This window comes from Phragmites australis, chromosome 15, assembly GCF_958298935.1.
Source record: "Phragmites australis chromosome 15, lpPhrAust1.1, whole genome shotgun sequence".
Classification (NCBI taxonomy): domain Eukaryota; kingdom Viridiplantae; phylum Streptophyta; class Magnoliopsida; order Poales; family Poaceae; genus Phragmites; species Phragmites australis.
Window position 1 is genome coordinate 19,246,899 of NC_084935.1, and position 72,089 is coordinate 19,318,987.

Consider the following 72,089-nt stretch of genomic DNA (forward strand, 5'->3'; position numbering starts at 1 on the left):
TTCCGCCTACTTCTTAGATGCCACCGACTTCTTAAATGATGTCATCTGCTTGGATGCTACCGAACCTGATCGCGTTTTCCGAGTTGATGCCTGGGTTCTTGATGGTGCTAGCTTCTTGAGCGGTGGACTTCTTTGAAGTGATGGCTGAGGAGGTGGACTTCTTCCAGAAGATGGGTGAGGAGAGGGAGATCTAAGAGGCGATGATAGCCCGAGGTGTACTGGAGAGTAGAGGTTCTCAGGAGCTATCCCTGGTGAAAACACTATGTAGACCTTCTCCCATATGATGAAAGTGTGCTCGTTCTCTCCTAGTGTACACCCCCTCCTCTGTAGGGTAGTCCATCTCAATATGGCGGTACTGGTCAACTGCCTCATCTACTTCGACGACAACGTAGCCCTCCGGTATCGAACGTCCGTGCAATTGTTCATGGGAGCCATGAGGATAAGGCACGCTGGAGCGAACAACGCCTCAAGCTGGGATAGAGTCTCAACCACGTCTTCCTGCAGCTTATCTATCTTGGTTGGATCGATGGCATTCTGTGATATCGCATTGAATAACGAACACAGCGTTATGATTGGGTTTCAGACCTTCAACGGCAGAATACCTCTAATTGCAATTGGAAGCATATGTGTCATCATCACATGACAATCATGAGACTTCATGCCAGTTAATTTCAAATCTTTCATATTTACTAGTCTCTTTATGTTGACGGAGTAACCCGATGGAACTTTGATTCCATGCAAGAACTTGCACATTGCAATTTTCTCCGCCTTGCTCCTACTGTAGCTAACAGGACCAAGATATTTGTCGCCTTCTACTATATCTTCGAGATGTAGATCCTGTCTGAGTTTCAAACATTTTAGGTTCTTCCATGCTTGGTGTGTATCCTTTGTTTTGCTAGGTATGTCTAGTAACGTACCAATCAAGCTATCACACACGTTCTTTTCAATGTTCATGACATCGATTATGTGTCGAACCACCAAATCCGGCCAATAAGCTAAGTCATAAAAAAAAATTTCTTTTTGAACATAGGAGCTCTAAGATTAGATTTCAAAACTGGTATACTCCCGCGTCCCTTTCCAAGGATAACCTTAAGTCCCTTTACCATGTCATATACCTGTCTCCCAGTGCGATGCTTAGGAGGTGATCGAGTCTCAACTTCCCATCAAAAGCTCTCCTGTTGCTGCAGTACGAGTGATTCTTGCGAAGAAATTTATGATGATGTAGGTACACCATTTTTGGCTATTCTTTAGACACAAGCTCTCTGTTTCATCCAAACAATACACACATGTAGAGTAGCCTTTGATAGTCTGGCCTGATAGGTAGCCAAGGGCTGGCCAATCCTAGATTGTTCCAAACAGCATTGTGCGTACAGTGATGTACTCTCGTTTGTATACATCCCATACCTACACACCATCGTTTCACAGTATTATAAGATCTTCAATTAATGGTTTGAGGTATACATCGATATCGTTGCCAGGTTGCCTCGACCCTGGTATCAGCACCGGTACCATAATGTACTTCCGCTTCATACACAACCAAGGAGTAAGGTTGTAGATACATAGAGTCATAGGCCTAGTGCTATGACTACTGCTCATGTTGCCGTATGGATTTGTCCCATCCGTACTCAACCTAAATCTTATATTCCTCACATCTTCTGCAAAGGGCTCATTGTATTTCCTATCGATGTTTCTCCATTGCATAGAATCAGTGGGGTGTCTCAGCATTCCATCATCTTTGCACTCCTCGTCATGCCACCGCATCAGTTCGGCATTCCTTTTCTTCGTGAATAAAAGCTCCAAACAGGGGACTACAGGAAAATAGCACATCACCTTGACGGGAGGCCTTTTAGTCTTTCTTCACCATCGATATCATCACGGTCACGCTTGTACCGTGATGCACCACAGACGAGGCACGCTTCCAAGTATGCATGTTTTCTACGATATAACATGCAATCATTTGTTCATGCATGTATATTCTGCACTTCCAGCCCCAATGGGCACACAATCTGCTTGGCCTAATACGTATTTTCTGGCAGCACATTTCCCTTTGGAAGCGATTTTTGCAAGAATAGTAACAACTTTGTGAAGCTTGTATCAGACCACCCATTGCTTACCTTCAATTGTAGCAGTAAAAGCATGGTACGCAACTTTGTGTGCTCCTTCTCGCAACCTGAGAACAATGGTGTTTTAGAGTTCTCTACCATACGCTGGAACTTTTGAAACCATCTTTCATTGGTGAAGTTCCCCTCCCCATTGCGCAACATCTACTTCAGGTCATCGGCGTTGGCGTCAGCCAACATCTCCTCTATCATCATCGACCAACATATCTCTAGCAAGCAGCATATTGGTGTATTCGTTAGCTAGCATATTGGTGCACAAGTCTATGTCTTCTCTGCCAATGTATTTCCCTTCCTGTACGATCTCAGCTTCACCGTGCTCGGTCCAACGAGTATAGCCAGGCATAAAGCCCCTTGGCATCAAGTGGGAATGTATCTGCTGGGTGGTAGAAAACTGCTTCTTATTCTCGCAATCGATGCATGGACAGCAATGTATTGAAACTGTGTATTTGACTTGTGCACCGCGGCTTGTACCAAGAAACAATCCACGTCGTTCTAGTACTCTTCGCTTACACGGCTCACATCGTACATTCATCTTCTATCCATCTACAATTATATCATTATTGTAAATCCAAATTCATAACATCTAGAATATTTTGCGATCACTAACAAATAAATTACCTCGTCAGCTCCTACCGGCAATTGGCCCGGTTTGGAGGAGCTGCCTTTTGTATGCTTTCACGTACGCTTCTATTGGAGCAAGAGTTTGTCTTGCCCCAGCAAGCACGGCGAGAGTTTCTACTAAGGAGGAGACTCAAGCTTGGAGATGAAGTTTAAGAGGAAGGAACACCACGAATGTATTGATGGTAGAAAAATGGATCGCTCTGGGAGGAGTATCACAGCGTGACTTCGTGTGTTTTCACCTCTATGTCTTTTTTTGCTGTCTTGCCCGTCTCTCCCCTCCCAGATGACCATGCCCCATATTTATAGGGCCATACGTAACTTGGCATACAAGTTGTCATAATGTAGAAATATCTGGGATCCGACCGAATTATTGGGCCTTATCCCAGGTAACTACTTCCTACCTGATCGGTGGAGATAAATATCCACCGTGGTAACTATCGTGGTGCCTGCCCCTTGAGTGCGGCGAGGCAGTCACCGATTATGACCTGACACCGCACTTTCAGGGGTGTCAGGATAGCCTCCATCACGCCAGGGTGTCAGAGTGGCCTCCATTAGCCTAGGCTTTTAATGCCGGTCGCTTCCTTGTAGGCAAAGCACGATCGGTGCTCCCCTTCCAGCAGATCTTTCCTAAGGCCTGCTGACTTATCTTGCTGCCTTCGGGAAGGCAGCCTGAGCAGCCCGAGGCGGGGGCCTCGGGAGGTATGCAACCGGGAGGTGAAAGCTTCGGGGGACTGATGCTTCGGGAGGTCGGGTCTTTGGGAGGCTGAGCCTTTGAGAGACCGAGCCGGCTAAGCTAAGGGAAGGATTCACAGGTACAAAGGTGTACCGTGAAGGGATCTGATGACCTCAGAGGTCGAGCATTTAACTGAGGGTTTGGAGGGCAAGGCTCTGCAGAGACCTGGATGGTAATCTTCAACCATTATCCTCAGGCTGCTTTATTTTTCCCCCAACAGTACCCCCTCATTCTCAGGCCCCGATGTTTTGGAGGGGGGAGAGGATGCAGAGGAAAAACCAACCCCAGCCTGTTACAGCATCAAGGATGCCTGATGGTAATTCCTTGTCATTTGAGGTCGCAAGAGTAGAGGTTACGTGTGGGTTTGGAGGATCCCACGCGTTTGCCTGGTGGGATAAGACGTGCCACTGCCACGTTTTGACTGGATAATGCAGGCGGTCATTTAGGGTCTTGTGCCCACCCCCTGTCACGCGCCAAAAGGGGTTTGGGTTATTAATGTGACGGGATGTCCGTGCGAGAAAACGAGGCATTCGTCGTGGAGTGCTGCCACGTGTTGGAGGAAACCCGGATATGGCCATGGCCCCCCTAGGTATTCAATGGGGGGACACAGCGGTGTTGGTTCCGCTTCATCTTCCGGACCTATGTGGCTACGTGGTCTGGATAGAAAGGTGGGGTTACTCGGCTGGAGTCTTCACAGCCCCACGAGTGAGAAGTTAACCTTCACTTGAGTATGGCATCATCTTCCTCCTTATCCTCTTCGGAGATGTCGATAATCTCGACAGCTTCTTCAGGAACAAGACCGTTTCGGTCATTGACAAAGGCACCGGCGGCCACGCCGCTTCCATCTCTGTAGGGGAGATGGTTGCTCACCGCTCCGGCATGACCTTTAGTCGGGGAGGCCATGCCTGTCGAGATCATCGATATCTCCGATGATGATGAGGAGATCGAATGGGATCTCCTGCAGGGGGAGAGCAAGCAGGCGTCTGTGGGGCCGGCGGTGAAGAAGGAGGAGGCCGAGAAGGCTAGGGAGAAGGCCCCGCCGATGACCTCCTCGAACTCCTCAACGTTCTTCGACAGCTCAGGAGCTGGCTACTGTATCGGCTTCCGCAGCGGCTGGCCGCAGATGAGGTGCATACATCGTCCCATGCGTGGCCCCTGCTGGGACCCGTAGGAGGTGAAGGCGGTCACCGGAATGACGTACTTAGTGATGCCATGATATCCATGTCTCATGGCTGAACTTAGTCACCTTTTACTCTTTCTCGCCCTGTTTTGCTCTGTAGGGATCTATCTTCTTCGTGGCAATTTATGAATTGTTGCTTCAGTATGTGTCCCCTGGATGTACTAGTTGTTTAATAATACAACATGGACCTTCAGGAACGGTCGTGTCTCCTTCTGTATTGGAGTGCGAGGGGATCTTTCGGACGGGTGATCGCATGCGTGAGTGCCTTTGTGCCTCCAAACCGTGCTTCTTTGTTCCCTTCGAAGGCAATGGCTAGTTTTCCTGACGACTGGGGCACCGATCCTTTGCATAGATCATCGCTGATTTCGTTCCTTCTGGGGGTGAGATGGCCTCAGGAATCTGGTGGTGATAGATATGTAGGGTAACTAAGCAGAACCGGGTGGAGCAGTGGCGACTTCGTCATCCCCGGTTATTGCGTACTCCTCAGGCCTGGTGCAGGTAGGGCTTCCTTCCCAATTTGTTCCAGATTTCCGACTCAGTGAAATCCATATGGAACCTTTGGAGACGAGCTCCGGAGGTGGTCCTTGACCCTTCGGGTTCCTTAGCAACTGACCGGGTCGAAGGCCATGATGTGTCAGAGGTGCAGCTGAAGGCTAGGCAAGGGAGGTGGTCTGCGACCCCCTCAGCCCTTAGTCACTGCCTGGCTCCGGAGGTACTCCGTCTAGAGCCTGGTGATGGCGCGTCGGAGGTGGAGTTGAAAGCTAGGCGACGGAGGTGGTCCACGACCCCCTCGGCCCTTAGCCGCTGCCCAGCTCTGGAGTTACTCCGTCCGGAGCCTGGCGACGGCACGTCAGAGACGAAGCCAAAGGCTAGGCAGGAGAGGTGGTTCGTGACCCACTCGGCCCTTAGCCACTGCCTGGCTCCGAAGGTATTCCATCCGGAGCCTAGCGATGGCGCGTCGGAGGCGAAGCCGAAGGCTACCCAGAAGAGGTGGCCCACGACCCCCTCGGCCCTTAGCTGTTGCCGAGCTGTGGAGGTACTTTGTCCAGAGCCTGGCGACACTGCGTTGGAGGTGAAGATGAAGGCGTGGTGAGAGAGGTGGTCCGCGACCCCCTCGGCCATTAGGCCCTGCCTAGCTCTGGAGGTACTCCGTCCGGAGCCTAGCGATGGTGCTTTGGAAGCGAAGCCGAAGGCTAGGCGGGAGAGGTGGTCCGTGACCCCCTCGGCCCTTAGCCGCTGCCTAGCTCCGGAGGTACTCTGTCCGGAGCCTGGCGATGGTGTGTCGGAGGCGAAGCTGAAGGCTAGACAGAAGAGGTGGTCTGTGACCTCCTCAGTCCTTAGCTGCTGCCCGGCTCTGGAGGTACTCTGTCCGGAGCCTGGCGACGGCGCATCGGAGGCCAAGCCGAAGGCTAGGTACGAGATGTGTCCGTGACCCCATCGGCCCTTAGCCACTGCCCGACTCTGGAGGTACCTCCGTCCGAAGCCTGGCGATGGCGCATCGGAGGCAAAGCCGAAGGCTAGGCAGAAGAGGTGGTCCGCGACCCCCTCGGCCCTTAGCCGCTGCTCGGCTTCGGAGGTACTCCGTCCAGAGCCTAGCGACGGTGCGTCGGAGGCGAAGCCGAAGGCTTGGCAGGAGATGTGGTCTGCGACCCCCTCGGCCCTTAGCTGCTGCCCGGCTCCGGAGGTACTCCATCCGGAGCCTGGTGGTGGCGCGTCGGAGGCGAAGCCGAAGGCTAGGTGGGAGAGATGGTCAGCGACCCCCTCGGCCTTTAGCCGCTACCCGGCTCCGGAGGTACTCCGTCAGGAGCCTGGCGATGGCGCGTCGGAGATGAAGCCGCAAGCTAGGCGGGAGAGGTGGTCCGTGACCCACTCGGCCCTTAGCCGTTGCCCTGAATTACGGTATCTGTAATGGACAGTTGAGGGTTCCACTATATTTCCCGTGCCACGAAGCGTGGGCTTTTATCAAATGTTAGTATAACAATCATAAAATGACATATGAAATGTGTCTTTAAAGGAGATAGTAGGGTAATGATTTTACCTCTTATCATACCTTTCCCTGTAGGGAGGGCAATTTTTATACCCCTTTGATTTGTGTGGTGTGCTTTTTGGAGGACAGCAGGTTTCATATCCCTTCAGCACGGAGGCATTAGCCTTCAAGATGCTGGGGTACTCTTCCCGTTAGGTCCATTCAGAACCTTTTCGGTCGGTGGAGTTTTTGGAAAACATCCCCATCACGGGGGTTTTTGGAAGTCTCTCCGTGTTGCCGGAGGTTTTGAATGGCTCTCCGTTGTTTTGAGGTATGGTAAAGCTCTCCATTTTTTGCCGGAGGTTTGGTAAAGCTCTCCATTTTTACCGGAGGTTTGGTAAAGCTGTCCGTTTTTACCAGAGGTTTTTTAAGACTCTCCGTTTTTGTCAGAGGTTTTGTAACGTTCTCCATTTTGGACCGGAGGTTTTGTAATGTTCTTTGTTTTTGTCGAAGGTTGTAACACCCCAGGGCCGCTTGAATCCTGGGATGTCACTAAACTACGCAACCTACAACTTGCCATAATAATAAAAAAATGGCAGCATCTCCTCTATGAAAATAAGCATCGCGGAAGCATTAACACAGATAAACAAGATATGCAGAATATCACAACCACACTGTAAACCTCAAACACACGACTCTAATAACTAAACATAATTTATTATTACAACTCGGTAATATTAAATGAATACATGAAGTGCAAGACGTGCTTCTAATCCCTTCTCTCCATGCTAGCTTCAAGTAGAACAACCTGGGGAGGAATATTGCAAGAGTGAGATTGGGTAATCTCAGCAAGCGAACCACTTTAACAAGCTATTTAAACCATAGAATTTAAAGCATCACTTTAAAACTTAAACATGTATAAAAGACATGGCATTATTCATCATGTTCATTTTTAAGCAAGTTAAATAGTTACTTCTAAAAGAAGATCAATAATAACGTGTTCATAGCAAACATAACTATAACATAAGCAAGATAGAAAAAAAAAACTATCTATCCCATATGATATGATATTAACATCAATAAATGATTTCAACTTCTAAGAGTTAAATAGGACTTGTAAGATAATATAATCATCCAAGACATCATGAATAGAGTTCAAGCTACATTAATAATAAATGACAGTTTTAAAGATAACACACTCGCAACCACATACCTTCTACAATTAGTAAAATTACTCAAACATCTTCATACCATTCATCACATCCAAATTGAATATGGAAGATTACTGTAACACAATATGATGCATATGGATACTATGCAATGCAAATCCACGTAGGACTTCAGTACCTTCATAAATTCACAAGTTATACCACAATGAACGTATCCAAGGAGAAGCGTCACTTCTCATAATGACCTCCAATGCAACTTCAATATATCCAACAATCAATTCCATATGACATGCATATGAATGCAATGACATGTCTTCTTTTACATCGCACCCCTCCTCGGGCAACGTACGATGTGTACCGGTACGGTCGTGATCTTTACGATATAACTTCCAATGCATATGAAATGCAATGCAGTGCAATGCATATGATATACTTCAAATGCCAAAATATAAATCGCATAGTACACAACCATGAACATACATCAACATAAAAGCATTTTCTACATAATTAATATAAGCCACTTCCAACCACACATATCCATAATTCCTTCTTCCTGTTAAAGTGCAGATGACAAGGACATACACATACATCAACATTTAACTTGCTTTGAAAGAGTAAGGCCTACCCCATTTCATAACCACATATTACAAGTTTAATTCTATGTAGGGCACAGAAAGATAACAAATATGCTTCTGCTAGCTTATCATTTAACATGCATAAGGTTTTAAAAGGTTATATTCTAACTAGTTATAGACATATGAAACAGCCCTCCAAAAAGAATTAAATGCCCTCCTACAAGTCAAAGCATGTCCTCTTCTATAAGCTTCTACATAACCGACATCATGATCCTCAAGTAAACTAACCATTAGACATAATATGAGGTTGTGCTAGAAATGACTAAACCGACAAGGCATCATCACTATTACATAGACTCCATCAACTATAACAAAAAGATTAAGCCAAATTCACAGATCCAGATCAAGTAGGTATAATCATCCAAATTAATAAGTACAATCTTGTGTGCTGCATTATTATAAGTGGAGGTAGCAAAAATAAGAAGTTAAAGTTGTGGCAACAACCGCCACACTCACTTGCCTTTACCGACGATGAAGACAAGACATACATGCATCGATGCAACACGACCTGCTCAAGCGCCCATATATCAGCACCACATCATACCACATGAAATACAAACAGCAAGGAATATAGTCCTACACCCCGCAACCCATCCAACGAACAAGCCGACACTCATCACATTCGTTTAACTGCAGCAATGTTGCTTCACTTTTTCGTATCTTTTTATTTACAACAGAAATGATAGGAAACAAATACATTTTTGAAAACTACAGAACAATACCTACAACTGTGGAAATACCATATTTTTATACTGTCATTAAGGTGGCCTAAACTGCAACTAAAAGCAGACTTCAGAATCTGTCTGAAATTTCAGGCATCAAGCTTTACATTTTTATATCTACCATACCATAAACCCAAAAAATCTAAAACTTTGTGTACATATGTATCGCAACCCAAGCTTCAACTTTTGTATAATTTTTATCTACAGAAAACATCATTATCATGGCCTAATCGAGCTCTGAACATTCAATACTGAAATTTGTCAATGATCGATTGCAGAAAATTCAGAATAGCATAACCGGAGCTATATCAAACGAAAAATTTCATACTACACACCATTGGAAAGCTTAACAAATCCTCTACATCTTCCTAGTTATTCTGAAAAACTGGTTTGGCCTCTAAGATGCCCAAAAACTGAATAGATCTATTACTGCTCAGAATCTTGCCAGAATCTGACAGCCAAATTCAAAACTTCATATCTACTAATCTACTTGGCCAAAAATTCTGAAATTTCACTAGAAGCTAGGTTTCGAAAAAGCTAAAACTTTCTCCAAAGTACCAAAAATTAATTCGGCCTCTAACACGACCAAAAATAGCGATAAACAGACTCTACCAGATCTGCCAGGACTGCAGAGAACTAACAGCGAGATAACCTCTAATCCCCTTCACTAATCCACCACCGAACATGATCTACAGATCATAATCATCCATAAAAACATGAGGAACATCAGGGGGAAAATTTTACCTAGGGTATCCTCGGGAAACAGTGAGGAACCATGAGGAAAAGCTGTGAATCCACCCTATCCTTCTTCCCTTGAGTCCTGCTCTCTTTTTTTCCTTTTTGCTGCAAGAGTAGAAGAGAGGGAGAGGGAGGGACGCCTGGACAGGGGGCTGCGACCAGGGGAGGGAGAGAGGGGGTGGGAGGAGGCAGCTAGGGTTGGGGAAAGGGTGGAGGTCGGCTAGGGGAAGGGGAGGAGCTAGCGGCTGGGCCTTGAGCCAACTGTGAATGGCCAGCCTGAGTCTAGGTTGGCTTGACCCACTTCATGCATTTCTTTTTTTTTTCTTTAAGAGAAACATTCTGCACAATTTTTCATCTCCCGTGATTTGCTGGAGAAACAAGAAAATGAATTGACAACAAGAAAAATTTCGAGTAAAACATCTATTCGACTTCTAGGGCATCGCAAGGGTTTTGTAATGTTCTCCGTTTTTGTCGAAGATTTTGTAAAGTTCTCTATTTTTGTTGGAGGTTTTGTAAAGTTTTCCGTTTTTGCCAGAGGTTTTGTAAAGTTCTCCATTTTTGTTGGAGGTTTTGTAAAGTGCTCCGTTTTTGTCGGAGGTTTTGTAAAGTTCTTCGTTTTTAACGGAGGTTTTTGTAAGACTCTCCGTTTTTACCGGAGATTTTTGTAAGACTCTCCGTTTTTGCTAGAGGTTTGTGTAAGACTCTCCGTTTTTGCCAGAGATTTTTGTAAGACTCTCCATTTTTGCCGGAGGTTTGTGTAAGACTCTCTGTTTTTGTCAGAGGTTTTTGTAAAACTCTCTATTTTTGCCGGAGGTTTGTAAGACTCCTTGGCATGTATTATTGCCGAAAGTCCAACACACTATCGGAGCTACGCAATACCTTCCAGCAAACTTAGGCAGTCTTGCCTTCCAGGTGACCTAGGCATGCCCACGGTGTGTAGGCATGTTGTGCTCCCGAGGAAACGCCCGGGGTGCACCGCAACATTGTCCGCCAAGGATGTGCCCTGACGCGTGACATTTATACGACCGAAGCTATGTAGTGCCTTCCAGGGCACCCTAGGCATAATCTGCCTTGCAGATGACCTAGGCACAAGAGGCACCCGCGGTATATAAGCATGTCGTGCAGAGAGGATTCCTTGCGACAACATTCCACCGAGCACCGCATCCTCACATCAGGGCAGTCCCTTGATATGCGGCATCCACACACTATCGAAGCTACACAATATCTTCCAGGAAACCTAGGCAGTCTTGCCTTCCAAGTGACCTAGGCATGCTACGCCCACTGTGTGTGGGCTCCACTTCCTACCAGGGCAAAATCTACCCTCCGGGAAACCTTTTCAGGTGACCTTGGTTTTAGGCAAGCAATGCTTACTGGTGCGTGGGCTTGTCACGCCTCCGGAGAAATCCCCTAGGGGCGCCGGAACTACATTACCAAAGAAGTTTCTAGATAACCGGCATCTACACACTATCGAGGCTACACAATATCTTCCAGGAAACCTAGGCAGTCTTACCTACCAGGTGACCTAGGCATGTTGTGCAATGAGGAATCCTTGCGACAGCATTCCTCGGAGCATTGTAACTCTGCCACCGAGGACATCCGCCAGGGCGTGGCTTCGACACCCGAGACTGTGCAAATGCTTTCCAGGGCACCCTGGGCATAATCTACCTTGCAGGTGACCTAGGCATAAGCGGTGCCCGCGGTGTGTGGGCCTCACTGTCTACCGAGACTACTCAATGCCTTTCAGGAAATCTTAGCAGTCTTGCCTTCCAGGTGACCTAGGCATGCTACATCCGCGGTACTTGGGCTTGTCACACCACCCAAAGATGTCCTACGGGTGGCGCCGCAACACGGTCTATCAAGGAAATCCCTTGATACATGGCAACTACACTTCCAAGGCCGCACAATGCCTTCCAGGAAACCTGGGCAGACCCGTCCCCCAGGCGACCTAGGCACGATGCGTCTACGGGAGTGTAGGGATTTGGCATGGTTATACGAGCTAAGTTTTGCAGTTTACTGTTGGCAATAAGAAGTTAGCTGTAGCGTAGAATATAGCTAGGTTATATAACTGTTCATGCTAAATGAGAATGTAACTTAAGTTCTACTGCTTCTACCTAGTGGCTATCTATTAAAAAAAGACTTCTAACAGAAAGGTTGGAGGCCTCCAACAGACTCTAACCTAGCCGTATGAAAGACGGATCACTAGGTAAACTACTTGGTGGTTAATAGGGGGCGTACCTTTATAGCAATAATGCCTCTATTGCAAGGTTTGGTGGCCTTGAAGCATGTGGCTAGGCTGGGAGACGCGGTGCTTGACCCCCTCAGCCTTTAGCCATTGCCCAGTCCCGGAGGTAATCCATCCAGAGCCTAGCGACGGCATGTTGGAGGTGCTCCGTCCGAAGCCTGACGATGGTGTGTCGGTGACTCAGTTCTTATTGCTGGTTGTGGTACCGTTGGTAGGGTCGGTAGCGATGGTGCAGGGTTGAGGGGCTAGGGATCTTCCCGGGAGTTGGCCCCAGTCCTTCGGACCCTGCGTCGTCCTTCGCTCACTCCTTCTGCAGCCTGGTATTCTGCTTGCCTTTGGAGGTATTCCTCTTGGAAGGTCATGAGGGTGCGGCAGTCGTTGGTGTTGTGGCCGCACCCTGGTTCGTGTAGGACACACCCGTGTACCTCCGGTGCATCGGAGCATGGAGTTGTCGTTAGGATCACTGCCGAAGGTGGTGTGTCCCGAAGCCTATGGTTTCCCCCGGGTCTTCTTCCCCTTTGGGAGACCATCAAGGCTGCCCGGTACACCGACTTTTGGGGCCGAAGTGGTTCTGACTATGCCTCCCCAGACGAGGTGGGCTTGGGGTTCCTTATGCTTGGTTAGCATTGCGAGGGTGGCGTCAGAGGCGCTGGTAGGGTCTGCGCACCCCGGAGCCCTTTGTCTCCTTGGAACCCTCTTTCACCTGAGGGGCCCAAGAAGGGCGCTAGGTGGACAGACTTTCCGAAGATGTTGGCTTGCTCGTGGTATCCCAGTGTGGTCGAAGGGGATACCTGGGGACCAAGTCCAGGTGGGAGCACTCTTGGGTTGGACCGTCCAGAACCATTGGAAGGTGGCCTGCTTGGCCGTAGCTTCAGCCGCGTCCTCTCCTGAGGCAGTGAGGTCTTCATCGTTCAGAGGCTGCAAGGCCTTCGCGCCGTCTTGAGTTCCTGTACCGACCCAGGGTTATGAGTTGGCCAAGGTCGGAGGAACACCGTCCCACACGGCAGCGGGGCTGGAGCTTGCATACGGTGCACATGGCTGAGGCAACCATGCATATGTTTGGATGCTTGCAACGGTGGGTATGGCGGTTTTAGCTAGCCCTTTGGTGGTTTTTCTGGTGGATTCCTACCTCCCTTAGTACTTCTGTGTTCAAATCCCCACGGACGGCTCATTGTTGGAGCAAGAGTTTGTCTTGCCATAGCAAGTACGGCGAGAGTTTCTTCTAAGGAGGAGACTCAAGCTTGGAGACGAAGTTTAAGAGGAAGGAATACCACGAATGTATTGATGGTAGAAAAATGGATCGCTCTGGGAGGAGTATCACAGCGTGACTTGGTGTGTTTTCACCTCTATGTCTTTTGCTGTCTTGCCCATTTGTCCCTTCCCAGCGACCATGGCCCCCTATTTATAGGGCCATGCATAACTTGGTGTGCAAATTATCATAATGTAGAAATATCTGGGATCCGACCGAATTATTGGGCCTTATCCCGAATAACTACTTTCTACTCGATCGGTGGAGATTATCTCCACCGTGGTAACTATCGTGGTGTCTACCCCCTGGAATGCGGCGAGCCGGTCACTGATTGCGGCTCGGCGCCGCACTGTTAGGGGTGTCAGGATAGCCTCCATCACGTCGGGGTGTCAGAGTGGCGTCTATTAGCCTAGGCCTTTAATGCCAGTCACTTCCTTGCAGGCAAAGCACGATCGGTGCACCCCTTCCAGCAGATCTTTCCTAAGGCCTGCTGACTCATCTTGCTGCCTTCGGGAAGGTAGCCCGAGGCAGGGGCCTCAGGAGGCATGGAACCAGGAGGTGAAAGCTTAAGGAAGCAGGACTTTGGAAGGCCGGGGCTTCAGGAGGCCGAAGCTTCGGAGGACCGATGCTTCGGGAGGTCGGGTCTTCGGGAGGCTAAGCCTTCGGGAGACCGAGCCGACTAAGCCAAGGGAAGGCTTCGCAGGTACAAAGGGGGTATTGTGAAGGGATCTGATGACCACGGAGGTCGAGCATTTAACTGAGGGTTCGGAGGTCAAGGCTCCGGAGAGATCTCAATGGTAATCTTCAACCAATATCCTCAGGCTGGTTTATTTTTCCCCCAATAGCTTCCGATGAGTATTTGTTGGTGCCATCCCTAAAAATTTTCTTTATTATTCAACCCTTTTGTAGAACTAATTAAGTAAATTAAAAAATAAATACGCTCATACATAAAGTTTATATATTGGAGCTTGCTAATTAAATAAAATATAAAAAATATAATTGTATCTTGCTACATACTTACATATCATGGAGAAATTTTTTAATTCATTAAAAATAAAAATAAATACGCTCATTCCTAAAGTTTTAATATAGGAGCATGCTAACTAATTAAAATATAAAAATATAATTGGAGCTTGCAACATACCTAAATATCATGGCTAATTTTTCTAATTCATTATAAATCAAACATAAATATGCTTATACCTAAAGTTTCTATATTGGAGCTTGCTAAATTAATAAAAATATAAAAAATATAATTAAAGCTTGCTATATATCTTAATTTTATGGCTAATTTTCTAATTCATTAAAAATTAAAAAAATATGCTCAAACCTATAGCTAATGTAAATCAATAATAAAGACACTTTCTGCCATAAGCTACTAATTGAAGCTTTCATATAATAAATAAGATATAATTGCATCTACATTATCTTAAAACATCATGGCCATAGGTGCATCTCCATCATTTCAAAATCTAGAGCAATTTAGCAAATAAAATTCAATTAGAAATGGATTGGAGATGAAGTTACATACCTTGGAACATCTAGGGCATGAGGATTCCTCAAAACTTTGAAGCCACTAAGAACTTGGTGACCCAAAATTGTAGCCGCCGAACAAACAGAGCTCCCCTCTGTTGTGTGCTCGGCATCGCTTTTATATAGTCGAGACATCACTACCGGCTCATATAAAAAGCCGACAGTGATGCCCTGTTATCACTACCGGTCATTGGATTAAACTAGCAATGAAGATGGAGCATGGCATCACTGCCAGCCGTTGGCTTGAGCCGGCAGTGATGCCCTTATCACTGCCGGTTCGTAAGCCACGATGACTGTATTTTCCTGCACGGCTTATGAACTGGTAGTGATGGGCTGGTATATATAGGGGTTTATGTAGTAGTGTATGTTCTTGTCCCTCCATCTTTTTGTTTACTCCTGGCACTCCCGTAGGTTTTTCATAGCTTGCATTCTCATTTCATCTAGTGAATCTTTTGTTATTAGCTCTTTGCTCAGAGTCATCTCAGCTGTGACATGAAATGATTTGTTTTTACATTCCTCTAGTGTTATAGCTTCTTCACCGAAGAGCAAGTGAAATGGCGTGAAACCCGTTGATCTCGTTGTTGTCATCCTGATTGACCACAATACCTTCGGCAACTCTTCAACCCACTTACCCTTTGGGAGACCTCGCAGGCGCCTTGAGACACCAGCCAAGACGATACCATTCGCCCTCTCCATAGCTCCGTTTGACTAGCAGACTTCTATTCCCATATCTTCGCAATATTGTTTGAAGCCCAAGCTGTCAAACTGTGTCCCATTATCAACTGTACTTCACGAGGAACGCCAAAGTGACAAATGATGTTTTGCTGAAACCATATGGAACCTGTGGGTTACTGTGTTCACCGATCTACTGGTTTCTGGGGGAGCTTCGATTACATGCCTTGTCAGAAGGGGTGGGAGCGCTGGTTGAAAAGCATCCGACTAACCAGAGGTTTGGTCCGGTGGGGCCGAAGGTGCTGGAACATATAGCTACGTCAAAGCCACTGACTACCATTGAGAGGCGAATGTTGAAGGGTTTGGCCCAAGGGCCTGACCCTGGGTCTGCTGAAGATATCATGCGCTGCCTAGCTTGTATGGTGTGGCTTGATGCACTACCCTGGCAGGATCGAAGGGTTGGCTCCCTAGGCTTGCTTCATGGCAACAACATGCGGACATTGCTTAGTTGTATGACCAGCACCTTCTCCATGTAACTCATAGTATAACATGCTTGGGTCACTGGGTGCCCATCCACTCAGCCACCTCAACCTCTACTGGTTCGGCCGCTGTAGGCCCCCCTCACCTTGGGCTTCGATGACATCCTGCAAGACATCGTCAAGTCCGGATTCTATCTGGTTGACTTCTTTTTGCTTATAGTTGTATCCAAAGGCCTCAATTTTCTTTGAGTGCTTCGGCCTGTCTTTCGGCTAGCCAGTGTTTGTTTCCTATTTTGAGGGATAGAGGGCTTCGATGTTTTCAACACTGCCATTTCGCTCTTCCTTCGATGATGGTCCACCTCGGACCTTGCATATTCCTCCATCTTGTTGAAGAGTTCATGGACACTCTACGGCCTCTTGCGTGTCAGCTTGCCTGCCACCAGCCCTCCTCTTATACCCTAGATAGTAGCATCGATGGTTGTGCCCTCGCTCAAGCCTTTCGCCTGATAGCGCACATGTACAAAGCAGCGCATGTAGTCTTTTAGTGACTCTACCGGCTGTTGTTTTACTGCGAAGAGGTCTCCAGCTATGACCTTCTTGTCTCAATTGCCTCGGAAATTGCAGAAAAGGGCATCGTGCAACTGCTTTCAAGAGTAGATGGACCCCGGAGGTAAGATGGAGTACTAGGACCTAGCTATCCTTTTTACTACCAACACAAAGGCCTTTCCCAACGTTGCATCATCTCCACAAGAAGATTCAACTACTGCCTTGAAGCTCAAGACAAATTCCCTTGAGTCTGATTCTCCATCAAACATCACGACCCTCGGCATTTTGATACCCGAAGGCCATGGTTGGCTTTGCAAGCTGGTGGAGAGGAATGAGTCTAGATCACTTGGGCATGGCCTATGCCGCAGATCCGACACAGGCCTTGTTGTAAATGCCGACAAAGGGTGATAATATTCCACGTCTCTTCGCCCTCTCACTGCAGTATTCTGATTTGCTCTTGCATCTGTTCCAGAGTTCTTCTGGCTTCATCAGCTTGCCAGTGATATTCAGCCACCTTCTAACTTTCTGCGAAGCTCTCTAGCGTACACTTCTTCTGTGCAATTTTCCATTCTAGGTCTTCGGCTCCGCATAGCTCTTTTCACTTTGGTTTCTTCTTCTTCATCATATTCATAGTCTTGAAAATGATCGAAGGTTTCACGTTCCTCGACACAAGGGGCCTTTCCTCCTGTAGCTGACAAAGCTTCAAAACGAGTGTGAATGCCTTATTCAACCCTTCATATCGAAGCATCTACATCTTCCTGGTGAACTTGCTCTTCGCGAACCCGACTGTCTCCATTGGCTAACACAGCCACATCATTTTCTTCTTCTTGAACCTCCTCGGTTGCCTCAAACGAGGTGTTGCTTGGAACCAACTTGGCTGAGTTGGCTGTGACTGCGGCCCCCTCCAAAAGTTGTGTTTGTTGTGCCGCTAATTCGTCAATGGCATTCGTCTTCTTTGGGTGGCATGGCTTTGTAATAGTTCGATCCCCACAAACCGTACCAGCTATTGGAAACTTGCATAACCGATCAAAGTGGTGGGCCTTCGGAACCCGGATGCGAACACTCAAGCTGCGGAACTGTGCATTTTAATTAATGTCATCTCTTTTTTCAATTACATTGACGTCCTATTTATAGTCCATACCTAACCATTCTCTGTTGCAATATACAATAATACCAACGATAGTCCGCCCTTCGCCTAGGCTCCCAAAGGCCTATAGCCGATGGCATCTTCGGTGCACCTTTGGTCGACTTCCTCGTGGTTGTGGGTTCGATCCTCGACTGGCTTCCGAAGGCCTGCTGAGTTCTTCACCTGCAATGACACCTTCGGCATCCTTTCAATCATTTGCCCCGCGAAGCTCAACGAAGGCCTTCAATCACCTTTCGAAGGCTCGACATAAGCTTCACCAATCCCGGCACCCGTACATGCTCCAACAGCACCAAACATCCACAAGGTACCTTCAGCATGTCTGAAGGGTTCTTGCAACATTACGAATCCATGATAGTTGTACACTTTGTCAGTAAACAGTGCTACAGAGGCCTTCGACCTTGCATCTAAAGGGGCATGTGAGACCATCCCCCAACAGCTGGGTTCTCTTTGGTGATGAAAATTCATGCTTTTTTTAGGCAATTGCTACACAACATTTTATAAGAAATCATATAGCAACTCGCCAACTCCCTTATGGCACCGTAATCTCGGATCATGAACAAAAGGCTGCTATTTTTTGGATTGCCTTCAGAGATAGGCTTGGTCAGAGTGAGTTTTCATATATGCACTTTAAATTGCCAGAACTTATTCAGCCTTATCCCCTAATCCCCTACACAATATGGATGACATCTTCACAAAGGAGAACATTGATGCTATTGTTGAGGCACTTCCCTCTGATAAAGCCCTGGGTCCTAATGGTTTTAATGGACAATTCATTAAGAAGTGTTGGCCCATTATCTGCCATGATGTGTACAAGGTTTGTAAGGAGTTTCATGATGGAACTCTTGATCTTCGCTGCATCAATGGATCCTACATCACTCTAGTCCCTAAAGTCTCATCTCCCATGTTTTGTAATGACTTTAGGCCCATCTCTCTTCTCAATGGCCACTTAAAGATAATAACCAAGGCCCTGGATAATGAATTGCAGAAAGTTATTCTTCACCTGATCTACCAGAACCAATATGGGTTTATTAAATGCTTAGCAATACAAGATTGTCTTTTATGGGCATTCCAGTATTTGCACATGTGCCATAGCTCCAAGAGGGAGGTTGTGGTCCTCAAACTGGACTTTGAAAAAGCCTTTGACAAGGTAGAGCACCATGTGGTTATCATAATGCTTCAAAGTAAAGGGTTCTCACCTAAATGGATTGCCTGGATATCTGCAATTCTTAGTTCTGGCACCTCTCAAGTCTTGCTTAATGGAATGCCTAGCAAAACAATTCATTGTCGAAGGGGTGTGAGATAAGGGTACCCTCTTTCACCCCTCCTCTTTGTGTTGGCTGCTGACCTCCTGCAAACTTTGGTAAATGATGCCTATCACAAAGGACTTCTTTTAATGCCACTAGGAACTTCTTATGGCCAGCAATTTTGAATAGTTTAATATGCTGATGACACTCTAGTTGTCATGCCGGCTGATGCCAACCAAATCCTTTTCCTCAAGTGTCTCCTCAACTCTTTTGCCTCCTCCACTGGTCTAAAGGTTAATTTTCATAAATCTTCTCTGGTACCCATTAATATTTCAGAAGAGAAGTCCGTTCATCTGGCAAATACCATGGGTTGTGTTGTGGCTTCGATGCGTTTTACTTATCTGGGGCTACCATTGGGGACAACCAGACCTTCTGTTGAAGATTGTATGCCTTTGTTGAATAGAATGGAGAGAATAATAGAATGGGAGTAATCCCACATGCCTCTTATGGTGGCAGGCTAACTGTGACAAATTCCATCCTCTCTGCCTTGCCCACCTACTTCATGTGTGCAATCAAATTAGCAATGGTTGTCATAGAGCAAATCAACAAGTACAAAAGACATTGCCTTTGGAGACGCTCTAACATCGATAAGAAAGGAAATTGTTTAGTTGTCTGGAAGAAGGTTAGCTGGCCAAAAAGTCAAGGTGGTCTCGGTGTGGTCTCCATAAGAGCACAGAATAAGGCATTGCTTCTTAAGCACCTTCATAAATTTTTCCACAAACATGATACTCCTTGGGTCAATATTATTTGGTAAGCTTGTTACTCAAGTTCCAAAGCACCATAGTCTTTGACTCGTTGAGGTTCTTTCTGGTGGAGAGATCTTTGTAACTTGTTTGACCTCTTTCAAGGTTATGCATTGTGCTCTGTAGGTGTTGGAGACACTGTTCTTTTCTGGAGTGGACACTGGGATTTTGGTATACTAAAAGTGACATACCCTCATTTGTTCTCTTTTGTGCATGACCCGGGCTTATCAGTTGCATTGTTCTTGGAGATCTGGACTGACTATAACTGTTTGTTTCAGCTACCTTTGTTTGTGGTTGCCTCAGAACAACTATCACATATTTCTATGCTTCTTTGTTCCTGGGAACGTAATGATAGTCGATTGGACAAGTGGATCTACATTTGGGGGTCTTCAGAATTTTCAAGTAAAAGGATGTATAACTTCATCATATGCTCCTCTTGCAATGAAATGGATTTGATCATCCTAATGTCAATCCAAGCATTAAATCTTTTTTTGGCTTCTAATACAAGATAGGCTAAACACAAAAAACTTGCTTCATCGGAAGAATCATCAGGTTGACTAACTAGATTGTGTTCTATGCCAAGATAGCATTGAAGAAACAGTCAAGCATCTTTTCTTTGACTGTTCTTTCTCTCATTTGTGTTGGGTCTCTCTGCAAATCACATGAGACCTTTCTTTGTCATTGCAAGATATGGTGAAGCTCAGAGAAGGCAATTTCACTTTGATTGTTACATGGAAGTGATTATCTTAGCGGCTTGGTCCATCTAGATCCACAGCAACAACATCATCTTCAGTAGTGGTTCCCTTTTTTTCCCTGGTTGGTAGAAGCATTTTAGGGCTATTTTTTCATTGGCTATGTATCGGGCTAAACCTTCGCTAAAACTTGCCATGCAACAATAGCTCTCTTCGTTGTCCTCCTCCTTCCCCCTCTTGTACACCTTCTTTTTAATATATACACAGTAGGGTTTTTTCGTCCTATTTTTCGTAAGAATATCTCCAAGCACTGGATTTTTGGATGAGGGGTTCAATCATAATTTTGATCCCAAAATCTATGTGCAACCTAGTGAGACTGATGCAGATCTGCAAGATCAGACTATATCCTTTGACCATTGAGTGCCACAACTCGAGAGCCAAGATTTTTCAACCAACCCTTTGGGATGTAGATCCACAATCTCATGTACAACCTCAGGTTCCTTTGGAAGCTCTCTCTACTGGTATTTGAACTTTTGGATCAAGAAATTCCAAAGGGAGAACCTCACATTGATGAAATATATATTTCCATATAGGATGAGTATTCAGACAGCTTGGACTCGGACTCGGACATATACAACATCAACATGGTTGACATAATGGCCACGCAAGATGATCCACCACCAGCGACCGATATTGAGGTTAATGCTTCGGCCAAGGCTAAGGTCATCACGAAAGCTGAAGCTATTGGTAAAGCCAACGTGGAGGCCACCACCGTGGAAGCTAAAGCCATTAAGGCTGCTAAGGTAGCTAAAACCAAGGGTGCTAATGGATCTCAAGCCAGAAGCCCTCCTCCGTCTGTTGCACCTTCTGCAAAACATAGAAACTATACCATACCTCATGGAAAAGGACTACATGTTCCATCTGCTCGAAGACTCCTCGACTCACACGGGCTCCTCGTGAGTAACCCTAGTTTCAATCTCCAATCGCTCAATGACTTCAAAGTGCCAAGATTTTGCTTGCCGCGCCTCCTCGTAACATGGTGTTAACATCTGATGCTTCACAATGGATAGACAATGTTACAACTTTTGTCAGGATGCATAGAAGCGAGCTAAGGCTTCTTGTGTTGGTTGTCATCTCGGCTAACTGCCACCCACAAGAACGGGACCATGTTTGACCGAGAGATGCCCATGATTGATGGGCTCTATTCCTTGGCTTGGTCCCAGGTTGCCCGAGCTGATAAGTAGGAGGGCCACAACACCTCACGAGACCAACTAAGGACTCAGAACAGTGGCCAATTAACCCTCCTTGTCTCTCTATCGATCAAGGGCAGCTCGGCAGCGACTTGAAGACCTACTGCTACCATCCTAGGACCTCCCCGGCATCCATCCATCTACGGCAATCACAGAGGCTACACCAACAACGCCTGCATCAAGCAGGCGAGAGTCTTCGCGGCCTAACAGGGCATCTACAACCGGTATGTCGCATATTTATGTATTGATCTTTAGGTGTTCATCTATGAGGCTAGCTATACGTGTTGTACTAAGGATCGATTAAGTCTAACATCTCAGACCACTAGAGCTCCAACCAAAGTGAATAATTCCAACATACCACTTTGGGATCGTCAACAATACAACAGAGATATTTGTGATGAGGGTCATAGTCCTTATTCATGATGCCCAATACACTCCAAAAAGAGCACGATAGTAGATATTTGTGCTATCGTCTCGAAAGCCACCATAAACGGAGAGAGGCGGAGTCCTTCCTGATCTCCTTCCAGATCTAACTCCGAGGATCATAGCTCATCTTCCGAGAGTAGGAGTGACATCGGAACAGTTTTACGATCATTATCTGGTGTCACACATTCACATCTAGGCTTCTAGATATGCATTGGCCATCAAGGTTCCGACCCAGCGTGCAAGAAGTATGATGGAAGTACCAACCCAACAGAGTTTCTACAAGTCTACACGGTTCACCATTTGGGTACAGTTGGGGGGGGGGGAGGTCATCGCTAATTACCTCCTCACAGTACCCATACATGGTTACAATCTACCCGGAGGCTCAATCGACTTGTGGGTTCTTCATATATGACCCTAATTATTCTAGGTTAGACCTTACAACCAACCTGTATAGGTTTCTGTCACAAGGGTCCTGCAATACAGATTTCTGTCATAAGGTCCTGCAAATTGCAATTTTACATTCCTTATGTGTGGCCTAACTGCTGCAGTCTTAGGTTCTTAGTTCTTACATGATTTACCTGTCCCACGGATTTACGGAAAAGAATATTTTATCACCTGCAGTAAGCATTTATCCAATAGTTGATGGTTTGATAAATATTTTATGATAACTACGCTGATACTTTTGTCTATCTTTTGTTTGATAATACCATCTGAATTACCCATTCAGAACAACAATTGTCATTTGTCTTCCTGCTACATCAAACAGGAAACATTGATGTCTTTGGACCTTCAAAAATCTTGCATGGCCTGAAGTAGCATCGAAAGTACGATCATGGAGTGTCTCAAGTAATTTTCAGCTGTTGGCAGATGCTCCTTCGATGAAAACAAGATTCAATCTGCAGTTGCATAAGATTTCTTTCCTGCAGAGTTTCAATCTGCAGTTGCTAAAGTATCTATCTTTTAATTTCTGTTTCTGAATGGTGCAAAACGGCTCGAGTGTTGCTCTATGTACGAAACGGCTTTTATCGTTGCCAACTGAAAATTTTGTCATGCAATTTTCAGGGATTCACAGCCAGCTTGACTGATCCGGTTGCTGGAATTTTCTCATGTATCTAGCCGGTGCAACATCGGTATGCTCCGCAGTTTGCACTACTGTCATCGCCGTGCTGGCTCCCGGTATGCACTCTAATCACAAACTCTGCCACCATCTTTTTCTGAAGAACTTGCCGTAATGCAGTATCCTATCATTTCGATTTGGTGCCCAATTACCATTAGTAAGGTCTATTCCATTTTTTCTATTCTATATATTATAACAAGGAGTAGCATTTGTTGCAATAGTAAATTTGCATCTTGCAAACTTTACCAGCAAAGGAGTTGTGATATTTTGTTCAGTACATAGATCTAGTTGGCCTTAAGCCATTGCATGGAGCTATGCATTTTCTAAAAATCTTCTGATGCGGTGACAGCATGAAATGCACTTTTCTGAGACGGATTTGCCACATGCATTTTGTGCAGGAACTGTTGAGGTGTTTGAATTGGATTTTTAATAAATAGTATTTTAATGAAAATAAAATAAGATTCAAAAATATAAAATTGCAAAAGTAGGTGACAGACTGCAACCAGAACAGTGGCATCCTATGTGGCACACATGTGTCGACACTTGGAGTACCGACAGGCCTATTGGCACTTCGTGTGCCGATAGGTCCCGCTCTATAGGTCAATAGGGGTACCGATAAGTCCCAATCTACATGCCAACAGGGGTGCTAACAGGCCTCTGCGCATGGCCAGCAGACTCTGTGGCGTCGAGCTGGCCAACAGCCTCTGTGGCGGAGCTGGCAACTTGTCGATATTCAGAGTGCCGACAAGGGTCTAGTCAGCATTCTGAATACTGAATACCTATTTTTGCAATTTTTCATTTTTGAACTTTATTTTTTCAACTTTTCATTAAAATATTATTATTAAAAAATCATTTGAATTGCCATCCCTCCCCTGTCGACTCGCCCCTCGAACCACTCGACACACCCACACACGTGAGAAACAAATGGAGGAATGAGGCGATTAGGGTTTGAAACTCCGGCAACGGCGGCTTCCCCAAAACAGCCGCTCACCGGCACCTCCGTCGTCTCTCCTGGCTATCCCGAAGACTCCTCGGCTTGGATCTCTCCTTCCTCACTCTGCCCCATCCTTCCTCGCTCGGCCGACGCTGCCCCGGCTCCCTTGCTCCCGTTCTAGCGAGGAGGATCCCAGCAGCCGGTGGCTCCCTTTCTCCCGCACTGTTGCCACTGGCAAGAATCCCGCTGCGGTACTCATCCATCCATCTTTTCTTACTTTGTTAGGTGATAAAAAATTGCTAGATCTGTGTATGGAAGTTCGGATGAGCTGCTGTTGTAGGATGGATGATGGATTGACGCAATTACCTGCCTTGTATGTGTTAAGTGGATGCCCATTGGTATGACTGAATGACTCATGTTTGCTCAGTTTTGGTGTGATTTAGCTGCTGTACACGTCATTTTTGCTCGATTTTGGGTTAAAATGGCCAGATATGCACGTATTATGTGGTTTGAATCATTGATTGGAACAGCTGATTTAGATGTCTGTGTATGAATTGACTGGAATTTGTATGTCTCAGAGCTTAAAAAATGGCTCCAAGTATTTAAATTTGAGCCCTTGCAGCTATCATGTGCAGTACAGAGATGACCAAAATTCAATTCGTCCATGTCTTCAGCTATGACATTTCTATTCGGTATTTCAATTGGCCCATTTGTATGCCATGTTGTTATCTGGGGCTCTCCCTCTGTGGTGCATGTACATTGGTACACTGAATATTATTTACCAAGTACCTGTGCTGATGTTTTATTTGAGTAACGATTTGGTACTACTACTAGTTAGTAATCTAAAAAATTCAGCCATCGTTTTCTATTTTCCATTGCTTATAAAGGCAAAGAAGCGGATTTTCTTTTTTCTTAGGTGAATAATCAGCTTACATTTCAGTTTCCTTTATCTGTAACTAAGCACACATTGTTCTGTCTACAAGTCTTGTTATAGCATAAAGTACCTAAACATGTCTATTTCTTCTTTAGTGTGTTTCCAAAGAAATCACACTCCATGCTTGAGTAGGAATCGGTAGAGGTTGTAGCAAACCTGGAGAACAAGATCTGTCAGGTTTGGCCTGCTGACATATTTGGCACTTTGATACATACTGCTGAATTGCTGTTTTCAAAGCTGGCCAAGTAAAGAGGTGTTTCACACGCTTATAACTGACATGAAATCCAAAGTGTCCCCCATACAGCACTATCATGTAAGGCTAAAATAACTTTTAAGTGTAATGCAGCATTGGATCCTAACCACAGTCTCCCTTTATACCTGGTCAACCCAGAATGTAGAGTGTAAGGTCCAACTGATGAATGAGAAACTGCCAGTTCAGTGGGCAGCAGTTGGGCCTTACTATCATATTGATATCCTCGAACAACCTCTTCCAACCACTGTGGATTGCAAGTAAAAATAGCCATGATATGTAACTCAAGATGAGGTCTTTTAGACAGTGTATCAGCAGCTCGATTCTCCACCTCTTTCTTGTAAACAATTCTATATTGGAGACCCAAAAGCTTAGTGAACACCTTTGGCTGCCATGGCGTATTAAGTCTCTACTCATTGAGATGTGAAAGGCTGTGTTGGTCAGTGTATAACAAGAACTCATTGTGTTGTAGATAAGGGTGCCATTGCTCAATAGCAATGAGAATGGCCAAGAACACCTTCTCATAAGTAGACAGACCTATAGTTTTGACCCCCATGGCCTTGCTGACAAATGCCAAAGGATGACCATCTTGTAATAGCACTGCACCCACACCCAGATCAGTAGCATCTATTTCAATAGCAAAAGGCTTGTGGAAATTGGGTGAAACCAGCACAGGAGCAGATCAAAGAGCGTTCTTAAGAGCTTCAAAAGCCACATCATGATTAGAAGTCCAGACAAACAGCACATGTTTCTTGAGGAGACCAGTCAGTGGTTTACTCATAACACCAAAATTCCTGATAAACTTCCTATAGTAACCAGCAAGTCCTAGAAAGCTTCTCAATTGTTTAGCATTGGTAGGAACTGGCCATTGGCAAAGGATTGATATGCCAGCTATCCTTTGCCATGGCCTCAATTTTTGCTGGATCTGTAGAAACCCCTTGTTGGCTAATAATATGACCCAAATAAGCTATTTGTCTCTGACCAAAACAACATTTGGAAAGCTTGATATGCCATCGATCCTTTGCCAAGAGTTGTAGCACTTGAGTAAGGTGAGCCAGATTAGACTCCCAAGAAGAACTATAAATCAAGATATCATCAAAGAATACCAGGACACATTTCCAGGGTAAAGGTGCTAAGGTGGTGTTAATTGCACTTTGGAAGGTAGCAGGTGCTCCATATAAGCCAAAGGCCATGACCCTGAACTGAAAGTGCCCATGATGTGTCTGAAATGTTGTTTTGCATTCCTCTCTAGGTGCTAATCTGATCTTGTGATAACCTACCCTTAAGTCCAACTTAGAGAACCAACTAGCTCTAGCCATTCATCTAGAAATTCATCTATAATAGGAACTGGGTATTTGGTTTTAACTGTAAGGGCATTCAAGTGTATATAATCTACACAAAATCGCCAACTACCATCTTTCTTTTTAACCAAAATAACAAGGGAAGAAAAAGCACTTGTGCTATGCTGGATCACCCCAGTGGCTAACATGTCATTCACTTGCTTCTCAATTTGAATTTTTAAAGCTGGAGCATACCTATAAGGTCTCAAGTTCACAGGCCTAGCCCTAGGAAGTAGAGGGATCTTGTGGTCACAATTTGTGTACAGAGGTAGGTCTGTTGGCTCGACAAACACCTCTTGAAATTGCAGAAGAAGGTTTTGAATATCTTCTGGGAGGTTAACAACCAATACTTGTTCAGCTAGCGAGAGATCCTCCATGAGTAATATCTGGACCATGGTGCATGCTAATACTTCTGTGACCTAACCCTGAAGAGTAATGACAGTGCCATGATAAGAAATGTCTATCCACTTGAGACCCCAATGAACCTTATGGGACTTTGGGCTAGCCAGTCCATTCCTACAATCAAATCATAGCTATACAAAGGCAGAATTTTACGAGTGGACTGGAATGGGTAGTGCTCAATAAACCACTAGGCTTGTGTAAGTTCTTGAGAGCAAGCTAAAATGTTGGCATTAGCTACCTGAACTTTAATAGTAGAAGCAAGAGCAGAAATTCCAGATAATTTCCTAGCAACTCTGGAACTGAGAAAAGAGTGGGAACTGCTTGAATCCACAAGAATAAGCAAGTTTCATTCTGAATACTGCGAACGAACTTCATAGTTTTAGGAGTTTCATCACCCTGAACAGCTTCTTGGGATATAGGGAACAAACTTGTTGTAGACTGAGTGTCAGCAGCAGCCCATGATTCAACATCTTCCAATTGAAATAAATCCCATAGTTCCTGCACAACATGCAAATGAATTGTGTCTGCACATTTGTGTTCTTGACTCCACTTCAGACCACAAGTGTGACGGAGACCCTTAGCTCTCCTATAAGCACGAAGTGCAGCGAACTTTTCAGTAGGAGTTTGAGTGCGGGCAGCTTCAAGGCCTCTTGTATCATCGGCTTGGGAAGCAACGGCTACCTTGTCAAGCTGAGGTGGCAGTGGTAGGGGTAGAGGGCCCTTTTGTTCCAGATTTCCGACTAAGTGAAATCCATCTGGAACCTTTGGAGATGAGCTCCGGAGGTGATCCTTGACCCTTCGGGTTCCTTAGCGACTGACCGGGTTGAAGGCAATGATGTGTCAAAGGCGTAGCCGAAGGCTAGGCAAGAGAGGTGGTATGCGACCCCCTCGACCCTTAGTCACTGCCTGGCTCCGGAGGTACTCCGTCTGGAGCCTGGTGATGGCGCATCAGAGGTGGAGCTGAAGGCTAGGCGAGGGAGGTGGTCCACGACCCCCTCGGCCCTTAGCCGCTGCCCAGCTCCGGAGTTACTCCGTCCGGAGCTTGGCGATGGCACGTCGGAGGCAAAGCCAAAGGCTAGCCGGGAGAGGTGGTCCGTGACCCCCTCTGCCCAAGTAGGCTAGCCGGGAGGCGCTGGCAGGGTTCGCGCACCCCGGAGCCCTCTGTCTCCTTGGAACCCTCTTTCGCCTAAGGGGCCCAAGGAGGGCGCTAGGTGGACAGACTTTCCGAAGATGTTGGCTTACTTGTGGTATCCCAGGTGTGGTCGAAGGGGGTACCTGGGACCAAGTCCAGGTGGGAACACTCCTGGGTTGGACCGTCCAGAACCATTGGAAGGCGGCCTGCTTGGCCATGGCTTCAGCCGCATCCTCTCCTGAGGCGGTGAGGTCTTCATCGTTCTGAGGCTGCAAGGCCTCCGCGTCGTCTTGAGTTCCTGTACCGACCCAGGGTCCTGAGTTGGCCAACATCGGAGGAACGCCATCCCACACCGCAGCGGGGCTGGAGCTTGCATACGGTGCATATGGCTGAGGCAACCATGCATATGTTTGCATGCTTGCAACGATGGGTATGGCGGTTTTAGGTAACCCTTTGGTGGTTTTTCTGGTGGATTCCTACCTCGCTTAGTATTTCTGTGTTCGAATCCCCATGGACGACGTATTGTTGGAGCAAGAGTTCGTCTTGCTGCCCTAGCAAGTACGGCGAGAGTTTCTTCTAAGGAGGAGACTCAAGCTTGGAAACGAAGTTTAAGAGGAAGGAACACCATGAATGTATTGATGGTAGAAAAATGGATCGCTCTGGGAGGAGTATCACAGCGTGACTTGGTGTGTTTTCACCTCTATGTCTTTTGCTGTCTTGCCCGTTTGTCCCCTCCCAGGCGACCATGGCCCCCTATTTATAGGGCCATGTGTAACTTGGTGTACAAGTTATCATAATGTACAAATATCTGGGATCCGACCGAATTATTGGGCCTTATCCCGAATAACTACTTTCTACTCAATTGGTGGAGATAAATATCCATCGTGGTAACTATCGTGGTGTCTGCCCCCTGGAATGTGGCGAGCCGGTCGTTGATTATGGCCCAGCGCCACACTGTTAGTGGTGTCAGGATAGCCTAGGTATTTAATGCTAGTCACTTCCTTGCAGGCAAAGCATGACCAGTGCTCCCCTTCCCGTAGATCTTTCCTAAGGCATGCTGACTCACCTTGCTGCCTTCGGGAAGGCAGCCCGAGGCGGGGGCCTCAGGAGGCATGGAACCAGGAGGTGAAAGCTTCAGGAAGCAGGACTTCGGAAGGCCAGGGCTTCAAGAGGCCGAAGCTTCGGGGGACTGATGCTTCAGGAGGTCGGGTCTTCAGGAGGCTAAGCCTTCGGGAGACCGAGCGGACTAAGCCAAGGGAAGGCTTCGCAGGTACAAAGGGGTACCGTGAAGGGATCTAATGACCTCGGAGGTCTAGCATTTAACTGAGGGTTTGGAGGTCAAGGCTCCGGAGAGATCTCGATGGTAATCTTCAACCAATATCCTCAGGCTGGTTTATTTTTTCCCCCAACAGCTTCTGATGAGTATTTGTTGGTGCCATCCCTAATAATTTTCTTTATTATTCAACCCTTTTTGTAGGACTAATTAAGTAAATTAAAAAATAAATACGCTCACACATAAAGTTTATATATTGGAGCTTGCTAATTAAATAAAATATAAAAAATATAATTTTATCTTCTACATACTTACATATCTTGGAGAAATTTTCTAATTCATTAAAAATAAAAATAAATATGCTCATTCCTAAAGTTTTAATATAGGCATGCTAATTTATTAAAATATAAAAATATAATTGGAGCTTGCAACATATCTAAATATCATTGCTAATTTTTCTAATTCATTATAAATCAAACATAAATATGCTCATACCTAAAGTTTCTATTTTGGAGCTTGCTAAATTAATTAAAATATAAAAAATATAATTGAAGCTTGCTATATATCTTAATTTTATGGCTAATTTTCTACTTCATTAAAAATTAAAAAAATATGCTCAAACCTATAGCTAATGTAAATCAATAATAAAGACACTTTCTGCCATAAGCTACTAATTGAAGCTTTCATATAATAAATAAGATATAATTGCATCTACATTGTCTTAAAACATCATGGCCATAGGTGCATCTCCATCATTTTCAATATCTAGAGCAATTTAGCAAATAAAATTAAATTAGAAATGGATTGGAGATGAAGTTACATACCTTGGAACATCTAGGGCATGAGGATTCCTCAAAACTTTGATGTCACTAATAACTTGGTGACCAAAAATTATCGCCACCGAATAAACAGAGCTCCTCTCTGTTGTGTGCTCGGCATCGCTTTTATATAGTCCAGACATCACTGCCGGCTCATATAAAAAGCCGATAGTGATGCCCTGTTATCACTGCCGGTCGTTGGATTAAACTAGCAATGAAGATGGAGTAGGGCATCACTGTCGGCCGTTGGCTTGAGCCGGCTTGCCCTTATCACTGCCAGTTTGTAAGCCACGATGACTATATTTTCCTGCACGGCTTATGAACTGGTAGTGATGGGCCGGTATATATAGGGGTTTATGTAGTAGTGTATGTTCTCGTCCCTCCATCTTTTTGTTTACTCTTGGCACTCCCGTAGGTTTTCCATAGCTTGCATTCTCATTTCATCCAGTGAATCTTTTGTTATCAGCTCTTTGCTTAGAGTCATCTCAGCTGTGACATGAAATAATTTGTTTTTACATTCCTCTAGTGTTATAGGTTCTTCACCGAAGAGCAAGTGAAATGGCATGAAACCCGTTGGTCTCGTTGTTGTCATCCTGATTGACCACAATACCTTCGGCAACTCTTCAACCCACTTACCCTTTGGGAGACCTCGCAGGCGCCTTGAGACACCAGCCAAGACGATACCATTCGCCCTCTCCATAGCTCCGTTTGACTAGGGATGATACATTGAAGTGAAGCAGACTTCTATTCCCATATCTTCGCAAAATTGTTTGAAGCCCAAGCTGTCAAACTGCGTCCCATTATCAACTGTACTTCACGAGGAACGCCAAAGTGACAAATGATGTTTTGCTACAAGAATTTTTGAACATTTTTCAACATTATCCTCACCAGCAGCACTGCCTCCACCCATTTGGAGAAGTACTCAACTGCCACCATAGCATAGCGAAGATTTGCTAGAGCAGTTGGCAACTATCCAAAGATATCAATCCCCTACCGAGTCAAGAGCCAAACTGGTGGGATGAGTTGTACCTTTGATGAAGGTCTATTTGAGCCCTTAGCCATGTATTGGCGTTTCGCACAGCTTCAAACTGTGGCATCTGCATCGGAGATGGCCTTCGGCTAATAGAATCCCTACCTGAATGCTTTTTTGATGGGTGCCCGAGTGCCAATGTGCGAGCCACACGATCCTCAATGTATCTCCTTGAGCAAACTTTGTCCTTTTTATTGGGACTCCCATCGAAGCATTAGTGCGCATACTCCCATCTTGTATAAGTTAGCCCCCACAATATTGTATTTGCACCATGCACTTCGCCTCCACCTGATCTTCGGGCTCGTAATGACCCTGAAAGTAGGCCATTATACACGAGCGCCAATCTTCCCTCTTAATGATAGTGACACTACATGCCATCTGTTGAGGGGCTTCGACAACTAGTATCTTCAAAATCTATTGAAAAATCCAGATAGAATGACGGATTTTTTGCCACGGTCTTGGCAAGATCATCGGCCTCAGAATTGTCATTCTCGATATACTCTTGACAGTGAACAGAAATGTTTTTCCATGCTTCACACTACTGCCATATACTTAGCCAGCTCCTGCTCCTTCGCCTGAAATGTTTTGTCAATTTGGCTTGCTATCACCTAAGAGTCTGTTTTGACCAGCATACTTCGGGCTCCAAGGGCTCACACCTTATGAAGACCAAGGAGAACCGCTTCGTACTGTATGACATTATTTGTCGACTGTAAATCAAGTTCTGCTACATATCCCAGCTTCATGCCTGAAGGTAAACATATAACTGATGCTACACCAGCACCCGAAGCCCCCCAAGCTCCATCAAAATATATGATCCACATTGGGTCTAATGATATTTCTTTTAGGCGTTCTGTCTACGGTGTCTAATCTACCAGAAACTCCGCTAAGGCCTATGATTTTATCGTCATCCACGCGACGAAGGTCAACATGAATGGTGCAAACTCTGTGGCCCATTTCCATATTCTTCCCGTAGCTTCCCAATTTTCAAACCTGTCGTGAAGGGGTGATCAAGTCAGCACCGTTATCTTGTGTGCTATGAAGTAGTGCCGAAGCTTTCGCGATGCCATCACCACTACATATGCCATATTCCATTTTGGAATAGAACTTCTTCGGCCCTGCCAATGCCTCTGACAAATAGTCCACTACAAATTGTTGCAACTTCTTGTTAACTTGCATTTCTTGAACAAGCACCGCACTTAACACCAAAGGGGAAACCGCTATGCACAGCAATAACCTAGCCTTCGGATATGGACTAATCAAAACAATGAGCTTCATCAAATACTCTTTCAACTCACCAAAAGCGTTCAGTTGCTCTGCACTCCAGCAAAAAGGGTTTAAGCCCTTGACAGTTTTGAAGAAAGGCAGGCTTCGCAATGTAGAGATGGCCATGAACCGGCCTAGAGCTACCAATCTTCCCACCTAGCGTTGTTCCTCTCTTCTACTTCGTGGAGGCCTCATATTAAGTATTGCTTGAATTTTTTCAAGCTTTACTTTGATACCTCTCTTCAACACCAAAAATCCCAATAGCCTTCGTGAGCACACACCAAATGCACACTCCTCTAGATTCAATTTTAACCCACACTTCGCAGAATGGTGAAAGCCTCCTAAAGGTCATCCAAGTGATCACATTCCTTGTTACTCTTGACAACTATGTATTCAACATATGGAGATACTTTCTCCCTAACTGTGACTTTAGTACAATCTGGACCAATCTGGCAAAGGTGGCCCTAGCATTCCGAAGGCCAAAGGCCATTGTTACAAAACAATATATTCCAAAGGAGATTCTAAAACTTATTTTTACCTCACCATCCTTCACCATCTAGACCTGATGGTATCCAAAATATGTGTCCAGAAAGCTTAACATTTCACAACCAGCTACATAGTCTACCAACTGGTCAATACGTGGTAAAGGAAAATCATCCTTTGGGTAGGCCCTGTTGAGATCTGTGAAATCAAAACACATTCTACATTTGTCGTTGCTTTACTTGACTAACACCAGGTTCACCAACCACTCAGAGTGTAGTGCTTCACGTATGACCCCAGCATCATGCAACTTCCGCACCTCAGCCTTCGCTGCGTCTTCTCTTTCTTCGGAAGCCTTCCGAAGCCTTTGCTTCTTTGGGTTTGAGTTGGGGTCAACATTCAGAGTATGTTCGATGATATCTCTACTGACCCTTTGTATATCCTTTGGTGTCCAAGCAAAAACATCTTTGTTGTTGCGCAGGAATTCTTTCATGCTTGATTCAGCTTCTTCTATCATTTAAGGTCCTATGACCACTATTCTTTCTGGTCTATCCTGACACAGCAACACTTTCTTGGTCTAGCCTTCAGGCATAGCCTTTAACACTCGTTGTGTCTGTAGGAGGCCGTTGTCTTCCTGAGGCTTCAACGAAGGTTCTGTTATGACATGAACGTTGCGATAGCTTGGAGTGTATCGCACTTTAATTATGCTGGTCATTTGTTGATCTCCCAACACCGATATGACACCTCTGGGACCAGGCATCTTCATGCATAGATAACAATGGTATGGTACCGCGCTAAACTTGTTTAGCACCCCTCTTCCAAAGATGGCATTGTATGGATAGCTTTTATCCACAACATCAAAGGTCATATTTTATGTCCAGAAATTGGACCATTCGCCAAAAGAGACTAGTATCTCTACATCGCCCAAAGCATTAATTTCTTTTTCACTGATGCCTAGCAATGGAGATCCAGCCTGTTGTAAGATACTTTGCTGCAGTCCTGTCCTATCGAAGGCGTCAACGAAGATGATATCTGCCGAGCTTTCGCCATCTATCAGGATCCTATGGACTTCACTTCCTAGAATATTAGCAGCAATGGCGAAGGCATCTATGTGAGGGTAATCCAAGACCCTCATGTCCTCGTGTGAGAAAGTGATGGGGACATGGGACCACTTAGAGTGAACGTAGGGAGGGTTTACACTGACATAGTTAACATTTCCCACATATTCTTTTCGCTGCCACTTGGACTCTGTTTCATAATTAGAGCCACCAGTGATTGCTAAAACCATATTGAACCTGTGGGTTACTGTGTTCACCGATCTACTGGTTTCTGGGGGAGCTTCGATTACATGCCTTGTCAGAAGGGGTGGGAGCGCTAGTTGAAAAGCCTCCGACTAACCATAGGTTTGGTCCGGTGGGGCCGAAGGTGCTGGAACATATGGCTGCATCAAAGCCACTGACTGCCATTGAGAGGCGAATGTTGAAGGGTTTGGCCCATGGGCCTAACCCTGGGTCTGCTAAAGCTATCACGCGTTGCCCAGCTTGTATGGTGTGGCTTGATGCACTACCCTAGCAGGATCGAAGGGTTGGTTCCCTAGGCTTGCTTCATGGCAACAACATGCGGACATTGCTTAGTTGTATGACCAGCACCTTCTCCATGTAACTCATAGTATAACATGCTTGGGTCACTGGGTTCCCATCCACGTCAGCCACCTCAACCTCTGTGGCCTCTACTGGTTCGGCCGCTGTAGGCCCCCCTCACCTTGGGCTTTGACAACATCCTGCAAGACATCGTCAAGTCCGGATTCTATCTGGTTGACTTCTTTTGCTTATAGTTGTATCCAAAGGCCTCAATTTTCTTCGAGTGCTTCGGCCTGTCTTTCGGCTAGCCAGTGTTTGTTTCCTATTTTGAGGGATAGAGGGCTTCGATGTTTTCAACACTGCCATTTCGCTCTTCCTTCGATGATGGTCCACCTCAGACCTTGCATATTCCTCCATCTTGTTGAAGAGTTCATGGACACTCTACGGCCTCTTGCGTGTCAGCTTTCCTACCACCAGCCCTCCTCTTATACCCTAGATAGTAGAATCGATGGTTGTGCCCTCGCTCAAGCCTTTCGCCTGATAGCGCACATGTACAAAGCAGCGCATGTAGTCTTTTAGTGACTCTACCGGCTGTTGTTTTACTGCGAAGAGGTCTCCAGCTATGACCTTCTTGTCTCAATTGCCTCGGAAATTGCAGAAAAGGGCATCGTGCAACTGCTTCCAAGAGTAGATGGACCCCGGAGGTAAGACGGAGTACTAGGACCTAGCTATCCTTTTTACTACCAACACAAAGGCCTTTCCCAACGTTGCATCATCTCCACAAAGAAGATTCAACTACTGCCTCAAAGCCCAAGACAAATTCCCTTGAGTCTGATTCTCCATCAAACATCACGACCCTCGGCATTTTGATACCCGAAGGCCATGGCTGAATGAGTCTGGATCACTTGGGCATGGCCTATGCCGAAGATCCGACACAGGCCTTGTTGTAAATGCTGACAAAGGGTGATAATGTTCCGCGTCTCTTCGCCCTCTCACTGCAGTATTCTGATTTGCTCTTGCATCTGTTCCAGAGTTCTTCTGGCTTCATCAGCTTGCCAGTGATATTCAGCCACCTTCTAACTTTCTGCCAAGCTCTCTAGCGTACACTTCTTCTGTGCAATTTTCCATTCTAGGTCTTCGGCTTCTAGCCACGTAGCTCTTTTCACTTTAGTTTCTTCTTCTTCATCATATTCAGTCTTGAAAATGCTCGAAGGTTTCACGTTCCTCAACACAAGGGGCCTTTCCTCCTGTAGCTGACAAAGCTTCAAAACGAGTGTGAATGCCTTATTCAACCCTTCATATCGAAGCATCTACATCTTCCTGGTGAACTTGCTCTTCGCGAACCCGACTGTCTCCATTGGCTAACACAGCCACATCATTTTCTTCTTCTTGAACCTCCTCGGTTGCCTCAAACGAGGTGTTGCTTGGAACCAACCTGGCTGAGTTGGCTGTGACTGCGGCCTCCTCCAAAAGTTGTGTTTGTTGTGCCGCTAATTCGTCAATGGCATTCGTCTTCTTTGGGTGGCATGGCTTTGTAATGGTTCGATCCCGATAAACCGTACCAGCTATTGGAAACTTGCATAACCGATCAAAGTGGTGGGCCTTCGGAACCCGGATGCGAACACTCAAGCTGCGGAACTGTGCATTGTAATTAATGTCATCTCTTTTTTCAATTACATTGACGTCCTATTTATAGTCCATACCTAACCATTCTCTGTTGCAATGTACAATAATACCAACGATAGTCCGCCCTTCGCCTGGGCTCCCAAAGGCCTATAGCCGATGGCATCTTCGGTGCACCTTTGGTCGACTTCCTCGTGGTTGTGGGTTCGATCCTCGACTGGCTTCCGAAGGCCTGCTGAGTTCTTCACCTGCAATGACACCTTCGGCATCCTTTCTATCATTTGCCCCGCGAAGCCCAACGAAGGCCTTCAATCACCTTTCGAAGGCTCGACATAAGCTTCACCAATCCCGTCACCCGTACATGCTCCAACAGCACCAAGCATCCACAAGGTACCTTCAGCATGTCTGAAGGGTTCTTGCAACATTACGAATCCATGATAGTTGTACACTTTGTCAGTAAACAGTGCTACAGAGGCCTTCGACCTTGCATCTAAAGGAGCTTGTGAGACCATCCCCCAACAGCTGGGTTCTCTTTGGTGATGAAAATTCATGCTTTTTTTAGGCAATTGCTACACAACATTTTATAAGAAATCATATAGCAACTCGCCAACTCCCTTATGGCACCGTAATCTCGGATCATGAACAAAAGGCTGCTATTTTTTGGATTGCCTTCAGAGATAGGCTTGGTCAGAGTGAGTTTTCATATATGCACTTTAAATTGCCAGAACTTATTCAGCCTTATCCCCTAATCCCCTACACAATATGGATGACATCTTCACAAAGGAGAACATTGATGCTATTGTTGAGGCACTTCCCTCTGATAAAGCCCTGGGTCCTAATGGTTTTAATGGACAATTCATTAAGAAGTGTTGGCCCATTATCTGCCATGATGTGTACAAGGTTTGTAAGGAGTTTCATGATGGAACTCTTGATCTTCGCTGCATCAATGGATCCTACATCACTCTAGTCCCTAAAGTCTCATCTCCCATGTTTTGTAATGACTTTAGGCCCATCTCTCTTCTCAATGGCCACTTAAAGATAATAACCAAGGCCCTGGATAATGAATTGCAGAAAGTTATTCTTCACCTGATCTACCAGAACCAATATGGGTTTATTAAATGCTTAGCAATACAAGATTGTCTTTTATGGGCATTCCAGTATTTGCACATGTGCCATAGCTCCAAGAGGGAGGTTGTGGTCCTCAAACTGGACTTTGAAAAAGCCTTTGACAAGGTAGAGCACCATGTGGTTATCATAATGCTTCAAAGTAAAGGGTTCTCACCTAAATGGATTGCCTGGATATCTGCAATTCTTAGTTCTGGCACCTCTCAAGTCTTGCTTAATGGAATGCCTAGCAAAACAATTCATTGTCGAAGGGGTGTGAGATAAGGGTACCCTCTTTCACCCCTCCTCTTTGTGTTGGCTGCTGACCTCCTGCAAACTTTGGTAAATGATGCCTATCACAAAGGACTTCTTTTAATGCCACTAGGAACTTCTTATGGCCAGCAATTTTGAATAGTTTAATATGCTGATGACACTCTAGTTGTCATGCCGGCTGATGCCAACCAAATCCTTTTCCTCAAGTGTCTCCTCAACTCTTTTGCCTCCTCCACTGGTCTAAAGGTTAATTTTCATAAATCTTCTCTGGTACCCATTAATATTTCAGAAGAGAAGTCCGTTCATCTGGCAAATACCATGGGTTGTGTTGTGGCTTCGATGCGTTTTACTTATCTGGGGCTACCATTGGGGACAACCAGACCTTCTGTTGAAGATTGTATGCCTTTGTTGAATAGAATGGAGAGAATAATAGAATGGGAGTAATCCCACATGCCTCTTATGGTGGCAGGCTAACTGTGACAAATTCCATCCTCTCTGCCTTGCCCACCTACTTCATGTGTGCAATCAAATTAGCAATGGTTGTCATAGAGCAAATCAACAAGTACAAAAGACATTGCCTTTGGAGACGCTCTAACATCGATAAGAAAGGAAATTGTTTAGTTGTCTGGAAGAAGGTTAGCTGGCCAAAAAGTCAAGGTGGTCTCGGTGTGGTCTCCATAAGAGCACAGAATAAGGCATTGCTTCTTAAGCACCTTCATAAATTTTTCCACAAACATGATACTCCTTGGGTCAATATTATTTGGTAAGCTTGTTACTCAAGTTCCAAAGCACCATAGTCTTTGACTCGTTGAGGTTCTTTCTGGTGGAGAGATCTTTGTAACTTGTTTGACCTCTTTCAAGGTTATGCATTGTGCTCTGTAGGTGTTGGAGACACTGTTCTTTTCTGGAGTGGACACTGGGATTTTGGTATACTAAAAGTGACATACCCTCATTTGTTCTCTTTTGTGCATGACCCGGGCTTATCAGTTGCATTGTTCTTGGAGATCTGGACTGACTATAACTGTTTGTTTCAGCTACCTTTGTTTGTGGTTGCCTCAGAACAACTATCACATATTTCTATGCTTCTTTGTTCCTGGGAACGTAATGATAGTCGATTGGACAAGTGGATCTACATTTGGGGGTCTTCAGAATTTTCAAGTAAAAGGATGTATAACTTCATCATATGCTCCTCTTGCAATGAAATGAATTTCCATCCCTCCCCTGTCGACTCGCCCCTCGAACCACTCGACACACCCACACACGTGAGAAACAAATGGAGGAATGAGGCGATTAGGGTTTGAACCTCCGGCAATGGCGGCTTCCCCAGAACAGCCGCTCACCGGCACCTCCATCGTCTCTCCTGGCTATCCCAAAGACTCCTCAGCTTGGATCTCTCCTTCCTCACTTTGCCCCCTCCTTCCTCACTCGGCCGACGCTGCCCCGGCTCCCTTGCTCCCGTTCTAGCGAGGAGGATCCCAGCAGCCGGTGGCTCCCTTGCTTCCGCACTGTTGCCACTGGCAAGAATCCCGCTGCAGTACTCATCCATCCATCTTTTCTTACTTTGTTAGGTGATAAAAAATTGCTAGATCTGTGTATGGAAGTTCGGATGAGCTGCTGTTGTAGGATGGATGATGGATTGACGCAATTACCTGCCTTGTATGTGTTAAGTGGATGCCCATTGGTATGACTGAATGACTCATGTTTGCTCAGTTTTGGTGTGATTTAGCTGCTGTACACGTTATTTTTGCTCGGTTTTGGGTTAAAATGGCCAGATCTGCACGTATTATGTGGTTTGAATCATTGATTGGAACAACTGATTTAGATGTCTGTGTATGAATTGACTGGAATTTGTATGTCTCAGCGCTTAAAAAATGGCTCCATGTATTTAAATTTGAGCCCTTGCAGCTATCATGTGCAGTACCGAGATGACCAAAATTCAATTCGTCCATGTCTTCAGCTATGACATTTCTATTCGGTATTTCAATTGGCCCATTTGTATGTCATGTTGTTATCTGGGGCTTTCTCCGTCTGTGGTGCATGTACATCGGTACACTGAATATTATTTACCAAGTACCTGTGCTGATGTTTTATTTGAGTAACGATTTGGTACTACTACTAGTTAGTAATCTAAAAAATTCAGCCATCGTTTTTCTATTTTCCATTGCTTATAAAGGCAGCGAAGTGGATTTTCTTTTTTCTTAGGTGAATAATCAGCTTACATTTCAGTTTCCTTTATCTGTAACTAAGCACACATTGTTCTGTCTACAAGTCTTGTTATAGTATAAAGTACCTAAACATGTCTATTTCTTCTTCAGTGTGTTTCCATAGAAATCACACTCCATGCTTGAGTAGGAATAGGTAGAGGTATACAGCAAACCTGGAGAACAAGATATGTCAGGTTTGGCCTGCTGACATATTTGGCACTTTGATACATACTGCTGAATTGCTGTTTTCAAAGCTGGCCAAGTAAAGAGGTGTTTCACACGCTTATAAGTGACATGAAATCCAGAGTGTCCCCCCTACAGCACTATCATGTAAGGCTAAAATAACTTTTAAGGGTAATGCAGCATTGGATCCTAACCACAGTCTCCCTTATACCTGATCAACCCAGAATGTAGAGTGTAAGGTCCAACTGATGAATGAGAAACTGATGTGTCTGAAATGCTGTTTTACATTCCTCTCTAGGTGCTAATTTGATCTTGTGATAACCTACCCTTAAGTCCGACTTAGAGAACCAACTAGCTCCAGCCATTCATCTAGAAATTCATCTATAATAGGAACTGGGTATTTGGTTTTAACTGTAAGGGCATTCAAGTGTATATAATCTACACAAAATTGCCAACTACCATCTTTCTTTTTAACCAAAATAACAAGGGAACAAAAAGCACTTGTGCTATGCTGGATCACCCCAGTGGCTAACATGTCATTCACTTGCTTCTCAATTTCAATTTTTAAAGCTGGAGCATACCTATAAGGTCTCATGTTCACAGGCTTGGCCCTAGGAAGTAGAGGGATCTTGTGGTCACAAGTTGTGTACAGAGGTAGGTCTGTTGGCCCGACAAACACCTCTTGAAATTGCAGAAGAAGGTTTTGAATATCTTCTGGGAGGTTAACAACCAATACTTGTTCAGCTAGCGAGAGATCCTCCATGAGTAATATCTGGACCATGGTGCATGCTGATACTTCTGTGACCTAACCCTGAAGAGTAATGACAGTGCCATGATAAGAAATGTCTATCCACTTGAGACCCCAATGAACCTTATGGGACTATGGGCCTCTAGCCAGTCCATTACTACAATCAAATCATAGCTATACAAAGGCAGAATTTTAAGAGTGGACTGGAATGGGTAGTGCTCAATAAACCACTAGGCTTGTGTAAGTTCTTGAGAGCAAGCTAAAATGTTGGCATTAGCTACCTGAACTTTAATAGTAGAAGCAAGAGTAGAATTTCCAGATAATTTCTTAGCAACTCTGGAACTGAGAAAAGAGTAGGAACTGCTTGAATCCACAAGAATAAGCAAAGTTCATTCTGAATACTGCAAACGAACTTCATAGTTTTAGGAGTTTCATCACCCTGAACAGCTTCTTGAGATATAGAGAACAAACTTGTTGTAGACTGAGTGTCAGCAGCAGCCCATGATTCAACATCTTCCAATTGAAATAAATCCCATAGTTTCTGCACAACATGCAAATGAATTGTGTCTGCACATTTGTGTTCTCGACTCCACTTCAGACCACAAGTGTGACAGAGACCCTTATCCTATAAGCACGAAGTGCAGCCAACTTTTCAGTAGGAGTTTGAGTGCAGGCAGCTTCAAGGCCTCTTGTATCATCAGCTTGGGAAGCAACGGCTACCTTGTCAAGCTGAGGTGGCAGTGGTAGGGGTAGAGGGCCCTTTTGAAAGATTCTTCTGCACATAAGTAGAATCCAGGTGTTTGAAATCATGTTTCCAGGTTGATTCAGTGACTTCTTCTTGCAATGTGGCAAGAACACAAGCAGTATCCAAATCCAGAGGTCGTTGAACCATAACGATAGATTTGATATCATCTTTTAACCCATCAAGAAATCGCATGGTATAGTACAAATGGTCTGTAATTGATCGGTAAGCATCTATCTGATCAACCAATTGAGAAAGCCTTTCTACATAATCAGTAATAGAAGTAGTTTGCTTAATATGAAATAATTGCGTAATGAGAACTTCATGTTGTTCCTTAGCAAACCTATCACAAATCATTTTGCACAAATTTTCCCAACTGGCACTAGTTAAGCGGTGCTTAGCAGATTGGAGCCATCGCGCAGCTGGACTGATAAAATGCATTGTATCTACTTTAATCCAATTCGACTTCTCTATAGAATACATCTTAAAGTAATTTTCACATCTAGTTTGCCAAAGCATAGGATTCTCCCTATCGAACTATGAAAATTTCATCTTAGGTAATCTACCCCCACGATATGGAGAATTAGAGGAAAAACGAGGTACAAAGTGATCCCCATTCGGATGTGTATGCTTGGCATAGGAATTCGAGTACAAATCGAACGTACCCTTGACCGGGAGATGAGTGTGGGCAAACATCGCCTCAAACTCAGGCTCCTGGTACGATGCTTCGACACGGTGCCCCTCAGGGCTGTCGGCTGGTGAGCTGGCAAATGGGTGTGCAACAGCTGACATGGAGTGGCCAAGGATTCCGGCATTCCCTGCCACTTGATCGAGCACGATGCACTCTAAGTGCTTGTTCATATTGGAAACCTGGAGCTTGATAGTGTCGACCGCACCTTCGATCTGCGGCTTCTAGGACTCAAACACCACTACCGCCGTCTCGAACTCGGAGATGCACTCCTCTCTTTGATGATCCAACTCATGAAGCCGCTTCTCCCACTTGAGGTCAAATTCCGCGAACTTGTTATCGAACTGCTTCGCCATCTCATCAAGATCAACTTGGTCTGTGGATCCATGGTGTCATGCTTCTTCTGGAGGCGAGTAAAGTGATCATGGTTCTCCAGCTTGCTGTAGGACCGAACGTCTCTGATACCAGATTGTTAGGATACTAGATAGATTGGGAAGAGCAAGAAGTAGATCCAGATCGAGAGGGAGTGGTTGTGGAGGAAGGAGGGATGAATTGCACTAGGAGGACCACAAGTTCCGTATTACAATTGTCTGCCTTCTTCAATCTTCGATTAGTATTTATAGATCACCCTTACAAGGCCTCAGTCGATACACACCTACTTGGCCCATTCGCCTCCTTGGTAATGTTTGTTGGGCTTGTGTTGCCATGCACTCCTGCGGCCCATCTCTTGCAGTCCAGGTTCCTTGTACAGCTTCTCACGATCCACCGATTCCCTGTCACGCAAGGGGCTGACAGTTTGCAGGACCTCATTCTCACTTGATACAGGATTCATGAGCGGTACAGCTGCAGCAAGCATTAGCCTCCAATCATCCCTCTCATACTGTGTCAGGCAAGTTCGCAGCCAGCCATGGACAAGGCTGCATTCACCTTCCGCGCCTTTAGTGTCGAAACAGCAAAGGCCATGGACGTTGTGTCAGACCCTAAGACCGGCCTTGTGCGCCTCCTGTGGTGCAAGGACATGATCGATAAGATCTTTGCCAACAAGCTGGTCGTGCACCCTGTTGCCCAGGCGCTCTCTTTGGTTGTTTCTGCACAGAAGATCAACAAGCATTGGCTCAAGAGGTCTGTAGAGGCAAGGATAAATGATGCAAACAGCGATGAGGGTGCCATTACCGATACAACTTCTGAGTTGGAGAGGTATGCAGAGGACACTCAATCCACCATCCAAGCTGGTGGGATACAGTCCACTGTCGCTGATCATGCCGCCTCACACATTGGCAAAGCCAGAGGACTCCTGTTGCTGCTCGAGGCATTGCCTCACCATGTAAATAAGCCATAATACCATATATCCCAGCTTGTGTGGCTGAGGAGTGCAGTCTGCTTACACGGGATGGTGGCCGATCGGAGTTCAGGATGGACGAGAGACTCCCTGATGCAGTTTTGAAGGTTGCATCTGTCGTCGAGGCTCACCTGTAGAAGGTGCAAGAGTTGGCCTTGTCTGTGCCACGAGAGGCGATCCCCGTGCTCCTCCCAACCTTGCTTGCCTAGGTCCTCCTAGATTCCCTGTGAAGATGCGAGTTCAATGTCTTTGATTCACGGGTGTCAAGAGTGTTAAAGATAGAATGTAATCTCTATCTTCAGGAGATCTTCCTTGTTTGCCATGTACTTCAAGTCACAGTTGTAATCCATATCCATGTAATCCTCCTCTCTCTATATAGATGAGATCAAGACCCTAATGGGTCATCCAGGCCAATACGCTTACATGGTAACAGAGCCACGATTTTTTCTAAGATGACCACGCCATCTTCTTCCTCCTCTACCCTTTCCTCCACCACCTCTACCTCGATGCAATCTACAATCCCGACCATCTTTGCATCAATTCCTATCCACCATGTCGTTACCATCCGCCTAAACAAATCCAATTTCGTTCTTTGGCGCGCTCAGATCCTCCCCTTCCTGCGGAGTACGAAGCTCATGGGCTACATCGATGGATCGATCCTGATGCCTCCCAAGTTTTTCGCTGCATCAACAGCTGCGAGCGCCGATCTCCTGCCTAATCCGGCCTACGAACGGTGGTACGATCAAGACCAGCAGGTCCTCAGCGGCCTTCTTTGCTCGATCACCGAGGACATTCTTCAAGACGTCATCGCTACAACTACATCCAAGGAGGCGTGGGACATTCTGCAGCGGATGTTTGCTTCGGCAACACCAGCTCATGTTGTTCAGATCCGGATTGAGCTCGCCACGACTAAGAAACGAGACCTTTCGGCAACAGACTACTTCCGCAAGGTGAAGGGGTTGGCCTCCACCTTGGCCGCCATTGGGTCTCCCCTTCGTGACGACTAGATGATCACCTATCTTCTGACGGGTCTTGGCCCGGACTATGATCCTTTTCTCACTTCCATGATGACTAAGAGCAAGTTCCTCACGCTTGATGATGTGTATGCACATCTAATGTCGTTTGAAGCCCGGCAGCTCCAACACCAGGCCGACCTGCAACTTCAAACTGGATCCTCGGCGAACTTTGCTGGGCGCGGTGGACAGCAGAAGGGTCGCGGCCGTGGTTGCGGCCGTGGCCAGCCGAGCCGTGGCAGTGTCTCTCCAAGCTTCGGAGGCGGCCGTGGTGGAGGGCGCCCTCGCTGCCAGATTTGTGACAAGGAAGGCCATACTGCCGTCAAGTGCTGGTATAGGATGGATGAGTCCTATAGTGAAGAACACCCCTTGGCGGCTGTGGCAGCTACCTCCTCTTACAAGATTCGACTCCAATTGGTACAACGACACGGGAGCGACAGATCACATTACAAGTGATCTTGATCGTCTTGTCGTGCATGAGAGATATCATGGAGGGGAGAATGTTCAAGTCGGCAATGGAGCAGGTTTGCAAATTAAGCATGTTGGTCATTGTTCTATTAATACTGCTACTAGACCACTTGCACTAAAGAATGTTCTTCATGTTCCTAAAACTTCTAAGCATCTTGTTTCAGTTCATAAAATTACTCGTGATAATAACGTCTTCTTTGATTTCATCCTGATCATTATGTCATCAAGGATCGGGAGTCGAAGAGAAAAATACTGGAAGGAAGATGTGAGTCTGGTCTCTACCCCATCAAGCCATCAGATGTCAAGTCCTTCAAGCAAGCTTTTTGTGAGCACTACTATTAGCAAGGAACAGTGCATGCTCGGTTTGGCCATCCTTCTTCCCAGATTGTTCAGTCAATTTTGCATGTCAATAAATTTCCGTGTGCTAGAGAGTCTCATTTATCAGTTTGCAATGCCTGTCAGTGAGCCAAGAGTCATCAATTACCATATTCGAGTTCCCTTCATGTGTCCACCTCCCCTTTAGAACTCATTTTCTCAGATGTATGGGGTCCTGCATCTCAATCTGTTGGAAGCTATAAATATTTTATTAGTTTCATTGATGACTTTAGCAAGTTTTCATGGATTTATTTGATGCATGATCGTACTGAAGTACAACATATATTTCTTCAATTTCAAACTCATGTTGAGCGCCTCCTTGATAGGAAAATTAAGTGTGTGCAAGCCGATTGGGGAGGGGAATATCAAAAACTTCACAACCAATTTTTTCGGTCTCTTGGACTTTCACATCGAGTTTCATGTCCACATACTCATCAACAAAACGGATCTGCCGAACGTAAACACCGTCATATTGTTGAAACTGGCCTTGCTCTCTTAGCTCATGCATCTATGCCCTTGAAATTCTAGGACGAAGCCTTCTTAACAGCCACTTATCTTATAAATCATCTCCCCACCTATGTCATTGATAACACATCTCCTCTAGAGCGTCTTTTCAAAGTCCCACCCAATTATTCCATGCTAAAAATTTTTTGGGTGTGCATGTTGGCCTCATCTACAATCGTACAATAAACATAAGCTTTCTTTCTGATCTAAAGAATGTGTTTTTCTCGGTTATAGTTCTCTTCACAAGGGCTACAAATGTCTAGATATGGATTCTGGTCGTATTTACATTTCTCGCGATGTTGTTTTCAATGAGGAAAATTTTCCCTTTTCTAGGAACTATACATCTTCTTCTCTGCCATCTGATGCACGCTGTCCTTTTACATCCTTGCATTCTCAGCAGTTGAGCAGCAACAGTACTAATCAGCACAATGATCGCATGCCAATATTTGCGCCTGCTAACTCTTTGGATGCAGAAAATCCGGCGACACCTGAGTCTGCCTCGCCTTCGGGATCTTCGCCGACCTTGTCACCTCATCCTAGCTCCGCTTCCTTGTACCGGCTGTTGGATGCCACGCTCGAGCCTACCCTGGAGTGCCACGACACCAAGGCCAAGCCCGCTGTCGGTCACACAGGCACATTGCCTGGCACCCCAGTGGAACAGGACGCTGTTGGCCACGGGCCCATGACCTCTTATGCAACCTAGGCGGGGTCATCCTACTGGGGACCAGGCGCTGGTCGCCCAGCCTGCTCCTGTTACCCAACCTAATGCTACTACTGCTGACTTGCATGCTCCAGGGCATTTCTATGGCACTCGGTTGAAGAATAATATTCGATGTCCCAAAGTTCGAACAGATGGCACTGTCATATATTCTGCAGTGCGCTCTCCTAATTCAGAACCTGATTCTCACATTGCTGCTTTCGAGCATCCACTTTGGCACAAGGTAATGGATGATGATTTTCATGCACTCATGAGAAACAAAACATGGCACTTGGTACCTCCTCGAGCTAGCCTTAATGTCATCGACTATAAATGGGTTTTTATGTTGAAGCGTAAACCAGATGGTTCTATTGATCGACACAAAGCTCGGCTAGATGCAAAAGGGTTCAAGCAAAGGTATGGAGTTGATTACGGTGATACTTTTAGCCCTGTGGTTAAACCTACTACTATCCGAGTTTTGTTATCGCTTGCTATCTGTCGTGGTTGGAGCTTGCGTCAGATTGATATTCATAATGCATTTTTACATGGTATGCTTGATGAAGATGTTTACATGAAACAACCACCTGCTTATGAAGATTCCAAGTATCCTAATTACCTTTCTAAACTTGATAAGTCTCTTTATGGTTTAAAACAAGCGCCACAGGCATGGTTTGCTCGGCTCAGTGCTAAGTTGTTGCAATTGGATTTTGAAGCTTCAAAGGCTGATGTGTCTTTATTTATTTTCAACAAGGGAGGGATTCAGATGTATATTCTTATCTATGTTGATGATATTATTATTGTGAGCTCTTCTTCCTTGGCTACAGACAAGCTACTTATCCAACTTCAAGGGGACTTTGCAGTTAAAGATCTTGGTGCATTGAGCTATTTTCTTGGCATTGAGGTATTTTACTGGATCAGAATAATACAAATCCGTTGCCAATGCCACTGCTGAATTAATTTGGATACAAGTTTTGCTGCGAGAACTTGGAATTAAACAAGAGAGGCCGCCTAGCTTATGGTGTGATAATCTTGGGGCTACCTATTTGTGGACAATCCAGTCTTTCATGCTCGAACTAAGCATATTGAAGTAGATTACACTTTGTTCGTGAAAGAGTAGCAACCAAGGAGTTGGAGATTCGGCTTGTTTCTTCAAAGGATCAATTTGCTGACATTATGACTAAGCCATTGGCGACCTCATTGTTTGCAAAGTTTAGGCGTATTCTAAACTTGGTTTCACCAAGTCCAAATTAAGGGAGAGTGTTAAAGATAGAATGTAATCTCTATCTTGAGGAGATCTTCCTTGTTTTCCATGTACTTCAAATCACGGTTGTAATCCATATCCATGTAATCCTCCTCTCTATATATAGATGAGATCAAGACCCTAAGGGGTCATCCAGGCCAATACGCTTACAATGAGGAGTCCATGGGATCTCTCCTCTGTGGTATCAGCTAAAGCTTAACTGGTACGCATGGCGAAACAAGTACTGAATGCAGCCAACATTGTTCCTGGGAAGAAACTGCAGGTGGTTGTTGTTCCTCTTAGCAAAGCTGCATTCATGGTTTTGCTGAAATGCCATCAGATCCAAGGAGATCATCAGTGTCTTCTACTTGCTCCTACGTTGAGCAATTTTTCTGTAGCTTTCTGTAAAATCACGCACATGTTGGGAAGTTCGTGTTGTTTACAGATACTTTTCTACATGAAGCGGATTAATTTGAGTAACAGGATGTTGTGTTCTATTCAGTTTTAGTTGTCCACTTCAGAAACAGGACCTGAGCTTCTGGGCTCTTTTTATACATGTCCTTGATACATTTACTCATTAGCCTTGCTAATTGATTGTCTGCAATGCCTACATTACAGATTGGGATTTGCTAAGTTGAGCAAGATTCCAGTGCCTTCATTTATTGTATTTAAATTTATTTTTGAGAGAGGAGCAGAAGGCAGAAGTGCAGAACATGCTGTTTGGTGATTTCATCCAGTGATTTGGGCCCCAAGGCCCAATAATTGTATTGATGGATGGAAGCAACCAAGTAAGTTTTCCTTGAGCCCACAAGAGAAGCACAGCAGCATGGGAGGAGAAGGGAACGCGCGTCCCTCCTCGGCCGGCGTCTTCGCACGAGCAGCGGTTCATTCCGCCTGTGCTGTGACCAGCCCAGTCAGTGCGCCTGCAAAATGGTGTTGCCGTCCACTCTCGCATGGATGCACAATGCACTGCACCGTATCAAGACTCGAGAGTGGTCGTGATCCAGGACCCTATTCCCTGTCGCCTCTCCTACGGCGCAAGTCGCACATCACTACCGCGCCCAGCCCTTGTTCGGCGCAATGCCGCTCGGACACCAAGCGCAGCCTCGTCTGCGAGGACCGGCTTGCTGCACTGCCATGCCATGGCTTGTGCTGCAGGCGGCTGGCGGAGGAGAGGAGAATCTGCATCGTCTCAGTCCAGAATCCGGATTTTTATCCTCATCAAGCCTCTCCAGCCTCTCACGCCTGCTGCCTGCAACGACAAAATCCGCACCTCGATGACCTGACACCTACTCACACCCCTTCTAAGGCAAAGCTCATAGAAATCTGGCACGCCAGCTCTCCAAGATGATTGAGCAAGGAAATGAACTTGACGTTAACTCTCTGTTGTTGAGGTACCTAACCAAATTGGGGTCAGCAAGATAGCTGCATATGCCTATCTTCCATAAACCATTAACGAAAGCTCATCATCTTCTTCTGTTTCGATCGCCTTCTCCGTTCAGAAGGTCAACATGAAAATATCACATAATAAATGACATGTTGAGCAAATGGCAGTTACCACCTTTTTATAGCTTCCTGCAGCATTTGAACCATCTTGTCTCCTGCAAATTTTGCAGTTAACTAGGTGGTACTTGTATTCTTGCGGCAATAAAATTTGTCAACTGTTATGTATACGTTTTAGCAGCAATTTGGCCTGCTGTTTATTTCTGAGAGATCTGCCCTTCTATTTGTTGCTGTTTCCTACTACCATCCTTTTTCTCCACGACAAGAAAACACCATTATCATTTACTTTGCGACCTTTTGACTTCTTTTTGATGAGTAGCAATGTTTACCGTTCTGAAGTTTAACAGTTGTTAGTTACTACCAGCCACCAGGGTATGTCCAGGCAACTTTCGAAGTTCAAGGAAAAATGTTTCAAAAAAGTCACAGCTGCTAAAGTACATAACTTTATGAGGGCATCAGGAAATGATTAATGTATACTGTCACAAATCTTGAGTGCTATGGAACAACTCTTAAACCATTAATCTGAAATTAACTTAAACAATTTAATTATGGTGCAAAACAAAATAGTTGTATTTTGTTCTATTTTCTTTCGGTTGAAACTGCTGTGGAGGGCCTCTTATACCAAGTGTTATTAATGGAATTTATCATGGTGATCAACGTTTGACTTTCCGTAATCCTATAATGGAAGAATCTGAACCGATTTCCTTAAACACAAGACAAGGTTGCGTTTGCCCATTGGCAATATTTATGTCCTAATACTGTGGTTGATCATGTTGTTTCAATGTTTATGACATGAAAAAAGTGACTTAATATGGACGCGGTGATCGCTGTCCTTACACCAGAATCTACCCCAAGGACCGTGCATCCTTCGTCACCGGCCCTTACTGCCACCGCCACCGTGGACCTATCAGGGAGATTGTGACTCCACTCCTGCGTTCAATGCCACCGCCTACTGCAACAACAAGCTCATCGGAGCCAAGTTTTTCTACAAGGGGTACGAGGAACAAAAAAGCCCAATTGAAGAGACCAAGGAGTCCAAATCACTGCTCAACACCAATAGTCCACATCTGCCGGCTCCACCGTTCTGAATGCCAACCTCTTTAACTTTGCCACGAGCATGACCAGGGTACAGCCCTAGGTGCACACATTGCCTCCTATAAGGTGTGCTAGGGAACGTATGCGACTAGCGATATCATCTCTGGCGATGAATCCAGATAATGCCGACGCCATCTCCTTGTCTCTCGGTGGCCCTTCTCCAAACACACGACCATTGCCATCTTTAACACTGTCCATAAGGGCATATTTGTTGCTACCTTCACTGGGATCAATGGCCTTGTCAAGGCCCCTGTCAGTACCTTCGCGCCCTGGGTGTTGACAGTCGACATGTCAATGATGAACTACTGATTCTCGGTGGCAGTGAATCTTAACTGAAAGGATCAAAAGGCGTAAGAGAGAGGTATAGCTCTAATTAAAAATATTTCTACTGAATTCTAGAACAAATAGCAATCTTATCTTAGATGAAAGATAATGTAACTATACGAATAAGCTAGAGGAAGGCAAGTAAACAAGCAAGTTAGTACACAAAGTAAATTGTGGAATTGAAGACTTGCAAGTATGTAAATGCTCAAAGTAAATGCGGGAAAGTAAAGAGATGGATAAGAAGACACCAATTTTTTCCCGAGTTATCAAGAAGTTGACATTCCCCCTAATCCTTTTTAGAGTATCCCCTAAAGGTATTGCTCCCTCTTGAGCTACCAAGACTCAAGTACTCCCTCATGATTATCACTTCTCTATCTCCATATTGGCGTGCATCAAACGAAACACAAAGCTTCTCTGGAGGCTCCCATAAGATCTCCAAGAGCTTATCAAGACACCTCCAATCATCAAGATCGGCTAGGTATTGTCAACCACCAAGAGTAACAAATCAATAGCTTCACTTGACAAGGATCAAGCCTAAACTACATCTAGATGCATACTTGCTACTCTCTATGCACTAATGATATCCTTAATCTTTAATTAAGAACTTTACAAATCACGTTAGTACATTCTATTACTTCTTGATGATGCACATAATGTATAGGCACTTTTGGGTTCGCAAGAGATTGAAGTGAGATCAAGTGAGGGGGTATTTATAGGATAGAGGTCTAAATCTAGCCGTGGCCCAACCGCCCACGTTTTCTATAAATACCGGATGATTTGGTGTGCACCTTCTCACAAACACAGACCATCGGTGTGTACATTTTTCAAAACCCGCACATTGCTAGCTGTCATTAGACGTTACTGCTGATAAAAGCTTTGATGCTTCTCTGTCTACACACACTGGACCATCCAGTGAGTAACATCTTCACTGAGCCAAAAATAGATCTCCTGAAAAATGCTTTTGTGCTTCATACCAGTGAATATCGGACCATCCGGTTTATTTAATTCCATCCTCCGGAAGAAATTGCACTTTTCTTGTAAAACATTTTGGTGTGCATATTTGTTCAACACTGGACAATCCGGTGAAGTCTTCATCTCTCTGCACAGAACCAAAATGCTCTAGTTATGTATAACCTCCTGATTACCGAACTATCCGGTGTATGTATTTTCTTCTGAACTCATCCAATTTAATCATTCTCGAGTTCTAACTTCTCAACATCTCATCCATGGGCTTCTATGAGCTACGTAGTACTAGAATTTTATAAGTGTACATCCAATCAAGTCTAGACTCAACTAGGTCAAGCTACTACTCTTAGCCCATCTTTATAGTATGGTTAAAAGACTAAGAAAATAGATATATACTACTCTAAGTGTCCTTCATCTCCTTGTGACACTTAGAACTAGAAGATCCTTAACCGTGATGCTCATATCCTTTTATCGTCCATATAACTAACTTATGGACCAAGAATACCCAATCATCATTTTGAACTAAATTTTTGATACCCTTCAAAACACACTTGTTAGTTCCAATGATACGGTTATCATTAATCACCAAAATACTTACCTCCTACCTAGGGATCTAGATATTGCAATCTCCCCCTTTTTGGTAATTGATGACAACGCAATTGAGAAGATAAAGATATGAATTAAAGTACACCCTATCATACTAGGCAATTATGACATATAAAAATTAAGCAAGAGAAAGACTAGCACTAAAACAACCTATCATGATAAATGAATTAGAATTAAACAGAGCATAAAAGGAAACACAATATGATGACAAGCGAAACACATCAAAAGAAAGAGCTAAATAGCTTGTCACTACATCAAAATCCAATAAGATCCAACATTCCGTAGCTATCTACCCAAGCTTCACCTGAAACTAAGACTCCCCATAACTCTGGACACTTGAACTAACTCTCGCTCCCCCAACGCACTCTCCCCCTAACATTAGACTCTCTTCCGTTTGGCATCTAAGCACAAAAAATAGAACACTACTAAACATTTGGTGTCGGAGGAGACGAGGGAGCCGATGCTGCAGAAGAATGACGCACCACGAACTTAGACCTTGATCGAACTCTGAGTTGGATGTTGAAGAGATAAGCTCAATGGTAGCGGCGTCGATGTCAGCTGAGAGGGATCTTGCTAAAGGCTAAACCGAGGCGGATGGAGCAGGGACCTCTGATGAAACTATGTCAGAATGGGGGTCGGAGCCTAAGGTAGCATGACCCTACGCGGCCAGTTCCTGAAGTGTGGCATCAAGCTCATCGAACGCTAACTGCACAACTGGAGGAGGCTCAACTGACGGCTGTTGAACAGGGACGATCGATTGTGGAGAGTCCTAAAATCTAAGAGATTCAGTAGTTAAAGGTGTCACCAATGGAGTAAACACTGGTCTTTGAGAAGTCCCGACAGGCTGAGAGGATACTCCGGTGTAGAATAGTGGTGAAAGCGGGAAGCCTGCCACCAGAGTACCCAAGAAACCACTGATATTGCTTGGTAGAGTACTCGGGGTTGGAGCAAGTGCTCAAGGTGTAGCTGGCAGCTAAAGACCTGAAGCCTGAAATAGAGAGCCCAAACAACCTGAGATAAAGGTGAACATCTTGTTGTTGTTCTCTCTATCAGACTCAAGTGCTACGAACATGGCCTATGACTGTATAATCACTACCTGCTGCTCCTACTGGCAAATCATATCTGCTTGAAGCTTCGCCTGCATCCCTACCTAAACTACCTACTGCTACTGCTACATCTGCTGAAGAATGATAGTAAACTCAAAAGGTGGTGCAGCAAAAGCTATGGGAGGTGTCGTCTCAGGTGCTGATGAGCATGGAGCTAAAGACCGAGGAACTACCTGAGAAGACCCTCCTGCCTCGATGTCTTGTGACTTAGAGACCAGAGGGAAGTACTCAATATTGTCCAAGTCTGAATCCCTATCACTGTCAAACATCATGTGAGGGAGCTCTACCTCAGCTTCTGCTAGGGTCTGATCCTCAACTGTTGCTCTCTCTCTCTCTCTCTCTCTCTCTCTCTCTCTCTCTCTCTCTCTCTCTCTCTCTCGTCAACTAGAATCGGTTCTTGAGCATGAAACATGACACGTTGACCTCGGTGTCTGTCAGAAGGTGTAGTAGGTGAATACTGCTTGAAGTAACCCGAAGACTACTCGTAGGTCTGAAGAAACGCAGGAAACCTGACCAAGTGAGCTAGCATATAAGAGGTCACATTAGCATAGGGCTACTGTCTATCCAAGGTCATCCTATCTGCTATCACATCCTCTATCTCACACAAAATGAAATCCACTGTATTAAATTGCTGGTGAGTGAGGATAGAAAGAATCAGCCACTGTTGTATGCCTCTGCATATCCTATCCTCAGCATCAGGCTACGTCTCATCGCCATATGAATTTCCTTCGCCTCAGATGTAAGCATATCAGGAAGTCTCAACGAACTTGAAGCAAAGTGATGTCTGAACAGTGACCTGATCTCATCATCAGTAGGGAAGACACCTCCAGCCAGAGGGCGACAAGAGGGGTTGGCGTTCAGATGAACTACCTTGTGCAGGCACTGGGCACTCACCTGAATCCCCAAAGCCTCAAGCATGTTGTTCCTGTAAAGTCTGATCTGCACGCACTAGAACATAAACTGAATGTAGTCCCTCTCTAGTGCAATCCACACTGTGGCGTAGAATACTTTGATCCACTCCTCAACATATCTGTTTATGTCCGTAATCAGAGACGAAGGACCAGGGAAGGCATTAAAGTGTTGCCTTATGTCCACTCCTAACGTTAACTACATGTAATGCCAGTTGAGTGTCTTATGCTCGCTCAAGCTAATCTTCCAACTCAGATAGGACTCATGGAAGCTCTACAGCAGAATGGTCCAAAACTTGGGATTTACCCCCTCGTATCTCGACGGAGTAAACCACTCTCTGATAGGAACAAACCTTAGCTTCTTAATCCTTGGTGACTTGTACGACGTCAAGTCAAGCAACATGATCTTTGTCAGTGCTAGAGGCTGCTCTATCTGCTCCTCCTCCTCATCCTCCTATGGCTCTTGCTCCTGACGAGCGCTCATCCAGCTGCCTGACTGGCCAGAAGGCGTCGAACCCAACCCCGCAGCAGAATGAGTGTGGGTGGACCGACGTGGTGGAGAAAAGTGTTGTCTCTGATCTAAAAGCCTCTCTGGGTGTCTGACGCATCTGCAACAGCTATAGCACAATCACACTCTCTCTGTTCCTTTGTCGTCTTCTTTTTTGGCTGCTCAATGGCCTTGCCCTTGTTGTGACACTCATGACCTATCTAACAGATAAAAGAGTGAAAACAAGATGAGTGAAATGTTTTAGGTTTATGAAATTTGCATGAATTTGACCCGAATTTGAACCCTAAGCATGATTTCGATGTATTTAGGCGAACATGCTATGGATTGAAGTTTGAGACACATGTATATGATCATTGCATGGTTTTGACTTTAATTTTCACAAATTTGATCAATTTTGACATGACTTTGCTTGGATTTGAAAGAATTTTGCACAAATTTGTGGCCGATTTGAGGCAAATTCGATCTAGGGAAAAGAATTTGAAAGAACCGGGTGAACTTGTGCTCACCACGAAGAAATTGATAGAGGAAGAATGGTGGTGAGGAGGCACATCGGTCGAAGGCTACAAGCAATGATTCTTGGGCATGGTGATGGTGGTGGCTCTGTGAGCATAGCAACGCTTGGGTGAATCGGTGGCTGCAGGCGATGGCGAGGTGCTATGGTGGAGCGACGGTGAGTGCGCAGGGTGGTATGGCGGTGGCGATGGCCCTGGTTTGCGGCAGTGCAAGGTGGTGAGTCAGCAAGATAGCATAAGAGGTGACGTGGAGCTCTATGGTGGCGTGGGAGTGGCGAGGGCGATGATGTTTGGTGCAGGAGCAAGGCAGCGGCATCGAAGAAAAAAGAAAAAACGCCGAGAATGAAAGCAATATATGACAGGTGGGACCTCTGAAAAATGCGAACACCGAAAGGTCCTGTGATGCACAGACTTGAGCATCGGACGGATTTCCAGGAGAATTAGAAGACTTAGCCGAAACCATTTTTTAAGCACTGAATTATCTACTGATTTCATCATCTGTACACCAAACCTTTTCTGAGTGAAAAACCAATTTTAAACGCCGGACGGTCCGGTGATTAAACTTTTGCAAACACCGAACTATTTTCTAGAACTTCTAATTTTGCTACCATTGACAGAGCATCGGAAGGTCTGGTGAAGATCATCTAACACATGTCAGACCTTTTTCCAGATATTGCAGAGCTGATAGAACAGAACGCCGGATGGTCTGTTGAGAAGAAAGAAAGAAAGAAACACGGGACCATCTTGTGAGAAGAAAGACTCTCTGCTAAACTAAAATCTCTCATAGAGTCCAAACTTCAAATAACCACTCAACAAAAACACGTGTTTGGACCAATTTTAGTGAAGTCCTTACCCTCCCAAACACTCATATGCAAATATTTGCCCAAAAGGCTATACTATATATAATTTTGTCAATAGGCAATAAAAACCAAACACAAAGGAGGGAGAAAACTTCAAGGAAATGTATAAGCCATATTGCCTATGAATTCAAAGATTAAAGCTTTAAATTCGCTAGGACATGACTCAATAGGCACTAAGCACAAACATCAATTTAATCACACTTATGGAGGTGTATGTTCACATTGAAAGCGAACAACAATCAAAAGAGTGATATTCTCCTTTGTGATCTCTACCACCAATATACATACAATGCAAAACAAGTGCATGAAAGTAAACATGAGTGCAAGCTATATAACATGTGAATGCATAGCATAAAATGAATCTATCTTGTCATATTACTTTACTTCCCAAGCTTCTTAATGATGAACCCAATAATATGCCTTGAGTAAAACTAGGGGACCACCAACTCAAGTAAAACCTATGTTCACCACTATCTTGAGAAGGTTAGACAAGCACCAGTCATGAATGCATCTATATGACAAGGCATCACATGACGTTTGAAACATCTATCACGTTCAACTCACTTCGCAATCTACAAAATATGGTTTCATCTACAGGTTTTGTGAAGATATTCACCAATCAATATTCTGACCTTACACTACTAAGAAAAATATCATTTTTAGTCACATGATCTCTAAGGAAGTGAAGACAGATATCAATGTGCTTTGTGCAAGTGTGTTAAACGGGATTGTTTGAAAGTTTTACAGCACTCGTTGTCACAAAGGAGTACAACCTTCTCTAGACGAACACCAAAGTCTATCAAGATTTGCTTCGTACAAAAGGATTTGAGCAAAACATGCTCCAGTGGCTTTGTATTCCGCATCCATGGTGGACAAGGCTACTGAGTTTTACTTTTTAGAAGACGATGAGGCTAGAGAGCACCCTAGCAAGTGGCAACCACTCAAAGTACTCTTAAAATCGAGATGGCATCCGGCAAAGTCTAAATCCGAGTAACCCAAGAGTAAGAAATTAGCGTCTGTGGGGTACCACAAGCCTATGCTAGTTGTATGCTTTAGGTATCTAAAGGATTCTCTTAATCATGCTAAGATGCGACTCCTTAGGATTAGCTTGAAAATGAGCACACATGCATACACTAAACATAGTATTGGGCCTAGATGCGATAAGGTAAAGAAGTGACCCAATCATAGAACGATAAAGCTTTACCCATTTCATCCATGTTGAGATGTCCATTTGTAGGCATGAGGGTCTTGATTGGCTTGCTATCATCCATCTTGAACTTCTTAAGAATGTCCTTCATGCACTTCCCTTGATGGATGAATGTCTCTTCCTTCAATTGCTTGATTTGAAATCCAGGGAAGTAGTTGAGCTCACCAATCATCGACATCTCAAACAATGTAGACATCATGTCACCAAATTCTTTACAAAACTCTTTGTTAGTTGAACCAAATATTATTTCATCAACATAAATTTGACATAAGAAAAGCTCATTGTCGATGATCTTTATGAATAATGTAGTGTCCACCCTTCCAATCTTGAATCCTTAGTTGATGAAGAAGTCATGTATTTCATATCAAGCTCTTGGGGCCTACTTGAGTCCATAAAGCATCTTATGCAACCTATAAGCATGAATAGGATATCTAGGATCTTTGAAACGGGGGGGGGGGGGTATTCAACATAAACGAGTTCATTAATGAAGCCATTTACAAAAGCACTCTTCACATCCATTTGATAAAGTCTAATATTATGATGTGAAGCAAATGCAAGAAGGGTACGAATGGCTTCAAGCCTTGCCATGGGAGCAAATTTTTCATCAAAATCCAAACTTTCAACTTATGCAAATCCTTGTGCGATGAGTCTTGCCTTGTTGTGTACCACCACACCATGTTCATCTTGCTTGTTATAGAAGATCCACTTGGTTCCAATCATGTTCTTGTCTTTAGGCCTCTCTTCTAGAATCCATATCTCATTGCGGGTGAAGTTATGAGTTCTTCTTGCATCTCAATCACCCAATCTGGATCTTTAAAAGCCTCATCTACATGTGGGTTCCAAACAAGAGATAAATGAATAATGTTCACAAAATAAAGCATATTGACGAGAGCGAGTTTTTACTCCCCTAAATGGACTCCTAATGATCAAGTAATTTGGGTGATCCTTGGAAATATAAATTTGCTTCACTTGTGATTCCTGAGGTGTATCTTGAGGTGATCCAACATCTTGAGCTTAAACCTGAGCTTCTTCTTGAGAGATATGAACATCTTGTGATAGAAGTGGTTGATCATCCTTCTCATCATCTTTATCATATATGAGCCATAAAGGTGTGTGGAGTGGAAGTAGAAGGTACATCTTCATCATTCTCCTTTGATTTGATATCCCCAACTGCTATCTTCTTCATCACGTCTCTCAAGGGTTCATCACCTACATCATCACAAGAAATACCTTCTCCTTCGGAGCCATTAGATTCTTCAAACTTCACATCACAAGTTTCCTCAACAAGACTGGTAGTATTGTGGAATACTCAATATGCTTTGGAGTTTGATGCATAACCAACAAAAAAACCAATATCACAATGATGCTCAAACTTTCTAGGCATTCTTTTTTCTTATAGATATAGCACTTACACATAAACACTTGGAAGTAGGAGATATTGGGTTTCCTCTCAATGAGAAGCTTGTATGGTGTCTTCTTCAAGAATCGGTGGAGGTATACTTGGTTGGCTGCATGACACACCCTGTTGATTGCTTTTGCCCCAAACTTCTTCGGCGTACCACACTCATCCAACATAGCTCTTGCTAGAGTGATCAATATCTTGTTCTTCCTCTTCACCATGGCATTTTGTTGAGGGGTGTAAGTTGATGTGAACTCATGCTTGATGCTTCTATCATCGCAATATTCTTCAACTTGTGTGTTTTTGAACTCCACCTCATTGTCACTCCAGATCTTCACAAGTGTGTCCTCAAATTCATTTTGAGCCCTCTTCACGAACTTCTTGAAGATCCAAACATTCTTGCTCTCTGCCGGAGACTTTCTCGGAGACTCCGGCCAAAATTCACCAAGCATCGGGGTATCTGGTGAATACCGGAGACTCCAGACAATTAAAATAAATTCGGAACCGAGATTCTCTAGCAGAGTCTCATTCGGAGACTCCAGCCTAAAACACTGAGTACCGGAGTATTCGGTGAACACCGGAGACTCCGGACTCAGAACACTTGGTCTATTTTCCGGTGTCCGTGGGTGAATGTGTCTCAACTTTCGGTTCTAATAGGTTACTTTGAGCATTGAGACACCATCAAAACTAACAATTGCATCCCTCTTGATAGTACGGCTTTCCTAGACTCAATTCAAAGATAAAATCAAATTAAATCCTATTGAGTACTACAAACCGCTTCTCTTTTCTTTTTGATGGACGTCAACGTCGTATATATTCACCAATAAGACTAAAACCTGTTCATAGCTTTAATAAACTCATTGGTCCCTTAATTGTTTTGTCATCAATAAGCCAAAACCCACTTAGGGGACCTAGATGCACTTTCAATCTCCCCTTTTTTGATGATTGATGACAACACGATTAAAGCTTACAAGAGATAGCTAAATTAAAAGATTTTGAATTCTAGAATATATGGTGAACTCGCCCTAAATGTGTGCATTGCTTGAGAATTTGGATTGAACTCAAATGCACATGTTTATAAGAACATTTTGCAAGAGCTCCCCCATATCCTAGGATCCGTGGGATGCAAGTTTGTGTATTCATAAATATCCATGATGCATATGGCACGATATATCACTCAATCTAATAAAGAGAGAAACAAGCATAAAAAGACAAACTTAAAAAGCATCACACTAACATAAATTGTCTTACAAATTTTAAAGATACTAAAAGCACACCACATAAGTCATCACAAATATTACATATGTCTTAATGTCCAACGGAGACGAAAAGAAAAGATTACAAAACTAAAAAAGGAACTGGCTGACCCGGAGCATCCGGTGAACACCAAAGACTCCGGTAAGAGCAGACACTAAAAAATAGTGACATTTCTCCCTCTTTGACATCAAGCACCAAAAAGAGGAGAGAAGCAGGAAGAGAAGCTATTCACTACCTTCCTCATAAATCTCGTCTCCATTGTCGTCATCCCCGCTTCCATCGTTGTCACCATCATGAGAAGAGCTTGCTCCATAGACTTCTTCTTCATCGGAGGAGTCATCAACATGTTGTGCTTGAGAGCTCTCCGCAGCCGCTTGGGCTTCATCATACCATGCCGAAGGATTTTCAAACTCAACTGGCACTTTCTTCTTCGTCTGAAGCAATTGGAGAACATGGCGGCTGAAGATTCATGAAAGCATACATAGCTTTTGTCACTTCTCCATCTTCTTTAATCTAACATTCTGCTCTTTAAACTGTGTCACGTTGTGAGTGCACACGTGGAATATAGCTTGGAGAGCACTCTTGATGAAGGAGGATCCTCGTGGTGGAGCATGTCTTGAAGCAATCTTCCTAGTACTCGGGGGAACACGAGGTGGAGATGGTGATGGAGAGGGAGCCTTAATGTTCAAAGGCCGCATCCGATAGGGCTCATGTTTGATCTCTTTGACAAAGGTCTTCTTGGATATTCTCTCAATTAAGAACATGATATAAGGAGCATAACCACAGCTCTTGACAGGAGATTTGGAAGTGAAGACAATCTCTTCCCAAAGAAAGTATACAACACTGAACGGTGCATGACCATTGAACATCGCAGCAAGAAGATTTCTTGAGATACTTTGCACCGTAGTGGCATCACCACTCTTGGGCGCCAAAGTGAGCCGAAAAAGAGAGTTCAAACACTTACAGAATGGTCTCATCCCAGTAAGTTTCCCAAATTCAACATTTCCATGATTTAGATACATGAAACCAAATTCTTTAAGAGTGAGTTGATGCTCATTATGAATCTGATCTTTTTGGGTGTCATGAGCATCAAACCTAAAGTGATGAGCAAAAGCTCTAAAACTCACTTTGTATTGTTCTCCCTCTATCATCCAGTACATGGAGGGATTTTCTGCTCCATCAAACCAAACAGTGGCTCTCATTGAAAACTGAATCATTCTTTTGCGCCATATAGTCCCAATCAATCCATTGCATGTGAGTGATTGGTTTCTTCTTAGTAAGAATGACTGTCTCATAGAAACCTGATTGAAAATAATTCCAAAAGCGATAATCGGTGACATTTTTCTCATACTCATAGGGGTTGACACGCCTCTCTGAATTTACCTTTGAAGCATGTTTCACGTAATTGACGGTTTGCTTTGGGGTTTTAAAATGTGGGGACTTTTTGATAGGCTTGTGAAGCTTCAGGGGGCCTATCACAACATTCTCTTCTCGCTCCTCCTCTTGCTCTTCCTCAAAGTCATCATCGGGAGACCCTGAGCTGCTCCCCATAGCAATGCCCTTGCCCCTTTCTTCTCGAGATGGCAAGGTTCCTCTTCCTCCACCCACTATGACTGGGGCTGATCCCCTTCCTCTTCCAGATTCCCGACCTCAACCCACTTGACTCTTGGTTCTCCCTTGACCAACATTTGTTCTTTGAAGCCCTGCATCAATTGTTCCTTCATCAAGTCGAATACCACGTCCGGTGGCTTGGGGTGACTTCACTTTCTTCACAACTTTCCGGATGCACTCACCGCTTCTATGCCCACTACTGCTGTCCTCTGTTTGTGGCGGAGCACTTTATTCTTGTGCATGAAGACCACTCTTCTACTTTTTTCTTTCTTTCGAAGGTGTGACCTTGCACATACCTATCTCCTCCCATGTTGAGATTCCTAAGATTCATAAGAGAGATAGGCTTGAGATACAGCAAGATTTGCATGAAGATAGAGCTGTTCAGAACAGATTGTCAGGGGCCGGAGTATCCGGTGAATACCAGATACTCCGGACAGCCCGATCCCGACCCAAAAACCTTAGGGTTTGAGGGATTCAGCCAACATAATGTGAATCTCTTAGAGCAACGAGTTCTAAGAAGGATATTGAACAAATGTACCAGAGGAAATTGATTCTAGAAGAAGGCAATGATAGATCGAGAGATTTTTCAAAAGAATACCTTTTTTAGGGCAAAGGACCCCAGAGAATCGATCTACAGGAGAGTCTGGAGATTCCGACCTTGGATTCGAGGGTGAATCAATGAGAGACGCCAAAAGTCCTTGGTCACACTTGAAAATCGCCGAAGGGGTTTGTTTGTGAAGAGAGAGGTTGAAAATTGTCGAAGTTGTGGTAGGAGATGAATAACTGTTCGGGTTGGATAGGGATAAAAAAATCTGGAGAGCCCGGAGACTCCGACATAGTATGGAGGCTCTGGACCTGACAGATTACCAGATACTCCGGTGTAGACCGGAGAGTCTGGGTTCTGGTAACTCGACAGAACTCAACACATACAGGAACAGTGTCAGGTACCGGATACTCCGGCCTAAACCGGACATTCCAGCACCTGGAACTGTGACAGGATTGGAAGTTTGGGCTGAGATTCGAGGGGAAGTTTCAGGAGATGAGAAGTTGGACATATAAGACTATTTTACCACTTGTGATCAGCCAACAAGCATCATTATATAACTATGATCACAAGTAGCAAATTATGATCGTAAGATCAAAGAATCAAATATTTTGAAAATAGCATACAAAATGCAAGTTTTGCAAACTCTTAGCTACAAAAGCTATAACACTATAACAATCAAATGTATGGAACAATTCAAGCCACGTTGCGAGAATCTAGAATATTTAATTCACTTCTCAACTCGTAAAACCTTTGCTCGTCTAGTGGCTTTGTGAGGATATCGGCTAGTTGTCTTTCGGTTCTCACATAGCGAATGTCGATATCCCCTTTGGTTGCATGGTCTCTCAAGAAATGATGTCTAATATCTATGTGTTTGGTTCTTGAGTGTTGCACGGGATTGTTGGCTATTTTGATGGCACTCTTATTGTCACACAAAAGTGAAACTTTGGTCATGTTGTGGCCATAATCTCTCAAGGTTTGTCTCATCCATAGAAGTTGAGCACAACAAGCTCACGCGGCAACATACTCGGCTTCGGCGGTGGATAGGGCAACGGTCCTATCCACTTTGCAACCGGTATAATTAGAATCCGAATAGTCGATAAGGTCAAAGGATGACCCTTTAGGATACCATAAGCTAAGGTAATGTGTATGAACCAAATATCGAAGAATTCTCTTAACAGCCACTAAATGGCACTCTTTTGGAGCGGCTTGAAATCTTGCACATATGCACACACTAAGCATGATATCGGGCCTAGATGCATAAAGGTAAAGAAGAGAACCGATCATTGAGCAGTATACCTTTTGATCCACGCTTTTACCATCTTCATTGAGATCGAGATGACCGTTTGCTTGCATGGGTGTCTTGATGGGTTTGGCATTCTCCATATCAAACTTCTTGAGCATGTCTTTGATATATTTTGTTTGACAAATAGAAGTCCCTTGCATGAGTTGTTTGATTTGAAATCCAAGAAAGAACTTTAATTCTCCCATCATTGACATCTCAAACCTTTTTGTCATAATCCTACTAAATTCTTCACAAAATAGTTGATTACTAGAACCAAATATAATGTCATCGACATATATTTTGGCAATCGAATAAATCATCATCAATATTTTTAGTAAAGAGTGTAGAATCGACTTTCCCTATTTGAAAGCCTTTTTTACAAGAAAATCTCTAAGGCATTCATAGCATGCTCTTAGTACTTGCTTTAGCCCATAGAGCGCCTTATGGAGTTTATAGACATACGAAGGATATTTAGGATCTTCAAATCTGGGTGGTTGCTCCACATATACCAATTTGGAGATTGATCCATTAAGAAATGCACTCTTCACGTCCATTTGGTATAGCTTGAAATCATGGTAAGTAGCATAGGCTAATAATATGCGAATTGACTCAAACCTAGCTACGGGAGTATAAATCTCACCAAAATCCAAACCTTCTATTTGCGTGAAGCCTTGAGCAACCAACCTTGCCTTGTTACTTGTCACGATCCCGTTCTCGTCTTGTTTGTTGCGGAAAACCCATTTTGTGCCGATTACATTTTGATTTGGTCTTTCCACCAAGGACCAGACTTCATTCCTTTTGAAGTTGTTTAACTCCTCTTGCATGGCCATCACCCAATCCGGATCTTCAAGAGCTTCTTCTACCTTCAAAGGCTCCAAAAAGGAAACAAAAGAGAAATATTCATAGAAATTTGCAATTCTTGAGCGAGTAGTTACCCCTTTTTGTATATCACCAAGTATGTTGTCTACTGTCACACCCTGATTTTCAGATTTCTCAAATTTCTAAAATTTTCCAAGATTATTGAATAGCTTCACCAATAGTATACGTTTAAACCTATTTTCTTAATCAATCAATCAATATAGATTATTATTTTGTGTGCATTGCATGCTGAGTTTTGATAGGAGCTAGGTAAATGCATTAGAGTTCTTTTTCTTTTTCTTTCTCTTTGGTGTTTTGAGTGAAAAGGATTTTGAAAAGGTTTTTGCAAAACTCAGTAGTGAATAAGTTAAGGATCTTATTGGTTGGAATTCAAAATCCTTGAATTCATCATCTATTCAATCTTTGATCATACCGAATCCTTCTCTAGTTCAATTCAAATCCTTGTTTAAAGCCAATCACTCCTCTTTCTCAAATTCTACCCAAATCTAAATTCAAATTCCTTATTAACTCCTATTCTTGTTCAACCTCATTTTTCGTTTCTCTCAAATTCACTCCAAACTCAAGTCAAATTAAAATCATATTCAAATTTCTCTGCAAAAGTTTCTTTTCTAAACCCTAGATATACCTAAAGTGTCTTTGGGCTCTATCTTGCTCAAGTCCAAACCCTTAGCCAAGTCTTCTAGATGGCCCAACAAAGGATCCACGAAATCTGTAAATTTTCGCTAGTCCTGAACAACCTCATCTTCGCATGACGTTTCGGAGTTCAAAACGGTCTCAAATGCAAATCTTGACAATACCAAAGTTGTAGGTCTCGTCGAGAGCTTCGATTTGAACATAAGTAAGTCCTCTTTTGGATAATGGAGCTAGGAGTTATGTCCCCCGAAATCAGTGCTGCGCAGATAAGTCCGAGTTCAAACAGTTTATCTTGTGACGCATTTTTGGAAATCACGATGACGTTTTCAGAAGTTCCAATGACTACCGAACTTGTATATCTTTTCGAGTACTACATTTTGGAATCAAGAAGTGACCAATTTGGAGTCCGGACGATGAAGATATCATCCTCAGAATATAGAGCTATGAAAAAGGAAACCGTAACCGACTCGAACTTGAATCCAATTTGTGTTCGGTTTGGACTCCACCTCAACCAGCTACCCCTAGTCCTATATATGAGTTGCACGCCCTCTCCTACCTCTATTTCATTCCCCTAAGCCTTAAAAGTCACTGCTGCCCTGCCCGTGCGTCGCCGGAGCGCCACCATTCGCCGGAGCCACCGCCGCCCGTGATGTGCTACGTTGTCTTCTCCACGAATCCTCCTTTCTCGACCATCAAAGCAAGGTGAGGACCCCTTCTTCTCCTCCCTTAATACTGTTTTAGCATCATACTAAGTCCCTAGCCAAGCCCTAGCCCCGTCCAAAGCCCGATCCACGCCGCCACGGTCGTCGCCGTCGCGGACAGCCGCGGGACAGCCACGCTATAGCAGATTGGCATCGATTTTCCCGACCAACCAGAGGTCAAATAACCAAGCCCTTTCACCGGTGCATGTCCCATGATGTTCCCCACACCCTCACCAACCAGGTCGGTCAGTAGAGCAGCCAAACTATCGAAATCAAGGTCGACATACCCGCTGTCCGGTTTCTGGACGTGTTCTACGCGCGCACCGGATTTGCATTCGAGTTTCCCATCAATCCGAAAGCCGTATAGATGCACCAACCACGTCACGGCGTGTCCCATGGAGTCTTCTACATGACCCTATGAGCCCATCCCCGTTTGTGCAGCGGCACGATCAGGACGCCATTGCCAACCACAGCATGTCGCAGCCAGCACCTATCTCATCTCCGTTGATCGCTCTTCCTCTCAGTGGATGATCTATCCAAAACTATGCCATAGCATTGTGTTCCTAGGATATATGAACATCTCTATTCAAACGGTTTCTCAAATTTTATAGCCAATCTCTGGGAACGCTAGCGTCTTCGTTCCCGCATCTGTTCGTGGTCACCACCAAATCTAGAAGCAGTCATCGCTGTTTTGCCGCTACCTCTAATGACCTCTTTCAAAACCAACCATACCACTAAGTTTGTCTTTCCGTGTTCTACGCCATGTTTCCCTCGTTTCACTAAAACACCACTGAAGCTGACATCGATGTTTGTGGCCACATGCCCGATCGCCATCTCCGATAAAACCAGAACCACCACCGCTACATAGAGTCACCAGTAGTATCCTAAACCTAGAAGCGCAACCTTCGGCTTTTTTGATCCATCATGGGTTGTCGAGACTAGACCTTAGCGTATCTCTTCTTTAATCTAAGATGGTACTTGCATAGCATGCCAAGTCAGCACAACATCAGTCTCCTTAGCCTAGTCATCGAAGTCTAGTCTGCCCTACACTTCTTGAATCTTGTATAATAATGTTGTCAAGCTTGACACAGTGATTGTGCAATAAAGTATAATCCCATAAGAAGATAGTTCCAGAAAATCAGCATTTCCTTTTCAGTCTAATCGATCTCTCGAAAGTTGTTCTCTTTTTATCTTAACTCCAATTTACGCGATTCTTACGTCTAAATGTTTCTGAAATCATCCCTATCCAACCATAGTGTTTTAATGATGTTTGATATGTTGTTCTTAGTGTTTTCTTTGTGTTGTTTGTCGGTAGTTCTCACGATTAGTCGATAACGTTCCGGAGCAGTTCGAGGGACTTGAAGACCAAGATTTCGACAACACTGAGCAGAATTGGGTAAAAGGCACTTAAAGTGTCCTTGATCATATTGAACCTATGTTTTTAAATATTTTGGTTTTAATAAACTGAATGCAATGTCTGTCAATATGATGGGTAGTCACCTATGTTAGGATTTTCCCTAGATTTTCCCTTATCATCCCTTGGAACCTAGATGGTTTATGGTTAGGTGTCTTTTATGGATAGATTGCTTAGCCCTGCTTTTGGGATGTTAAGAAGTGTCATAATCTTGACTAATGAACATATACAACATTGATGGTTAAGTTGTTAATGGTCTAGCAACATGGAACCTTAGGTATTGAGCAAAGTAGTTTTGATGGTTATCATGGTTATGATGTTGGTTTAGTGTTTGCTCAAGTAACCTAAGTAAGAATCAGTTCGTGAAGCGACAACCCAAGAAGTAACGTACCAATCACGAGGCTGATATGGGTAAGGTGTGACATACTGATTAGAGTCTATCTAGTGTGTGTTGGGTCAGCACAAAAGGGGGCTTCTGGGTAGGAGCTTAGCTTGCGTAAAGCCTGGCGGTGAAATCTAATGGGCAGACACACACTAGATTAGTCTCTGGTTGGTAGCAAATGTCATGCAGTGATTCTTGACGGCACACCACTGGCGTGTTTTAAGTGTTTCTCGAACATGGCAACATGGAATTCACTGACCCGTGGGGAAAGCTGGACAACCTCTGCAGAGTGTAAAACTGTTATAACAGCCGTTCTCACGGATATGAGAGACATGGATCCTCACATGATTAGTGGGTTGTGGTTATGGGTTTGGTTGTGGTTATGGTTCTGGTACAGGGAGTATTAGATAGTTGTGGTTATGGTTCTGGTTCAGGGAGTACTAGATGGTTGTGGTTTTGGTTATAGTACAGGGAGTACCAGACGGTTATGGTATGCAAGGTGGGGAGCCTTGTATGCTGTGTGTTGGACTGTATGGGTTATATTCACTTAATAATTGCTTAATGCTTTTGAGTCCAAATATGTTTTCATTACTCGCATTTACGCAAAATTTACCATGTGTTAGCCTATTCTTGATATAAGCCTGCATATCATTACTTTCCCCCACTCGCTGAGTACTCTATGTGCTCACACTTGTTATTTTCCCTATACCATACGACATGTATGCTGCTGCTCAGTGAGTGAAGATGTTGAATACTATCAAGACAAGGTTGTGACGTTCTAGACGTGTGTCTCCCGGTCGGTTGCCTGCGGTGTTATTGGGCACCAGTGCTTCTGTTCCGCTGTAGATACCTTCATAGAAGACAATATATGTCAAGTGCTGTAAGAGTTTAACGTTTATTCTATAAAACTATTGCTTTTGTTACTTCACATGTGACGTCCTTATGTGTGTTGAATATCCTGGGCACACATAAGCCGCATCTGGTTTTGGCCGTTAAAACCGGGTGTGACATCCACCGAGTGATCTCTTTGGATGCTTTGATGAACACGTGGGTGTGGCACTTGAGATTGAGGTTGAATGTCTTCCACTTCATCATCATCTAAGAATTTACTGGAATCATCATAGGCTTTATTTTGGTCTTGAAGTTGATTTTCACCTTGATCTTGAATTGATGTTGATGGCTCCACTTGCATTGATGAAAATGGTTGAGCTTGATCATATTGAGCCACTTGTTGCTCTTGTGGTTCTAGAGGCTTGATTTCACCAGTTGCCATCTTCTTGATTGCTTCGCTTGGATTTCTTCATCACCTAATACATTAGGATCAACTTGCTCCACTTGGGAGCCGTTAGACTCATCAAATGTCACGTCTCGTATAATTTCAATACAACCGGAGGTTTTGTTGAAAATACGATAGACGTAGGCATTTGATCCATAACCAAGCATAAAGCCTTCATCTACGTTAGGAGAAAATTTAGAACTCTTTGCTTTCTTATTCAAAATAAAGCATTTGCTAACAAAGACTTTAAAGTATGAAACATCTGGTTGGTTACCAGTTAGGAGCTCATAAGCGGTCTTGTTCAAGATCTTGTGGAGATACAACCAGTTGATGGCATGGCATGTGGTGTTGATTGCCTCTGCCCAAAATTGATCTGATACCTTGTATTCATCAAGTATTGTTCTTACCGACTCGATTAGAGTCCTATTCTTCCTCTCGATAACCCCATTTTGTTGAGGGGAGTAGGGTGCCAAGAATTCGTGCTTGATCCCTTCTTCATCAAGAAACTCTTCAACTTGTATGTTCTTGAACTCGCTTCACCCTTTTGATCTTCACTTCAAACTCATTTTGGGCTCTTCTTACAAATTTCTTGAATATGGGTTGTGTTTCACTTTTTTCATGCAAAAAGAATACCCAAGTGAAACGAGAATAGTCATCAACAATAACCAAACCATATTTGTTACCGCCAATACTTATGTAGGCAATTGGCCCAAATAAGTCCATATGGAGAAGCTCCAATGGCCTTGTAGTTGTCATCACGTTCTTGGCGGGATGAGGTGCTCCGACTTGTTTTCCCGCTTGACAAGCACTACAAATTCTATTTTTCTCAAAAGAAACATTTGTTAGTCCTAGCATGTGCTCATCCTTTTGAAGTTTAGACAAATTTCTCATGCCAATATGGGTTAGTTAGCTATGCCATAGCCAACCTGTCAGAGGATTAACTCCTGTCGCAGGGATCCCGAGAGACCCCTTTTTAGAGATTGGGCTGGGGGGATGATCCTGAATAAGTTCGTCGGAGAAATGAATGAGAGTAAATGCAACGGCCGGTGGTGGGGGATGATGACCTAGTGCAAAAAGAAGTAAATGCACCGGAATTTAGACAGGTTCGGGCCGCACGAGGGTGTAATACCCTACTCCTGTGTGGATGCAATAACTGTCCTGAGGAAGTCCCTCAAGGATGTTGCTGGTTACAAGAATATTGGCCTAACTAAGAGCTTGAGGCTCCTTGTTCTTCGGCAGGGACTGTCCCTTGTGCCTTGTGTTCGTCTATGGTTCGGTGTTTGGTGCTTGGGTGCTTGTGGTCTCTTGTTGGCTTTTTTCGATCGGGTTGTCCTCTCTTCCTTTCTGTGTGCCGGCTCTTTTTGTACTCGTCGGCTGTGACATGCCCCGAACGGGAAGGAGGGGGGTACAAGTTCCAAGACGCCATGACTGGGAAAGGCGTCATCATTTTTTCTGAGTGGAAAAAATACCGCACGCCCGGTCACCTGTCACCATAAACGCCCTGGCAACGGGCGCCGTGGAGAGGGCCCACCGGGCAGCCGCAGAGCAACCCGGTGTGCCCGCCCTGTCTTGTTCCTCTGCCACAGCAGGGCGGCAGACGGAACGCCTTGATCCTTGCGATGTTATCCCGAGACGAGCCGGATGATACGGGACGGGACTCGTGCGATTAGTAGCCCCACGCTCTCTGCCAAAACATGGCAGGAACTGACATTGCGGCGGGAGCAGTTGGAGATGTCAGGCCACGCACGCTCATTAAATGCGGCCTCGGATCTCTGACTGGTGGACACCTCATCGGCGGGCCCCTCGGGGGCCTTTCTGGGTCGTCGGGGCACCGAGTGCTCGGGGGTACTATTCACCTCCCCGAGCACTCTCTCCCGAGAATGCCTATCATTGTCCTCGGGGTACCGGGTGCTCGGGGGTACTGTTCACCTCCCGAGCACTCTCTCCCGAGCATTCTCGCATGATCCTTCGGGGAACCGAATGCTCGGGGGCTGCCACGTGCAACCCAGAGCACTCTCTCCCGAGCACTTTTACTCGGATCCTCAAGGAACCGAGCGCTCGGGAGCTGCCACACGCAGTCCCGAGCACTCTCTCCCAGAACTTAGCTCTTCTGATCGTCGGGGGACTAGGACGCTCGGGGGTGACCGGGCACCTCCCCGAGCACTTTCTTCTCGGTACTTAGACTCTGTGGATCATCGGAGAACTGGGGTGCTCGGGGACCAGTGACTGTGGCCCCGAGCACATTCTCCCGGGACTTGAACTTTTCTCATCCTTTAGGAGGGACCTCGTGGGATGGCGTCATGTGGCGGATGGCTAGCTGGGCCTCGGGACTCAGGGACCCCCAGTTCCTGATACACCGATACAACCCATACTAGACTTAGCAATCAAGCAAGTTTTAGGCTTCACTTCATCCATTGAAAAATCAACAAGATAAAGTTTGCCCTTCAACTTACCGGTGAAAACTATTGAGGCGTCTTCCCTTCTAGAGACTATCACACCCTCATTAGTAAAAAGATAATTGTAACCCATTTCATATAATTGTGACACGGATGACAAATTATAATTAAGAGACTTGACTAACAAAATATTTGAAATAGAGTGATAATTGGAAATAGCAATTTTACCTAAACCTATTACCTCTACTTTTCCATCATCACCAAAGATGATGTTTTCACGTGATCCACCATCTTTTTCAAAGGATGAGAACATACTCTTTTCTCCGGTCATGTGATTTGTATATCCACTATCGATGACCCAACTTGATCCACGGAGGAGTATGCCTAAAAAAAAAGTTATGTATTTATTTTAGGTACTCAAATTTGTTTGGGTATTTTAGTGTTAGTCACAAGCACCTTTGGTACCCACACATTCCTTTTGACAACTCTATCTTTTGTGAGGGGATCAACATAAAAAGCAACCACTTTACCCCGGTGGTTTCTCTTGAGCATATAAGAGGTATAAAAGGTAGATTGAGGAGCATAGACTTTTGGTTGCTTTGCTTGAGCCGTGAGATCATCTTGCTTGCCTTCCTTGATGAACTTGAGACATTCCACTCCATTCATCATCACACGACCATTTTGCTTCTCATGTATTGATCAAATCCAAGCTTTGTCTTTTGTTTGTTGTCCTTGGCTTGAATGGTCTTGTATAGTGCATCTTTGGATTTATAGGTTTTGATGCACCCATACTTGA

General features: G+C 44.6%; 1 non-coding gene and 1 pseudogene across 1 annotated transcript; both read left to right on the forward strand.

The window, feature by feature from the left end:
* Positions 1–43,115: 43,115 nt before the first annotated feature.
* LOC133892181 (uncharacterized) lies at positions 43,116–43,833 on the forward strand (annotated as a pseudogene).
* A 780-nt stretch (positions 43,834–44,613) lies between these two features.
* On the forward strand, positions 44,614–44,753 carry LOC133894212 (small nucleolar RNA Z247). Its single transcript, XR_009905021.1, has one exon. It is a non-coding gene; the product is annotated as a small nucleolar RNA Z247 (small nucleolar RNA).
* The last annotated feature ends 27,336 nt before the right edge of the window (positions 44,754–72,089 follow it).